At 42.2% G+C, this 72,089-nt stretch overlaps 2 protein-coding genes across 4 annotated transcripts; both read left to right on the top strand.

The window, feature by feature from the left end:
• The first annotated feature begins 18,007 nt into the window (after positions 1-18,007).
• Positions 18,008-36,831, top strand: ZNF449 (zinc finger protein 449). 3 transcript variants are annotated; one of them, XM_037145284.2, is made up of 5 exons: positions 18,008-18,041; positions 20,065-20,511; positions 22,080-22,284; positions 33,620-33,733; positions 33,925-36,831. In XM_037145284.2, the coding sequence occupies exons 2-5, from the start codon at positions 20,158-20,160 to the stop codon at positions 34,845-34,847; spliced, it is 1,596 nt and encodes a 531-aa protein (XP_037001179.1). In that variant the 5' UTR covers positions 18,008-18,041; positions 20,065-20,157; the 3' UTR covers positions 34,848-36,831. The 3 variants fall into 3 exon arrangements, with proteins under 3 accessions (XP_037001179.1, XP_037001178.1, XP_053518357.1); XM_037145283.2 differs by lacking the exon at positions 18,008-18,041 and adding an exon at positions 18,050-18,544; XM_053662382.1 differs by lacking the exons at positions 18,008-18,041; positions 33,620-33,733 and adding an exon at positions 18,050-18,544.
• A 20,481-nt stretch (positions 36,832-57,312) lies between these two features.
• LOC119049311 (small integral membrane protein 10-like protein 2A) lies at positions 57,313-62,814 on the top strand. The gene is made up of 5 exons (XM_053662310.1): positions 57,313-58,102; positions 58,994-59,150; positions 59,794-59,867; positions 60,850-60,923; positions 62,623-62,814. Exon 1 carries the CDS (start codon positions 57,463-57,465, stop codon positions 57,697-57,699), a length of 237 nt encoding a protein of 78 aa, XP_053518285.1. The 5' UTR covers positions 57,313-57,462; the 3' UTR covers positions 57,700-58,102; positions 58,994-59,150; positions 59,794-59,867; positions 60,850-60,923; positions 62,623-62,814.
• The last annotated feature ends 9,275 nt before the right edge of the window (positions 62,815-72,089 follow it).

Below are 72,089 nucleotides of genomic sequence, written 5' to 3'. Positions count from 1 at the left end.
CATTTTAATTTTGGCTAATGTAATGATGATGTGCCTTGGTGTGTTTCTTCTTGGGTCCAAGTTCTTTGGGACTCTCTGAGCTTCCTGGATTTCCTGGAAGTCTATTTCCTTTGCCAGATTGGGGAAATTCTCCTTTATTATTTGTTCAAATAAGTTTTCCACTGGTGGCTGTTCCTTTCCCCCTTCTGGTACCCCTATAATTTGGATGTTGAAGCATTTAAAGATGTCCTGGAGGTTCCTAAGACTCTCCTCATTTTTTTGAATTCTTGCTTCTTGACTCTTTTCTGTTTGGCCATTATTTGCTTTCTTCTGGTCCACTCCATTGATTTGAGTCCCAGTTTCCTTTTCATCGCTATTGGTTTCCTGTGCAATTCCATTCATTTCAATTAGTTTCACCTTCATATGTTTGTCTAATTTGTGGCTATAATCAACCAGTTCTGTGAGGATCCTGATGACCAGTGTTTTAAACTGTGCATCTGAGAGTTTTGCTATTTCTTCATTGCTTAGATTTATAGGCTCTGGGGCTTTGAGATCTTCTTGAGCCATTTTTGGTCTGTTAGCTCCGGTTAAGTATGAGGAGCAGAGCCTTGGACTCCCAGGTCTCTGGGTTGTGAGGCTGTATGTGGGGGCGTGGTCAGAGCGGGGAAATGGCGGCCCCCTCTGCTGTTTTGTGCCGCTGGGTGAGGAGCAGAGCCTTAGGTGTTTTTGGGTGGGGCCACTCAGGTCGCTGGGTTATGATGCTGTATGTGTAGACGGGGTCAGAGCGGGGAAATGGCGGCGCCCTGTGCTGCCTCTCGCCGTGGGGCCTGCTCAGTCCCGTAGTCTCACTGCCCACTCCCTCGCTTGTCTGTCTGCGCAGGAAAGTGCGACCACAGTCAACCCGCAGCCCTGCTCCCTCACTGTTTCCCCGAGGTCACTCGCTGAGTCGCTTACTAGGTCCAACCCTGCACCTGGATTCCGCGCTCCTGAGTCCGTCTGACCAAGTTTTCCTGTGCTACCCTGCTCCGACAGCTGCTGGTTTCGCCCCTCTTACCGGTCAGGCTGAACAATTTGTTGTTATCAGACTTCTGGAAAGTTCAATTTTCTGTGTTCTGGCTGTGTTTTCTGTTGCTAATATTTAGTTGTCTCTAAACTTGGTTGTGAGAGAAGGCACAGCATCTCCACCTATGCCTCCATCTTGGCGGAAGTCTCATTGTGGTTTTAATTTCCATCTCTCTGATAGCTAATGATATTGAACATCTCTTCATGTGTCTTTGGATATTCTGTATGGACATATGGATATTCTGTACTTTGGAGAAGTGTCCGTTCAAGTCCTTTTCCCATTTTTTAATTGGGTTAGATGTCTTCCTAGAGTGGAGTCGTGGAAGTTCTTTGCTTTTTATGTTTTTGTTGTACTGATGGTTCCCGACTTATGATTAGAATTTTTTGACTTTATGATTGTGCAAAAGTGGTACGTGTTCAGTAGAAATCATACTTCTAATTTTGAATTTTGATATTTTCCTGGGCTAACAATGTGTGCTACAACACTCTCTCGATGCTAAGCAGTGGCAGTGAACCTCAGCTTCCAATCAGGCACATAATCACATGTGTAAACAAACAATACTCTACAGTATACTGTGTTGCCAGTGTTTTGGGACATTGTGTTTGGGTTTCCCCATCCCATAATGTCTACAAAAAAAGCCCAGCTGTGTCTCCTGATTCTAGTGAGAAGAAGACAAGGGCAATTAGTAATTGCCCTACTGTAAGCTAATGTAAGTGTACTGAGTGTGTTTAAGGCAAGCTATGCCAAGCTATAATTTTTGGTAGTTTATGTGTATTAAATGTATTTTTGCTTACCGTATTTTAATCTTATGATTGGTTTGTCACAACAGAACTTACTCTATTTTAAGTCAAGGGGCATCTGTATATATTATCCTAGTAAATGTTGGGTTTCCATCTGGGTCAAATTGTGGATCTTTCAGTTTTTATTTCTTCCCCCTGTACCCAGGTTTGTTTATTTTATATGTTTGTTTCTTTGTTTTAGGTGGGTAGTACATAAACTTCAGGGGTCCTGTCTACCCTGCTCATATACATTTTTCTTCAAGAGAGCCTCAGATCACTATCATCAGAGGTAGGGGCCTCCCCTATGGCAATGATTGGTTTTCTAGGTTTAAGGATCCTGGGCTTAAGTTAGGTTTGAATTAACCTTTGGTTTTGCCACAAGGATACAATGTGTGTTTTTCCCTAATAATTCTGAGGATCAGGAGCTCTATTGCAACAGAGGCATAGGTAGTCACAATAGCAAATGCCCTATTGGCAGAAGCTGAAGTTTGGTGTTTCTATAGGCTATGGAATGTCATGGTCTTTTATCTACCTTGGGGTAATGACTACATGAGTATTTTATTTTATTTTTAGAGAGAAGGAAAGGAAGGGAGAAAAACATCCATTGACTACCTCTCGTACAAGCCCCCACCAGGGACAAAACCTGCAACCCAGCCATGTGCCCTGAACAGGAATCAAACTAGTGACCCTTTGTTTTGTGGGACAATGCTCATCCAACTGAGTTACACTGATCAGGGCTGGGTCTTCTTGATCAGGCTGAATACAGTGAGTGAGAGGTGCTGGAAGAAACAGAAGATATTACCTTTGTTTGGGTACCATCTGCCTATCTATTCCCTAGACACTTAACTATGTTGATCTCAAACCTCTTCTTTGACTAGAACAAAATCTCTCCACTTAAGACTCCTGTGTAAGGAATTACCAAAATGTCCTAACAGAGTAATTGTGTTTCAAAAATTCCACTGGGCAGTGATCAGCAACTCTGGCTTCAAGATCAAATCGCACAGAGAAAATTCGCAAAAGAACACAATCTCAGGTAGGATTTTCTACTCTTTCTCAATCTCTAGACTCAACCTTGGCCATGAATCTTAAATCACTGCTTTTTAAAAAAAATTCCAATTAACATAAATGCCATTTATGTTGTAGAAAATATGCCTATGAGCAATCATACTGCTCATGTCATATTACTTAGCAGTATATATAGTGAACATTAAAATGTTATGCACATGGCTATTGTGTAGAAGTAGGACATGGATTTTTAGAGGATGTGACAGGACTAATGGTGAGGAAAGGGTTTTGTGGCTTTTATAGTGCTGTTCTTTGAGGAAGTGAAACATCTATTATGAGATGTGACTTGCTCCCACACTCTCTGCCCCACTCAGTCTGAGGAACAACTGAGGAAACTGAGGCACAGATATCTGTAAGAGGGACCCAGGACACACATTACCTTTTCTTTTTTAAAGATTTTTTAAATTTATTTATCTTTAGAGGGGAAGCAAACAAGAGAGGGAGAGAAATATTGATGTATGGTTGCCTCTAGTCCATCCCCCACTGGGAACTGGCCTGCAACCCAGGCATGTGCCCTGACTGGGAATTGAACCGCAGTTGTTTTGTTTGCAGGCCCACACTCAATCCACTGAGTTACACCAGCCAGGGCACATTATCTTTTCTTGAGTGGCAGGGAGGGTTCAGGCATCCAGGTTTCTTTCTATCCCCTATAGAAGTATGTAAAACCAGAACAAACAGAAGGTCAAGAATGGTTTCTTTGCTTCCCACAAGGATCAAGAGGAGGAATCCTGAAGCAGTGGAACGCTGGAGCTCTAAAGCCAGACAAAGGGGTTTCACATTCTTGTTCTGCCACATGCTAGCTATGTAACCTTGGGTCAGTTACATAGCTTTCTTGTGCCTGTCCATCAAAACTGTTAAGAGGTCAAATTAGCTATTGTATATAAAACCCTTGGAGAAGTGCCTGTCAGGTAGACACCATAAGCAGAGGTCTGGTATTGCTGGTGTTGTGATTCTCATTACCATATTACTGGTAAAACAGGGAGGCCTAGAGAGCCCAAGACTGGATATTGGGTGTGACCACCTCTTCTGTCCCTCCTGAAAGAGAGCCTTTTAAAGACACAGACAAGGTAGGGAATCTTCCCTGGCTATGTCTGCTCTTTTGCTTTGAACTCTAGTTCCATGTTGGCTCACTGTTTGTTCAGCTTTGGATTTTTGGTGCCTTTCTTCTGAGCTCCAGTGTTCTTCCCTTAGAGAAAACAGGTTGAGCAAATGAATGAGGGTCAACCTCCTTTGGCCTTTAGGTCTCTCCATGTCTCAAATCTATGTTTCTGAGGACTCCTGTTTGAAAAAATTTTAAAGAATTGGCTTATACACATTTTTACATTCTTGTTATAGGAAGTACAAGTAAAGATTACATTTGTAAACATCCACTGAAAATCCTTCTCCCTGCTCCTTTCCGACATACCACCATCTTACCTTTGTATACCAGAAGAACTACCACTAATAGTTTGTTGTAAAATTTTTATACCTTATTCTTTGCATTTACTTTTATCCATATGGATGACTCTCTGAAAAAAAAAGAGAAATGGGTTGATGAGACACTCATTGTTTTTCTAGGTTCTTTTTTCAATTACCATTTCTTAAAGATCCTTTCCATGTCAGTACATAGAAGATCCCTTCACTCTTTTTAATAGCTGCACTTTATTTCATATTATTGATATACTATAATTTCTTTATCTACAGACATTGGAAAATTGCCTGTGTCTTGTTAAGTGAATGTCTCTTCAGAATAACAAAGTCGATTATCCAGATATTTTACAAAAAGTAAGATTGTATACAGTTAAATATATAACATAAGATATTATATAATCCTCTAAAATAAAATATGAAATCAAAGAAATACTGTAGCCAGTTCACTCTGGCCACAAAACTCATGTGAATATCATTTTTTAAAATAGTGGTAAATATGCATGAAACTTTTTATGTCTTTCCTGTTTTGACACTATAAATACTATTTCTTGCTATATAGGAGAATTAATTATTGTTATTTTTACCAGTTCTCCCAAAAATGAATCTATACATTCCATGCAAGCACAGTCATGACTCTCAACAAGATTTTGCCATGAATGAACTGATTCAGTAAACTGAAGAGAACATAAGTAGGAGTACCCATGATAGTGAGCTTTCCATACAATATATAAAAATCTACACTATAGATATAGCAATTAAAACAGGAATCAAAAATATATCAGTGGAGGACTTCCAGCCAAGATGGAGGCATAGATAGACACACTGTGCCTCCTTGCACAAACAAAATAAGGACAATAATTTAAAAAAAAAACAACCAGAACTGACAGAAAGTTGAACTGTACAGTAGTCAGACAACCAAGAAGTTAAAATAGACACATTCATCCAGACTGGTAGGAGGGGCGGAGTTGGGTGGAAGCAAAAAAAAAAAGCAGTGATACCAGGTGCAAGAGGCAGTAGCTGACAAACCCCGGGTGCACAAGATGGCAGCATGCAGACCCCAGGCGTGGGGCGGCAACGGGCAGACCCAGCTAGGCAGCGATTGGGAAGCGGGGCACGGGGTGCAAGGCTGACCCAGCAGTCCCACATTTGCACACAGATAAACCAAGTGAAACTGGGGAGTGAGACAGACCATGCAACCCAGGGTCCCAGTGTGGGGAAATAAAGCCTCAAAACACCGATTGAAAACACCTGTGAGGGTTCAGGTGCTGGGAGAGATTCCCAGCCTCACAAGAGAGTTCACTGGAGAGACCCACAGGGTCCTAGGACATACACGAGCCCACCCACAAAAATCAGCACCAGAATGGCCCAGTTTGCTTGTGGAAAGTGGTGGAGGGGACTGAGATTTGAGATAGAGTGGAGGAAGCACCATTATTCCCTCTCAGACCCTGCCCACACATACAGAGTTACAACCCAGCGACTGGGTTGCCCAGCCCTGGTGAACACCTAAGGCCCTGCCCATCACTTCATAACAGGCATGCCAAGACAAAAAAAAAAAAAAAAAGAAGAAGACGAAAATGGCCCAAATGGAAGAACAGATCAAAGCTCCCAAGCAAATACAACTAAGCAACAAAGAGATAGCCAACCTATCATATGCACTGTTCAAAGCACTGGTGATCAGGATGTTCACAGAATTGGTTGAATTTGGTAATAAATTAGATGAAAAATTGAAGGCTACACTAAAAAAATGAAGGAAAATGCACAGGGAAATAGTAGTGATGGGAAGAAAACTGGGACTCAAATCAATGGAGTGGAGAAGGAAGAAAGAAACAACCAAACAGAAAAGAATGAAGAAACAAGAATTTTTTTTAAATGAGGAGAGGATTAGGAACCTCCAGAACATCTGAATTATAGGGGTACCTGAAGGGGAAGAGGAACAGCAAAAAGTGGAAAAGTTACTTGAACAAATAATAAAGAACTTCCCCAATCTGGCAAAGGAAATAGACTTCCAGGAAATCCAGATAGCTCAGAGAGTCCCAAAGAATGTGGACCCAAAGAGGAACACACCAAGGCACATCATAATTATATTACCCAAGATTTAAATGAAGGAGAGAATCCTAGAAGCAGCAAGAGCTTAGGAGACAATAATCTACAAAGGAGTTCCCATCAGACTGTCAGCTGATTTCTCAAAAGAGACCTTGCAGGCAAGAAGGGGCTGGAAAGTATTCCAAGTCATGAAAGGCAAGGACTTACAACCAAGATTGCTCTATCCAGCAAAGCTTTCATTTAGAATGGAAGGGCAGATAAAGTGCTTCTCAGATAGGGTCAAGTTCAAGGAGTTCATCATCACCAGGCCCTTACAATATGAAATGTTAAAGGGACTTATCTAAGAAAAAGAAGATAAAAAACATGTATAGTAAAATGACAGCAAACTCACAACTATTAACAACCACACCTAAAACAAAAACAAAAGCAAACTAAGAGGATAGCTAGATCAGGAGTGGAACCATAGAAATGGAGATCACATGGAGGGTTAGCAACAGGGGAGTGGGAGGAGGAGAGAGGGGGAAAAGGTACGGAGAATAAGTAGCATAGATGGTTGGAAGAAAATAGACGGGGGAAGGCAAGAATAGTATGGGAAATGTAGAAGCTAAAAAACTTAAGACACATGGACATGAACTAAAGGGGGGGAATGTGGGTGGGAGAGGGTATGCAGGGTGGAGGGGAAGGAAGGGGGGAAATGGGACAACTGTAATAGCATAATCAATAAAATATATTTTTAAAAAATACATCAGTGGAAAAAACATGGATTCTAGACACAGTCCCATGTGCATGACAAGATGACAGAAATTATAAGGTTGGCATTTCTGTCTGACAATGTCCCAAAGCAATGTGTTATAACTGGTGCTGGAAACAAATGTGTGTGTGGCTGGGAAGGGGCTGGAGGAAGTGGCCCCTGGGTCTACTGGATTAACTGGGTTTCACTATATTTTTCAGGCTTTCTAGTTTGTGTCTCTTCTGCAGCCATCGTGGTGTCTAACAGTCATGGATAAAGGCCAGTCTGAAATCACTCCCAGCAAGCCCTCACCAATTCTCAGGAAAAGTGCAGATAAACACATAAAATTCAATGTGGCCTCCAGGAACATGGTGAGCTATTTACTCTTTAGGCAACTGGGGATTCAGAGAAATGATGTGGATCTGTCAAATTGGTGTGGATGTTCACATAAGCCACATCAGTTTGCAAAAATTCATGTGACTTACTTGCTTATGCCTACCTGTGATTTTTGAAAATGCAAAAAAAAATATGGTTAGGATAACAAATTCCTCCCTTTTTCAGCTGTTAAAACAAAACTGCATTTTCACTCCTTTTGTTTTTTTAATTTATTTAATTATTGTTCAAGTACAGTTTTCTGTTTTTTACTCCCATCCCAGCCGACCCCCCCAGTGCTCCCTACCTCCCTCCCATTTCCACCCTCCTTAGTTGTTGTCCACGTGTCCTCTACACTAGTTCCTGTAAATCCTTCCCCCTTTTCCCCTGAAATTCCCTCCCCTCTCCCCTCTGGTCACTGTCCCCCTGTTCTCTATTTCAGTGTCTTTGTTTTTATTTTGCTTGCTTGTTTGTTTTGTTGTTTAGCTTCCTGTTAAAGGTGAGATCATATGGTATTTGTCTTTCACCTCCTGGCTTATGCTGAGTGAAAGCATAATGCTTTCCAGTTCCATCCATGCTGTTGCAAAGGGTAGGAGCTCCTTCTTTCTCTCTGCTGCATAGAATTCCATCGTGTATATGTACCATAATTTTTTGATCCATTCATTTACTGACGGGCACCTAGGTTGCTTCCAGCTCTTGGCTATTGTAGATTGTGCTGCTATGAACATTGGGGTGCATAGGTTCTTTTGCATTGGTGTTTTAGGGTTCTTAGGATATAATCCCAGTAGTGGAATTGCTAGATCAAAAGGCAGGTCCACTTTTAGTTTTTTTTAGAAAATTCCATACTGTTTTCCACAGTGGTTGTACCAGTCTGGAATCCTACCAACAATGGATTAGGGTCCCCTTTTTTCCACAACCTCTCCAACACTTGTTTGTTGCTTTGTTTATGATACCCATTCTGACTGGTGTAAAGTGGTATCTCATTGTGGTTTTAATTTGCATCTCTGATAGCTAGTGATATTGAGCATCTTTTCATGTGACTCTGGATATTCTATATGTCCTCCATGGAGAAGTGTCTGTTCAAGTCCTTTGCCCACTTTTTAATTGTTTGCTTGTCTTCTTAGAGTGGAGTTGTGCAAGTTCTTTGTATATTTTGGAGATTAAACCCTTGTTTGAGGTATCATTGGCAAATATATTTTCCCATACAGTTGGTTCTCTTTTTATTTTAATACTGTTTACTTTAGCCGTGCCAAAGCTTTTTATTTTGATGAGATCCCATTTCTTTATTCTTTCCTTTATGTCCCTTGCCGTGGGGGACATATCAATAAAAAAGTTGCTATGTGAAATATCTGAGATTTTCCTGCCAATATTTTCCTCTAGGACTTTAATGGTGTCACGGCTTATATTTAAGTCTTTTATCCACCTTGAATTTATTTTGGTGTATGGTGTAAGTTGGTGCTCAAGTTTCATTTTTTTGTACATAGCTGTCCAGTTCTCCCAACACCATTTTTTGAAGAGGCTATTATTAGTCCATTTTATGTTGCTGTCCCCTTCATCAAATATTAATTGGCCATAGAAATTTGGGTTTATTTCTGGGCTCTCTGTTCTGTTCCATTGGTCTATGTGCATGTTTTTATGCCAGTACCAGGCTGTTTTGATTACAGTGGCCTTGTAATATAGTTTGATATCAGATATTATGATCCCTCCTAGTTTGTTCTTCTTTCTCAAAATTGCAACTGCTATTTGGGGTCATTTATGGTTCCATATAAATTTTTGAAGTGTTTGTTGTATGTCTGTGAATTATGTCATTGGTACTTTAATAGGTATTGCATTGAATCTGTAAATTGCTTTGGGTAGTATGGACATTTTAATTATGTTAATTCTTCCAATCCATGAACACGGTATATGTTTCCATTTGTTTGTGTCTTCCTTGATTTTTTTCTTCAGTGTTGTGTAGTTTTCTGCATACAGGTCTTTTACGTCCTTGGTTAGGTTTATTCCTAGATATTTTATTCACTCCTTTTGATTTGATGTGTTTTTATGCCATAGAGCTTTCTTGATTTATACTGAAGGGGAGTCTGTTCATTCTCACATTCTAAGCAGCAGCTCTTGGACACTGAGGACGGTGACATCATGCTGCATGTCACTGTTCTTCCACCTTTAGTGTGAAAAAAGCAAGGGAATAGTGATGTAGTAATAGGTCACTCCAGGACCCAAGATTCTTCTCCCTAGGCATTTTGTAGCAACAACCACTGTGTTCATTGTAAAACCTAGTTGCTTACTTTGATGAGAAAACCTTAAGAACAGGCCATGAACTGGGTGGGAATCTTAGGAAACCGTTTTTTTTTTTTTATTACTCTGATACTCATGAGAATATCATTTAGAAACCACAGCTGTGTGTTTTTATTGGTTCTACTTAATATAAAAAATGAGAACACAGCCTTTTTAATATGAGATTATAATACCTTCAGGGCCTTCTAAAGGTAATTGTTTTTCTCATTGTCCCAAAGGATTGGAACCCCCAGGTCTCTTTATTTGTGCCATGTGAACTAAACCTGTTCAGGCCACATTTGACAGAAAATAATTCATTTGACTGAAGAGAAGCTAGCCCATAAGTCACCGAGAGTAGCAGTGTCAGGGCTTCCAGGAAAAAAAAAAAAGTTCCTCCAAAGAATTGCTGGAAAAGGCAGATACTTACTCAGGAAATTGGAAATGGAAATTAAGTGGGAAATTGGGCATTCAAAAGTGAGAGCTAAGCTGAAGGGAGGACAGGGAGAGCTAAGAGGTAGAAGCAGTGGTAGATCTGGGCAAGCAAAATGACCAGTAAGATTATGTTTCTTTTTTTAATTTTCAAAACCATTTTTAATTTTTAATTATTTTTATTTTTAAAACCATTTCTTTTTAAAATCATTTATATTGTTGTTTGAATACAGTTATCTCAATTTTCCCACCACCACTTTCCCCCACCTCACCCACCCCCACCTCCCACCCTCCATCCTTTTCCCCTTTGGCTTTGTCCATGTATCCTTTGCACATGTTCCTTGACTACCCTTTCTCTTATTCCCTTGTTATTTCCCTCCCCTCACCCCTCTGGTTACTCTCAGCTTGTTCTTTATTTCCATGTTTCTGGTTATAATTTGCTTGCTTATTTGTTTTGTTGGTTAGGTTCCACTTATAGGTGAGATTATATGGTATTTGTCTTTCACCACCTGGCTTATTTCACTTAGCATAATGCTCTTCAGTTCCATCCATGTGATTACAAAGGTTAGGAGCTCCTTCTTTCTTTATGCTGGGTAGTAGTCCACTGTGTAATGTACCACTATTTTTTAATCCACTGATGCGCACCTAGATTGCTTCCAGCACTTGGCTATTGTAAATTGTGCTGCTATGAACATTGGGGTGCATAAGTTCTTTTGAATTAGTGTTTCATGATTCTTAGAGTATAACCCCAGAAATCCACCATCTTCTATTGAAGGAGATTCTTCATCTTCAATGAGGGAAGGGTCATGAGAGCAGCAAAAAAAGTGATGTTGAAAAAAAAATTTGGTTCACATCCTTAAGTATTTTTCCTCTGCAACTTCTCATGGTGGTTAAGTAGGTCTGGGTGTGTAAGGCATAGTAGATTCAAAACTGAAATTCTTCCACAAGGTCAAGTATAGTTAAGGATGGTCCTATATTTAAGGACCAATAAAAAAAAAGAGCTTTGCCATGTCTACTTCTCCCTGCTAAAGAAATGGAAATAAGATTGGTGGGGACAAGGACCACAAAGCATAAAGCAGACCCTAGGGGGCTGGGCTCTTCTGTCCTTCCCTGGACCTATGTCTCAGAGGAGTACTGGTCCAGAAACTCTCTCCTTCACCATTGAACTTGAGAATGCCTCCCACCACCCAAATACAATTTGCTGCTGGGAGGCAGCAGCAAAGGAAATCAGGCCATAAGTAGTAGGCTCAGAAAATATTCCCCAGCCCTTCCTGTCAGGACTCCTGCCACCAGAAGTTCCCAACAGAGGAAAGCATAAATGATTTCCTTCTTTCAGAATTTAGCAGAATCCCTTCCCCACCACTAGGTGGCCAGGCCTAGGAAAGATGCTTTCAGCCCCTCAAGCAGCATGAGCAGGGAAGACTTGCTAAAAAAACAAGCATAGCAATATAGCACCACATAATCACTGAAAATCATACTGTTATCACAATAGTCCACAACAGTAGGCCAGGACTTGCATGCCAAACCTAAAGAGGGAGACTTCCTGCTAAAGATAAAAAAAAATCTACTGTCCCTAATAATACCCCAAATGTCCAGGATTTAATAAAAATCATACAAAGAACAAAAAAGTTTACAACTTAAATGAGAAAAGACAACAGAGTGATTTTAACACTGAGATAATTCAGATATCAAAATTCTCTGAAAAAGATTTTAAAGCAGTCATCATAAAAATAATTCAAAAAGCAATTACAAAATCTCTTGAAAAAACTTAAAATATCATAAAACAAATAGAATTTATTTAAAAATAACTGCATGAGAATTATTTAACTAAAAAATACAGTAACCACCCTGGCTGGTGTAGCTCAGTGGATTGAGCACGGGCCTGCGACCCAAAAGATCGCGGTTCCATTCCCTGTCAGGGCACAAGCCTGGGATGCAGGCCAGTTCCCAGCAGGATCCAGTTCCTAGCAGGGGATGCACCAGAAGCAACCATACATTGATATTTCTCTTCTTCTCTCCTTCCCTTCCCTTCTAGAGATAAATAAATAAATAAAATTTTAAAAGTACATTCACTCCAGCATGCTGGCTTCCATGACTTAAAAAAAATACAGTAACCACAAGGTAGCCACAGAGCAAAGATTTCTGAAAGCTAAACTTAGATAATCATCCTGCCAGTGGCTAAAGTACAATGCAAATTAAGTTCCAAACTTCACAGAGTGTCTTCTACTAAAGTAAGGACATTGATTGGAAGGAAATGGTATTCTGAATATTGGAATGGGGTCATACGTACAGACTGAAATAAAGCTGGGGACAGCAAACCCCTAAATTCTTCTTAGTCTTCTCTGCCAGTAGAAGCAGCCCTTCCACCCCTGTCTGAAGTGATTAACCCTGCTGTGCCTGGAAATCTTTAATAGCTTCCCCCGAGGTAGTTCACTTCCAAAACACTGCTGATCATCCTCAGAATCTACCCCTTAACATCTGTCTTTGCTTCTTGACTGGTAACTAGCCTTGAGTCACTGAAAGTTCCAAAAAGTGAAGTACAAAGTGTTACCCATGAGGGGGCACACTATGCACCAAAAGAAGTATGTGACTTTTCCAGTTTACACAGACATAAATCTGAGGAATTTGTGTGGAAATGAATATTAAGAGTATGGAATAACAGTGTGAAGAACATAAAGTTGTATCAGGCTGAATATATGGAAATGGGCCCACTAAACAGAGATTCTGGACTCAAACATGCTGCTCAAAAGGTCAGAAAAGGCGCTATCATTTTTGTTGGTTTGTTGGTTGGTTGGTTGGCTGAAACACGGAACAAAAGGTGGTCTACACTAAATGAATTTCAAATGTTAGAATGGCCTTGATATACTGTATCTGAAAGTTTAGGGAGATTGAAATGTAAAAGTAGATTTATCATGGAAGACCTGTTCACCCACCCCAAGAGAACATATCTTTCATAACTGTGAGAAATACATTTGTGAGGGGAACCCCAACAACTTTGAAGAGTTCTGTGCTCACTCTTCTCTATAGGTCAGAATTTACAGTGATAACTACTGCCACTGAACCAGTATCCTTAAATGGAATGGAGATGACTGGATGCCAGGGTGCCAGAGGCCAAGTAAGAGTACTCAACAGACAAAAGAAAAGGTGGGCATAGTTACAGTAATAGACAGCAGAGTCAAAGAAGTGATTAGAACAGTCCGAGTCACAGAGAATTATGGTGTTGGCTAGTTGATCATGGTGTCCCTTAAAAAGAAATAGATGGGAAGTCTATCAAATTCTTATTTGTGCTGTATAAGCAAATAGTTCTAGGTCAAATCCACTGAAGTCTAATTTGAATCCAAACAGAAATTAATAGTCCCCAATCAATTCCAACACTTGAGTCAGTTTACAGACTTAGAACCTCTTGAATGAAGGGTAGACCAGGTCACCTAAAAAAGGACTCCCTCTATACTGCAAAAAACATACATGTATATTGTTAATATTTCTGCCAAGCTTCCCCAAAGGTACTATGGCTGGTTGTGCACAAGGAAAAAGGAAATAATCTGACTTTTCAGGGAGTATTCGACATTGCTTCTGAATTGATACTAATTCCAAGAGACCCAAAATATTACTGTGGTCCACCCAACAGAGTGGGTGTTTATGTAGGTCAGGTGATCCATGGAGTTGTAGATCAGCTCCATCTCACAGTGGGTCTATTAAGTATCCAAACTCATCCAATGATTATTTCCCCAGTTCCAGAATGTATAATTGGAATAGATATGCTCATTAACTGTCAGAATCCCTAGACTGGTTCTCTGATCTTTGGAGTAAGAGATATTAAGGTGAGAAGGGCCAAGTGAAAGCCACTATAACTTCCTCTACCTAAGAAAACAGTAAACCAAAAGCAACACCACACTCCTGGAGGAATTTCAGAGACTAGTGATGCTATCTAGAACCTGGAACATGCAGAGATTATGATTCCCACTACATCCTCATTCAATTTGCCTATTTAGCCTGTGTAGAAAACCAGATGGATTTTGGAGGGTGACAGTAGTTTATTATAAACTTAACCAGATAGTGATTCTAATTGCAGCTACTATTCTACATATGCTTTCATTACTTGAGCAAATTAATATAGCCCCTGGCACCTGTTATGCAGCTATTGATCTGGTAAATATAATACTTTTTTCTCAATAAGTGTTATTATAACCACCAGAAGCAGTTTGCTTTCAGCTGGCAAGGGCAGCAATACATCTTTATTCTCCTATCTCAGGGATATATTGAATTTCCAGCCCTATGTCATAGTGTAGTTTGTGGAGATCTTGATCAATTTTTCCTTCCACAACACATCACAAAATTCTATTACATTGATGATAAGAAGCTGATTGGACCTATTGAGCAAGAAGTAGTGACTACTCTAGACTTCAGGGTCCCTAAGTGTCCCTGAGCTCCAGCTTGAAGCTCAGTAATTTTCATGCAGTTTCCTGAGGCAAAGATTTGTCCAAAAGCACTTCTGTTCCCAGCCCATTATTTGTAACCTGAGGCCAACTTGCCATCACTCATAATCACAATAGGGACCACTATTGTGATCCCTGAAAGGGAAATATTATTACAGAAATCTGAAAGTAAACCTTGAAAAGGAAAATAATCAATTTCTTTGGACCCAATGAGATAAAAGGATGATTTAAACTAGAAAGAGTTTTTGATGACATGTCCATGAGCAAAAATGTGTGTATGTGATTATTTATGGAAGGTGTGGAGAGAGGGTCCTTGCCAGTGCACAACTTACCCTGTAGATCTTCTGATGTACTTTACTTACCCTTTTAGTCTCCACCTTTCCCAGATACTCCCATTCCTCATTTCTAAATAAACTAACTTGGGTGGTTCTGGGGGCACTGCCTCAAAGCTTCAGTGAAAAACCATTTTCTAAGTTCATTAAACAAGACCTAGCTCTTCAAAGAAGACCAGACTGCTAACCCTAATATAACAACACCTAAACAGTTTTAAGCACTAACTAGGTGCCAGCAGTGTGATCAAAACATACATGCTATTGTCCCTTTAATCTTCAAAACAATCCCAGAAACCATTTTGCCAGGGGAAAAATTGAGGCCCAAGGAAGAAGAGTAACTTGCCAAAAGTCACACAGCTAGTAGCCAGCCAGCAGAGGCAGGATTTGAACCCCTTTAATCTAAGTCCACAGCCAACACTAACTGTTACAATAGCCACACTGCCTCTCTGTGAAAACAGTCACCCTTCACTATTCACTTTGTGCTTTTGGTGGGAAATCTGGGGGATGGAAGTTTCAGGCTAAACTACAAAAGGTCACTTGGCCAGGTAAGGTCTACTGAGGCCAATCAAGACAATCCAAGTGGGGAAGTAAGACTCTGTGATGTTGCCATCTTTGGAGCCAATCACCCACAGGTGAAACCTCTCTCTCTCACTCCCCTCTTCCCTCAGTCTCACAAACTCTCACTGCCTGTACTCTGAGAGTCACAGCTTCTGGGCAGCTCTGCACACTGCTGTGGACTTCCTGGTACAGGGTGGTAAGGAACTGCTCCAACACCAGCAGCTCCGGGATCTGCTTCATGGAGTGCATCTTGGGCCAAAGCCACCTACTCATGGTGAAGCTCCAGGAGCCACCAAAAGGTTTCTGCAAGGGCTAGTGGCAGAATTCACAGAAGTTCAGGTGTGAGACCTCCACACTGGGCCTTTGGTCAAGCAAGGACAGCTCCTGACTCCAGGTACAGGGATGTCTTCAGTTTCACAATCAAGAGCCCTTTTTGCTCCTAGGAGCCTGGGCCACATGCCATCATCAGACTCCTGGATTACTTTAGCTTTGAAACCAACCGTGACTGCTGGCGGAGGTGCCCCAGCACTTCTTGCAACAATAAACAGCACGTGCAGGAGTCAGCATGCTGGAGGCTCCATGTCCCACCCCATAAACAAAACTCGAGCCCCAGCAGAGCAGAGGCACAAGACAGTCAGGAAGGAGGAAACTCGGAGGTGTCCCAGGGCTAAGATGAAGGACAGCAATGCAGGACAGAGACCTTGTTCTAAGACCCGTTGGTCCCGCTTTCTGGAAAAGTGCTGAATCATGGTAACTCATGAATGCACCTGTGCAGAAGGTGCTACATGATCCCTGCTTCATTAGAATGGCATTATAACAAATTAACATTGTTCAGCCCCCTTTTCCAGTGGCAAATCAAGGAAAATCATGGGAGACCACATGTGCAATAGATTTAAAGTAATACAACTACTTGTACATGTACAATAAAAGCCTGGCGAAACTAGTCAGGCAAGATCTGCCCTATAAGAATAGAATCCCTCCAGCCCCTGAAGTCAGTCTCTGCTCAGAGCTGGCCTGCTCCCATGTTCTGTGGAGTGTACTATCGCTTAATAAATCTGCTCTCTTTCTTTTTGCTATAAACTCTGTGTGTTCAGTTCAATTCTTTGTCCATGATCACCAAGAACCTGATTACCTTTGCCCACCTGTGACAGAGCTGTCTCCAATATCTTGGCTTCTGTGGTTTCAGGAAGGTGGTGCACCTGCCCCACTGAGTTGCTTCCATGAGGGCCTGAGGAAGATACAATGGCAGGCAGCTCTCTTCTCTCTGTCTTGAACCCATGCAGGACTAGATCCCGCACAAAAGGATAGGAATTATGAGCACTAAATTTTGGTGTCCAAAAACCAACAGTACTACCTCCAAACTAAAGTGATGACAACTTTACCAAATGACAACATAGCATCTAGCTGCCCTACAAGTCTCCACTGATTACCCAGATGGGAAAATCTTACTCCAGGAGCAGGACCATTGAGGGACCAATTGGAAAACAATAGGGGTGGGGTATCAGACAAACCCCCAGACCTGAGACCCTTCTGATGGTGGATGAAGGATGAGAAAAATATGTTCAGTACACAAGTGGAAGCTCAGGTCTTTAAGAAAAGAAAATACAAATGCAGCTTAAGGCCATTATGACCTGTGAGCCAAAGACCAGACTCACAGAGAAAGCTTATTAAAATGCAAATGCTAGAGCTATTGGGAGACCCTGGTGCCTCAGAGTGTTGGGATGGAGGACCAGAAATATGATTTTTAAACATGCTCTCCCTAGAAATCCTTCCTACATAAAGAGCTTTGAGAATCACTGGCAACATCATAGCAGATTTAAAGGTCAGTGTGGACCCCAAGAAAGAATTTATCTGCTGAGATAGACTCCCCATTTGGATCAACTCAGGGCCCCAATTTTATAAATAATAAGAGCTTAGCAGCCATTTGCAGACAGGAGCTTCCCCAGGGTAGTTCAGGCTGAATCTGCTTCCCGTGCTATGCCGGGTTTATTTATGCCATCTGAATCAAGCACTACAGGGAAACACCCTGGCTTCCTCTTTCCATCATTGGACTGAAACCTGCCCTGTTCAATCAGAACTGCAAGTTTGGGTACTTCATTTACATAAAGCAGACATAACTGAGAAACTGAGCAAGAATTTTCACCATAAAGGACAGCCTCCCCTTGGTCTCAGTGGAACAAAATTTAAGTTGCTACTTATATCTGTGTATGCTGGGCTGCAGTTCCTTTTTTGGGCAAATAAGAGTCTTTCATTCTTCATTACAGTTTAAAATTTATTTTTTTACATCCTAAACTGCTCCGGGTACTCTAGGGCCTACGGGAGAGAAGTCCTGGCAAAGATCAAGAATATGACAGGCCCTGTGCAGTCCTCTGGGATTTAGAAGCCTCTGTGGCCGGAAATAAAATCCCTTCTAAAGAAAAGTCCCAAACCCTCTCAAGTCTGCAACCTTCCACCCGACCCCAGGAGGGGGGGGGGGACTGAGGCATGCCGGGAGTTGTAGTCGGCTGCGTGGCCCCGCTCCTGCGCACTAGGCACTGCACCCAGTGAGCTGGAAGAGCTGTGGGCAGCCAGGCGGTGAGTCCCTGGGCGTCCGGAGGGCGTGGCAGTCCCTGGGGCTCGGGGAGTGGGGCTCCCATCACTCGTTTAGGCTACGAGAACTGACTGCCCGCAGGCCTGACCGAGCCGTGGGCCCCTGTCCTGCTCCAGTCCCCGCCACAGCTCCTTTATACCTGGCCAGGCCTTCCCAGGGGGTCCTTCGGGGCTGGCGTCGCCCCTTCAGGAAGCGAGGCATCTTCCCCGCGAAAGAATTAGGGCCGCGCCCTTGCCACCGGTATCCGACTTTAAAACGGCCTTTAGACATTTAGAGACTTATCCCTAGGGACACCTTTTCCCTCGTGCCCTCTTTTCACGAAGCCAGTTGCCTCTTTCCGAACGCCTCTTTATCCACGGGCCCTGTGAGGGCGCGCTCATTCGGGAGGGTCTGGGGAGAAGCCATTACCCCTGAGGAGAAGTGAAGTTTTCATCCCGAAAAGCCAGTGGAGGGGATCCCGGAGGATCAATTCCGTGGGAGACCTGAGGTAAGGTTTGGGTCAGTCAGGGGAGAGCCGCCCAACTGTGAGGCTGGAGGACATGGGAGGTGGGACCCTGGCCTAAACTGGCGGATTCCTGGATTCCCCTAACGACCCTCACGTGCCTAGACCGGGGGAGTGGACGCTTTTTAGGAATGAGTTCTTGTAGCAGAGCTGTCTCTGTGCCAGACACACGGCCGTTCGCTTTCCATGCATTTGGGTCTGCCAGAGGCAATTTTATGAAGAGGATGTTACAGAGAGAGGCAATGGGTGCCCTTTAGGGAACTAGCCCAGGGTGAAGTGGGAACAGAGTGTCGTTTCTTGATGACTGGGCAGGAAAAGAGTCGTGAGTATTTTATTTCTTGGTCTGGTCCAGGAAAGAAGACTTAGGTAGGTGAGCTGTGCGGGTAAATGCAGAGAGAGAGGACCCATAGCACACAGGCAGATACAGGTCTTCACAACTGTGGAGATATGAATGTGCCTGCCTACGTGACCTCCGAGACTGAACTAAGAACATTTGGATGTTTTTAGGCATGAGCATAGCAGGAGTCTGTGGTTCCTAACCTCATCACCATTTCCCTCTGACATTTGCTATGGGTCGTGGGACCTATTATTCTGTCCTAAGCCTCAAGCCTCAGTGCCCTCATCTGTAGTTAGGGCATAATACTAGTACCCCCCCCAACACTGATTGGGTGAGGGCCAAATGAACTAATATATGTAGGAGGCCTGTAACAGCACCTGGCTAAATGCAGGTGGGATTCCTGATGGCCTGCCCTGTGCAGTGTGTTTTTGTCATGAGAAAGCCACTTGGACTGCCACTGCAGGATGAGTATCACGGTGATGTTGGTTGAACTACACAAACCTGGTTTGGAGAAGAATGGGGGATTGTTGAGTTTTTGCCTTTGCAGGGCATGGCTCTCACTAAGATGCTGGTGATTGAAGGTGACTGAGGGTTACTCAGAGCTAGATGAACTATAAGGGTTGTTCACCAGTATTGTAAGTATTGCTCCCCAGTATTCCTCTGTGGCTCACCTATGTTCAGAAACACAAGAATATTGTTATTAGACTGGGAGTGGGATACAGGCCTTCAGAGCTATAGGAGTTAATTTAAGGGAAAGGATTCTTAGCCTTGGGTCCAAGGAATTCAGGAACAGAGCTGTCTGATAGAGTTTCCTGCAATAATGTCTACTAAGCACTTGAAATATGAATGTATGAATAAGAAACTAAATTTTTATATTTAAATAATTTAAAGTTAAACTGCCCCATGGAACTGTTGACTACCATACTGGACAGAATAGTTCTAGAGGGTCCATGAATGGTCTTGAAGACTTTGTGAGCTTTTAGAAACTGGATTTATATGTGTATTTTTTTAGGAAGTGAGTCCATGGCTTTCATCAGATTCTCAAAACCACTGAAAAGATTACAATCTACTGCTTTAGGGCTTTGGTGAAAAGTAAGCAATTAAGGGAGATAAGGATACCCTCTGGTAACCACTTCTGTTTCTCCTTTCTCATTTGCCCTGTCCTCAGCTGTAGGTACTCCACCCAAGAAATATAAAACAACAACAAATTGGAGTCTGAAACTTCAGGCCCAGATAAATTGGACACTGCTGGAAGTGGGCAATGGCTGTTGCCCTGGGTTGTGCAATCCAGGCCTCCTTAAATCAGGGCTCAGTGTTTCAAGAGTATGATACTGACTCTGAAGTGTTCCGTCAGCGCTTCAGGCAGTTCCAGTACAAAGAAGCCGCTGGGCCTCATGAAGCTTTCAACAAACTCTGGGAGCTTTGCTGTCAATGGCTGAAGCCAAAGATGCGTTCTAAAGAACAAATCTTGGAGCTTCTAGTGTTGGAGCAATTCCTAACAATTCTGCCTACAGAGATAGAGACCTGGGTGAGGGAACATTGCCCAGAGAATAGAGAAAGAGTTGTGTCACTGATAGAAGACTTACAAAGAGAACTTGAGATACCAGAGCCACAGGTGAGAAAAGAGTTTGGGATCTGGGTAATTAACCAAAAGGAGTGGCAGACACAACCGGTAGCAGATTAGACATTTTGTGTTTTTGTCCCAAGATTTCCCTGCAGTGATTTTCCTATTTCCATTTTGTTGGAATCAGCATATGGGTTGGTGATTGTCAATTATTAAATTCAACTCCTCAAATATTTGGTAATGTCCCCTTTGTTATCTTAAGATGAAAGTTTTTGAGAGTATAATCTGCTTATATACACAAAATCAAAACCATCAATATAATAAGTACTGTATGGTCTGTGGATCAAAAGCAGATCAAAGCCTATTTTTATATGGCCCATGACCTAATAATGGTTATTACCTTTTTAAAGTGCTGTTTAAAAAAAGAATAGGCAACAGACTAACACAGAAAGCCTAAAATACTTACTCTCTGGCTATTTCCAAAATGGACTGCCATCTGTCAGTCAAGTAGGGTTAGAAGTAATATAAAAGAAAAGGAATATAGTGTATTGTAAATTAATAAGCATTTCAGCATACACATGTCTGGACTTGAGTCAAGTCAAGCTAAAATTTGCAAAAATATTTTGTGATTATGTGACCAACAAGGTGAGGCTCTTAACAGATTCTTTTACCTATGTGAGTACTTCAGGGGGACACTCCAAATTTGGTAGAGACCCGGAGAACTTCTGCACTGTTCATTGTCTATATTCCCATCTCTGCCCACTAAATTCTGATAGCCAGCACCTGCCATCATATCCAAAATTCTTCCTGGGGGTGGTGGCCCTGCCCTCTGTTCAAAAGCACTAAGCTAAGCCTGTTTGAGGCATGTGATAGCTAAGCACAGGGCAGCATCTCTGGAGAAGGGAGAAAGTAGTTCTAGTTGGGCATTAGGGGCACTGGAGTCTTGTGTGTTGATGGGACTCTGCAGTTAGCCTGCATGAGCAGGACTCTTCCAAAGTGTGCTGCCTGTAGGATGGAATGTGTTTATGATTTCCCTTCCTTTGTGTCTCCTTGTTTGGCTTACTACATGAGATGTTGTCTTCATGTGGTATAATCCTGCATTGCCGGCATGGTAGGCACCAGCCAAGGGTGGCATTTGAGCACTAGCAATGTGGCTAGACCAAATTGGGATATGCTATAAGTATAAAATGCACACCACATTCAGAAGATGTAGGCTGAACAACAAAGCAGGTGAAATATCGTATTAATAATTCTTTATATTGGTTATATTATGAAATTATATTTTTATATACTATGTTTTGTTGTATATAATGTGCACTTTTTTGCCCAAATTTTTGAGGGATCAATAAGGATGTGCATTATATGTAAGTATAATGATTACCTACCATGGGTATAATAATCCCATGTATAGTGTACACAAAAATTGTAGGTATGCATTATATATGGCAGAATATGATATTGGGTAAATAATGCATATTATTAAGATTGACTTTACCTATTTCTGTTACTTTTCATATAACCACTGGAAAATTTTAAGTGACTTAGGTGGCTTGCATTGTATTGCTACTGGGCACTGCTAGTCTGGAATTTGGAGTGATTGGTTCTGGCATTTTCCCCAGATCGATAGGCAGGAAATGCTCTTGGAAGACCTGGCAGCAGTTGGAATGACAGACATACCACCAAACATCCATGTGGAGGTACCCCCACTCCAAGCAATGGGACCTGTCCCTGAGGCCCCAGTGGCAGAGGCATGGATCCCACAGGCAGGGTTGCAAGAACTGAGCTATGGCGCTGCTGGGGAAGGCCAGCCCTTTCTGGACCCTGGTAGGCAAGGGTTTTATTTCCTTTCCTTGATTTCTTTTTTTGGAGCTCAGGAGCTCTCCAGGGTTGTGTTTGGTTGGAAACACTGAATGCTGCATGAAAATGGATCCTCATGATAAAGAGTAGGAGGAGGAAACATCTCTCTGAATAGCCAGTCACAAAGCACTTTACATCACTCATGATTCAAAACTCCTTAAGCTAATGACCCTGCTGAAGAAGTCTGTATTTCTCTTTTCATTTTTTTTGGGTGAAATACACATAGTCTTAGATTAACTTAACTATTTTTGCATATACACTTCAGTGGTAATGAATATATTCATAATGCTGTGAAACCATCACTGCCACCCATGTCCACAGCTATTGTCATCTTGTAAAACTGAAGCTTTACACCCATTTAAAACAACTGCCTATTTCCACCTCCCCCTCAACCACTGAACCACCATTCAGCTTTCTATGAATTTGACTATTCTGTGTGTCTTGTATAAATGGAATCATACATATAAATGGAATCATACATTATTTGTCTTTTTGTGACTGTCTCATTTACTTAGCATAATGTCCTCAAGTTTCATCCATTGTTGTAGCATATGTCAGAATTTCTATTCTTTTAAAAATGGAAGAATATTCCATTGTATGTATGTATATATATATATATATATATATATATATATATATATATATACTATGTCTTTTATCTGTTTTTCATAAATGTATACTTGGGTTGCTTCTACGTATTAGCCATCATGAATAATGCTTCCCTGAATATGGGTGTACAAATCTCTTTGAGATTCTGCCTTTACTTCTTTTGGGTATATAACCAGAAGTGGAATTGGTTGATATATGGTTTTTCTATTTTCAATTTTTTGAGGAACTACCATACTGTTTTCTACTGTGGATGTACCATTTTATATTCCCACCAACAATGAACAAACTTTCCACTTTCTCCACATTCTTGCTAACTCTTGTTATTTTCTGTTTTTTTTTTCTTTTTTGATAGTAGCATTCCTAAGGGGTACCAGGTGGTATCTCATTATCATTTTGATTTGCATTTTCTAAATAATGATGTTGAACATCTTTTCATGTGATTGTTGACCATTTGTATATCTTCTCTCTTTTTCCAGTCTGATGAACATACTTTGTTTCGTTTTCATTGTTGTTTTTTAAATTTTTATTGAATTCATTGGGATGACATTGGTTAATAAAAGTATATAGATTTCAAGTGTAGAATTCTATAATACATCATTTGTGTATTGCATTTTGTGTTCACCACCCAAAGTAAAATCTCCTATCACCATTCATCTGCCCTTTTCCTTCCAACCAACCCAAACCTACCTTTTTCTCTGGTCATCACTATACTGTTGTCTATGTCCATGGGTTTTCAGGGTGAGTTTTGCTTAAGAATGTCTATTCAAGTCCTTTGCACATTTTTAATTGGGTTGTTTGGTTTTCTTTGTTGAATTTTAAAGTTCTCTATATACTATGGATATTAATCCCTTATCAGATATATGATTTTGCGAATACTCTTTGTATTCTGCAGGTTGCCTTTTTGCTCTGTTGATAACTGTCTTTTGAAGGACAAAATTTTTTAAAGATTTTATTTATTTATCTTTAGAGGGGAAGGGAAGGAGAGAGGGAGAGAAACATCAATGTATGGTTGCCTCTCGTGCATCCCCTGCTGGGAAGTGGCCTGCAGGGAACCGGCCTGCAACCCCGGCATGTGCCCTGACTGGGAATCGAACCGCGATTGTCTGGTTTGCAGGCCTGTGCTCAATCCACTGAGCTACACCAGCCAGGGCTTGAAGGACAATTTTTTTTAATTTTCATGAAATACTGTGTCTTCTTTTTCTTTTATTGCTTATCCTTTTCTTATCATTGCTAAATCTAATGCCATTAAGCTTTTCCCCTATATTCTTCTAAGAGATTTATACTTTTAGGTCTTTGATTCATATTAAATTAATTTTTATGTATGGTGTTAGGTAAAGGCCCAACTTTATTTTTTTCGTATATGCCTATTTAGTTTTTCCAATACTATTTCTTGAAAAACCTGTCTTTTCTCCATTGAATGATCTTGGTATCTTTGTTAAAAGTCATTTGACAGCCCTGACCAGTATGGCTCAGTTGGCTGGGCATCCTTCTGCAATGCAAAAGGTTGCTGGTTCAATCACTGGTCAGGGCACATGCCTGGGTTGTGGGCCAATCCTTGGTCACCCTTTCGAGAGGCAATAGATGGGTTGATGTTTCTCTCTCTCTCTCTCCTACCTCCCTTCCCCTCTCTCTAAAAATAAATAAACATTTTTTAAAAGTCATTTGACAGTATATTTAAAGGTTTCCTTCTGGTTTCTGTATTCTATTCCATTGGTCTATATGTCTGTCTTTATGCCAGTACCAGACTATTTTCATTGATGTAACTTTGTAGTAGATTTTTGAAATCAGGAAGTTTGAGTATTCTAGCTTTGTTCTTTTCAAGATTCTTTTGTCTATTTGAGGTCCCTGGAGATTCTGTATGCATTTAAAAATGGGTTTTTCTTTATCTTCAAAAAATGTCATTGGCATTTTGATAGAGATTATATTGACTGTATAGATCACTCTGGGTAGTATTAACATATGTTTTTGGAGATTTTATTTATTTATTTTTAGAAAGTGGGGAAGGGAGGGAGAAAAAGAGGGAGAGAGACATTGAATGGAGAGAGACACATTGATTAGTTGCCTTTTGCAAGTGCCCCAACTAGGGACCGAACCCACAACCCAGGCATGTGCCCTAACCAGAAATTGAACCAGCAACCTTTCGCTTTGCGGGACAACACCCAACCAACTGACCTGTACCAATCGGGGCAGTATTAACACCTTAATACTATTAAGTCTTCTAATCCTCGAATGTGGAATATATTTCTATTTATTTATACCTTCTTTAATTTCTTTTACCAATGTTTTATAATTTCTGTTGTATATCTTTTCACCTACTTGTTTAAGTTAGTTCCTAAGTGTTTTGTTCTTTTTGATGCTGTTATAAATGGTATTGTTTTCATATTTTCCAGAATTTTTCATTGTTCATTGTTAGTGTATAGAAATGGAACTGATTTTTGCATGTTCATTTTGTATCCTGGTTTTTTGTTGTCTTCATTTACTAGTTATAACAGTTTTTTTAATGGAATCTTTAGGTTTTCATTAGATCATATAATCTACTAATAGAGATCATTTTACTTCTCCCTTTCCATTGTGAAAGCCTTTTATTTATTTTTCTTGCCTAATGGCTCTGGCCACAACTTTCCCTACTGGGCTGAATAGAAATGGCCAAAGTGGGCACCCTTACCTTCTTCCTGGTCTTAAAGGAAAAGCTTTCAGTCTTTCACAATTAAGTATGATGTTCCCTGTATTTTTTCATATATGGCTTTTTATTACGTGGAGGTAATGTCCTTCTGTTCCTATTTTATTGAGTGAGAAAATTTTATTTTATCATGAGAATCACGAGAGGATGTTGAATTTTGTCAAGCGCTTTTTCTGCATCAATTGAGATGATTGTGTGTTTTTTTTGTTCTTCATTCTGTTAATGTGGTGTATTACAACTGATTCAGTTTCATATGTTGAAACACCTTTGCATTCCAGAACAAATAACACTTGGTCATGGTATATAATCCTTTTTATTCAATCATTTTTTATTTTTAAATTATACCTGACATTCAATATTATATTAATTTTAGGTGTGCAACCCAATGATTAGACATTATATAACTTACTAAGTGATCATCCTGAAAAATCTCATACCCATCTGACACCATACATAGCTATTACAATATTATTGACTGTATTCCTTATGCTGTATTTTACATCCCCATGACTAACTATTCTATAAGAATTGATTTGTACCTCTTAGTCCCTTCACCTTTTTTACCAATCCCCCCAACACCCCTCCCTTCTGGCAACTGTCAAAATATTCTCTGTATCTGTGATTCTGTTTCTGTTCTGCTTCTTTGTTTATTTTGTTTCTTAAATTCAGTCGTTGATAGCTATGAATTTTTTGCCATTTTTTATCTTTTTTTCTTTTTAAGACCCTTTAACATTTCATGTAATACTGATTTGGTGGTGATGAACTTTAGCTTTTTCTTTTGGGGAAGCTCTTAATGTGTCCTTCAATTCTAAATGATAGTTTTGCTGGGAAGAATAATCTTAGTTGTAGGTCCTGGCTATTCATCACTTCAAATAGTTCTTGCCATTCCCTTCTGGCTTGCAAAGTTTCTGTTGAGTAATCAGCTCCCTTGTAGGTAACTTCTTTTTTCTTGGTGCTTTTAAGATTCTCTCTTTATCTTTAACCTTTTGCATTTTAATTGTGATTTGTCTTGATGTGCACCTCTTTGGGTACATTTTATTTGGTCCTCTCTGTGCTTCCTGGACTTGTATGTCTGTTTGCTTCACAAGGTTAGGGAATTTTTCTGTCCTTATTTTTTCAAATAGGTTTTCAATTTCTGGCTATCTCTTTTCTTCTACTAGCACCCCATGATACCTGGGGCCACCAAGCACAAGCTATAGAAAATCTGAAGATGGCTGCTACTTGTGCTGGGCTTAGAGGTGCCCAGGAGCAGCCAGGCTGTGAACAAAGGCTGTCTGCCACTAGTGCTGGGTGTGGGGCCACTTAGAAAGGGGTATGGGGTACACAGAGGCCAGGTGCTTCTTGTTTGAGAGATTTTAAGAAAGTCTGAAGCATGAGTCAGGAGAGGCCAGTTGTATGGAAAAGCCACTGGAAATACCTTGGGTGGGCATGCAAATTGGGTGGGGTGTGGTCTCATGGAATCACCTGGTTGGGTGAACAGTATGAGCCAGTTTGATGGAGATTCAGATATGTCAACTTCCTGCTAATTCTGTGGACAGAGGTTTCAGAAAAGGAACAATGGCTTCTGCCTTTGATTTTAAAAAATAGTTTATTTATTTATTTTTAGAGAAAGTGGGAGAGAAACATCAATGTGCAGTTGTCTCTTGTATGTCCCCAACTGGAAACCTGGCCCACAGCCCAGGCATGTGCCCTGACTGGGAATCGAACCCACGACCCTTTGTTTCACAGGCCACTGCTCAATCCACTGAGCCACACCAGCCAGGGTTTATCTTTAATTATTTTCTAATTTCCCATGTGATTCCTTCTTTGAGTCATCGGTTGTTTAAAAGTATGTTATTTATTTTTCACAAGTTTGCCAATTTTCCCATTCTCTTTCTATTATTGGTTTCTAACTTCATCCTGTTATGGTTCAAGTAAATATGTTTTATGACATATATCTTTTTAAATCACTCAAGAATAATTTGTAACCTAACATATGATCTATATCCTGGACATATATTACAAATAGGTAGACACTACTAACACTTTGCTCTTTGTTTTCTATAGGCCTTATAGCTTTTTTTGTCCCTTATTTTATACATTATTGCTTTAGGCTCAGTTGATTTTTTTTTTGTAATATAATGCTTAAATTCCTTTGTCATTTCTTTCTGTGTTTATTCTATGGCTATTTTCTTTCTGGTTACCATGGGGGATTACATTTAACATCCTGAAGTTATAACACTCTGATTTGAATTTATAACATCTTAATTACAATAACATCCAGAAACCCCACTCTTTTACAGCTTTTTCCCTACTCCTTTCAGTTGTTGATGTCACAAAATTACATCTTTATACATATGTGCCCCGATACATAAACTAATAATTATTTTTTACCTTAAACATCTCTCTTTGATTACAGCATCTTTGCTATTATAAGAAAAATCAAGCTGGTTCTCATTCAGATGAGAACTTGTGTCTATGAAACAAGGTTTAGTCATGCATTAAATGAAGGTTTCAAATAACACTAAGCTGGGAATTTGTTACATGTTAAACACCAATAATTTCCCCCAATATGTTTATTGGCATAACAGTTATGCAATACTAAAATACAGTAAAATTTTATAATGTTTTATTTATACCAGTATCTCCCACAGCACAGTTCTTTAAATGGGAGCATAAAATTAACAAAGAGAAGGAATGTGTGAAAGTGGCACATAAAAGACGTGAAGTCGGGGAAAAAAATAAAGCGATAAGGTGTGCCACATCTAATTCCTTTGGCAAAATTATAGTACTAGTACATTAAATGTAGCTGTGGAAAATGAATTTTCAATACTTTGGAACCAGCCATGTGCATGGTGACAAAGCCAGTCTGGAGGACAGAAAACAGTAAACAGCCCAACAAGAGACTTGAATTGCTCTTTCACAGAGAACAGATAGAAGTTGCTGAAATAAGATGATTTGAAGGCTTCTCTGCCCAAATGAAAACAAATCCCTGAGGGTGTACCCAGAGATGATTTCCTAGGAGCCTGGAAAGCTTTGGGGGAATTTCCAAGATCTCAAAGAGAAACCGATCATCATTGAGGACACAATTAGAGAAGAATCATCAATTCATAAAGGGTCGAAAGCAAAGTCACTCTAGAAAGGCACATTTAGGAAATGTCTGAATGAGGAATTAGTAAAAGTCTTAACATAGGGAGAAGAGGATGAATATGGAGAGAGAAGTGAGTCAAAGAGACATATCATGATTATACCTGGATTTATATTATTTTATTTTTTAAAAGATTTTATTTATTTTTAGAGGGGGGAAGAGAAGGAGAAAGAGAGAAAGAGAAACATCAATGTGCGGTTACTTCTCATGTGCCCGCCTACGGGGACCTGACCTGCAACCCAGGCATGTGCCCTCGACTGAAAATCAAACTGGTGATCCTTTGGTTTGCAAGCCCATGCTCAATCCACTGAGCTATTCCAGCCAGGGCTATACCTGGATTTAGATCTTTAGAATAAGATTAGCTGTTACTAAACTAATAATTATTTTAAATGCATTATTCTCTTAAATTACATAGACAAGAAAATGGAGAGTTACAAATAAGTTACCATAATACTAGTTTTCAGGCCAATAATTGTGTTTTTAAAAATGTATTTGTCACTTAAATCATATAGGAAACAAAAAAGTGAAATTATAAGTTATTGTTACAATAATACTAGCTTTTATAATTGTCCACATATTTATTTACCTGTATTGAGATACTTATTTCTTCATATGGCTTCAAGTTACTGTCTAGTGTCCTTTTTATTTCATCTTACAGGACTCCCTTGAGTATTTCTTTCAGGGCAGGTCTAGAAGTAATGAACACCATCAGTGGTTGTTGTTTGGGAATGTTTTAATTTCTCCCTCACTTCTGAAGGACAGATTTGCTAGATATAGGATTCTTGGTTTACAGTTTATTTCTTTTAGGACTTTGAATATGTCAGCCCACTGCTTTCTGACTTTCAAAGTCAGTCTCTGATGCAAAATCTGTGTACTTTCTTTTAAGGTTCCCTTGTATGTAATGAGTTTTTTCTCTCTGATGCTTTCAAGATTCCGTCCTTGGCTTTTTGAAGTGTGATTATAACATATCTTGGTATGGGTCTCTAAGTTCACCTTACATGGAGTTTGTATTAATTAAATGTTTATATTCATGTCTTTCATCAAATATAGGACATTTTCAGCCATTATATCTTCAAATGTTAGCCATTAATATTTAATTATAAATTTTTCTGCATATGCATTTCCATTCCCCATGTTAATTTGCTCTTCTTAACAACAGTGCCAGGTACAAACACCTTATATGTTGCTGAGAAACACTGCTGCTCTTGATTTTAATACTTTCTAAAGCACAGGAAAGACTCCAGTGTATTTAACAAGGGAGAGATGGAACGAATTCAAAAAGCAAAATATACCAACTAGGAGAAGAGGAAACTACCCCTTTCTCATCATTCTTAAATTAATGTTTATCAAAATGATGTAAGACTTATTATTCCATGATTTAGACATTAATTACACTTTTAAGGCTTTTTTAAAAAATGAAAACATCTTGGATGTATTATATGAAGTGTGTCCTATTGTAGGCTGAGTGGAAAGCATGGATTACTGGCAGAGTAAAATAAGAAATTTTAAAGTAATGGAAGAACTCAGTTGATTTTATTTTAAAGTTTGGAATATATTCCCTGTCAGCAAAAGTGGTAGGTATATATGAAATGGAAACACACACACACACACACACACACTTTATACATTTATCCAACAATGGACACTTAAGTTGTTTCCATATTTTGGCTATTATAAATAATCCTGTACTGAACATTGGGGTGTACATATCTTTTCAAATTAGTTTTTTTTAAGATTTTATTTATTTATTTTTTTGGCAGAGGGGAAGGGAGAGAAATATCAATGTGTGGTTGACTGTCACACAACCCTCTCCTGAGGACCTGGCCTGCAACCCAGGCGTGTGACCTGACTGGGCATCAAACTGGCGACCCTGGGTCCGCAGGCCGTGCTCAGTCCACTGAGCCACACCTGCCAGGGCATCAAATTAGGGGTTTTTTTTACATCTTTTTAAAAAAATATTTTATTTATTTTTTGAGAGAGGGGATGGGAAGGAGAAAGAGTAGGACAGAAACATCAATGTGTGGTTGCCTGTCATGTGTCCCCTACCAGGGACCTGGCCCGCAACCCAGTCGTGCCCTAACCGGGAACTGAACTGGTGACCTTCTGCTTCACAGGCCCATGCTCAATCCACTGAGCTACACCAGCCAGGGCAAAACTAGTTTTTTAATAATATTCAGATCAATACCCAGGAGAAAAATTGCTAGTCCATCTCTTTACTTTCAGTCTATTTGTGTCTTTTAATCTAAAGTGTGTCTCAGGTAGATAGTATACATATATAATTTTTAATCCAGTTTGGTAATCTCTGCCTTTTGATTGAGTTGTTTAATCCATACATAGTTAATCTTGCTTTGATATAAGATGTTTTGAAATTTAAATTTCTAGCAAGTGAACTTGGCTAGTGTTATTTTAATAATGCTAATATGTATACATCATCCTGTACTTAGGTCTCAAATCATCAGTTTTCAACCCACACTTTGTTGCATGCCAATATTCTTTGCCAGAACTGAGTAAAGCAACAAAGAGGTGTGGAAAGAGGATTTGAACCACAGGGTCTCACAATGAGCAGAGGGGTGGTATGATTTAAGGGGAAAAAGAGTATTAAAAACTTCTAGATCCCCTTAGATTTACAGTAAGAAACAATGTTTGATGGACATTTGAGTTAATTTCAAGAGAATCCACTTCTAGACTTTAGCTGAAACAAACATAAAGACTGCTTTTGCTGGTTGCCAACCCAGTCAATTTCCATCTTCCTTTGAAATTCTCAACTGAAATTATTCTAGTAAACAGTTTCATAACTCCTACTTTTATTTCTCTTTCTTCACTTCATGCCCAACAGTAGCATTTCTGTTTTAATATGCCAAAAGTTTTTAAAATATATTTTATTGATTATGCTATTACACTTGCCCCATTTTCTCCTCCCCTTTATTCCCCTCTGCCCTTCGCTCCCCCACTAGCATTCACCCCCCCCTTAGTTCATGTCTGTGGATCATACATATAAGTTCTTTGGCTTCTCCATTTCCTATACTATTCTTAACCTACCCCTGTTTATTTTGTACCTACCATTTATGCTTCTTATTCCCTGTAGCTTTTCCCCCATTCCTCTGCCTTCCCCTCCCTGCTGATAACCCTCCATGTGATCTCCATTTCTCTGATTCTGTTCCTGTTCTAATTGTTTGCTTAGTTTGTTTGTTTTTCTTTTTTAGGTTCAGTTGTTGATAGTTATGAGTTTATTGTCATTATACTGTTTATAGTTTTAATCATCTTTTTCTTAGGTAAGTCCCTTTAACATTTCATATAATAAGGGCTTGGTGATGATGAACTCCTTTAACTTGGCCTTATCTGGGAAGCACTTTATCTGCCCTTCCATTCTAAATGATTAGACTAATCTTGGATGTAGGTCCTTGCCTTTCATGACTTTAAATACTTCCTTCCAGCCCCTTCTTGCCTGCAAAGTTTCTTTTGAGAAATCAGGTGACAGTCTTATGGGAACTCTTTTGTAGGTAATTGTCTCTTTTTCTCTTGCTGCTTTGAAGATTGTCTCCTTATCTTTAATCTTGACTAATGTAATTGTGATGTGCCTTGGTGTGTGCTTCTTTGGGACTCTATGAACTTCCTAGAAGTCTATTTCCTAGCTATATTGGAGAAATTCTCCTTGATTATTTTTTTCAAAAGCATTCAGTTTCTTGCTCTTACTCTTCTCCTTCTGGCACCCCTATGATTCAGATGTTGGAACGTTTAAAGTTGTCCTGGAAGTTCCTGAGCCTCTCCTCATTTTTTTGAATTCTTCTCCATTTCTGTGAGCATCCTGATTACTAGTGTTTTGAACTCTGCATCTGATAGGTTGGCTGTCTCTTCATCTCTTAGTTCTGTTTTTAGAGCTTTGATGTGTTCTCTCATTTGGGGCATTTTTTTTGTCTCTGCACACCTGTTATGTTGTAAGGGGCAGAACCTTAGGTATTCACCTAAGCATAGGTATTCCCCCACTGTATGTGGGGGAGGGGTCCAAGAGGGAACAATGCTACTTTCTTGGCTCTTGACCAGCTTTCAGTCACTTCCGCCACTACCCACAAGCAAGTTGGGCTCTTCTAGTGCTGATTCCCAGGTGGGTGGGTTTATGTACATACTAGGACCTTGTGGGTCTTTCCATTGAACTCTCCTGTGAGGCTGGGAGTTTCTCCCACTGCAGAATTTTACAGCCAGAGTTTGGGGGGCTTTATTTTCCTGTGCTGGAACCCTGGGTTGGGTGATCTGTCTTACTCTTCAGTTGTTCCTCCTGGTTTATCCCAGTACAAATGTGGGGCCACTGGGTTCTCCAGTCACCACCTTGTGGCAGGTCCTCTCCACCCCAGCTACCCATCTCCATCCCTCCTACCAGTCTGGATGAATGTTTCTTTAATTCCGTGGTTATGGGACTTCCATACAGTTTATTTTTCTGGCAGTTCTGGTTATTTTTTGTTTTTAAATTTGTTGTCCTTTTGGTTGTACAAGGAGGCAAAGTTTATCTACCTACAACTCCATCTTGGCTGGAAGTCCTAATATGCCAAAACTTTATGAAGATTTACTTTATATTTTATCTATAACCTAATTAAATCTGTTATCAAAATAGGTAAAGAAATAATTTAGTGCAGTGATTTCAGCACAGGATTGATTCCTTCTTCTTCCATAGATTAGAGGAGAATAGTTTTTAATTGAGCACAAAAGGATGTTCTCTCATTTATGTTTTATTCTTATCTTATAAGAAACTCTTGTATGAGATTCCAAATGAAGTAATAGTAATTGAGGTGGAGGTAGATATTAAGTGGCCATGTGTCCAAGATAAAAGCCTGAACTCTGGAAAAACCGTTGATAACCCAAACAATTATGCTTCTGATCTTTCTAATGGCCAGGATATCCAATACCAAAGCTTGATATGAGCTTTCCATTGGAGCATAGAGAAGAGGCATGGGTGAAGGAACTACAAGATTCCAAAGAAATTAAACAATTACTTGAATCCAAGATAGGTAAGTAATTATTCATTGATACTAGAGAAGAAAGAAAAGAAAAATCCAACCTTAATCAGGTTAAAGAGTTTTGGATTCTATTTAGGAATTTCTGTATCCATACTGGTGGTTTAATATAACTCTTCACCTTTTCTCATGTTCTTTTCTCTGTGGGGCACAATGACATGTACACTTTCTGTTTCTTCTCTCAGGTTTTGAGATTGGAATAGAAAATGAAGAAGATCTTTCAAAACAGAAAAAACTGGAAAATATGTACCCATTTCTTGTTACTTTAGAGGGTAATGCTCTCCATGGTACCAGTTTACAAAAAGACTATGTACAGTTAGAAAATCAATGGGAAAAACCCCCAGAGGATTTACAGACAGATTTGACAAAACTTGTAGATCATCATAATTCCTCAGGAGAGAAACCTGAGAGTTCTAGCTTGGAAGAACCTCTCACTAGCTTGGAAGAACCTCTCACTAGCTTGGAAGAACCTCTCAACCCTAAAACCCTTAAGAAAAAGAGTACAGGAGATAAACCTCACCGATGTTCTCAGTGTGGAAAATGTTTTGCCCGGAAGTCACAACTTACAGGGCACCAGAGAATTCATTCAGGAGAGGAACCTCATAAATGCCCTGAATGTGGAAAAAGATTCCTTCGTAGTTCAGACCTTTATAGACACCAACGACTTCATACAGGGGAGAGACCCTATGAATGCACTGTATGTAAAAAGCGATTCACTCGGCGCTCACACCTTATAGGGCACCAGAGAACCCATTCTGAAGAAGAGACATATAAATGCCTTGAGTGTGGGAAAAGCTTTTGTCATGGATCAAGTCTTAAAAGACATCTGAAAACTCATTCGGGTGAAAAACCTCATAGATGTCACAATTGTGGAAAAAGTTTTAGTAGACTGACAGCTCTTACTTTGCACCAGAGAACTCACACTGAAGAGAGACCTTTTAAATGTAATTATTGTGGGAAAAGCTTTAGACAGAGACCAAGTTTAGTTATTCATTTAAGAATTCATACAGGGGAGAAGCCATACAAATGTAGTCATTGTTCTAAAAGCTTCAGGCAGAGAGCAGGCCTTATTATGCACCAAGTCACTCACTTTAGAGGACTTCTTTAAGAATTATTAAAGGAAACAGGTCATGCAGAAATTAGCACTAACTCAGAAAAAATCTTAACCTGAAGCAGTCTGTTTGTCTTGAAAGAATCTTTTTTTGTTGTTTGAGCTTATAAGAACAGCTTTTTAAAAAATATCTTAACCCATCTTCCAAGGCATGTGAATTCTAGAGTGTCTCCCTACTCTTGCAACTTCCCTAGATTTGATATATTTTATCTTTACAACTCTTATTTTTCAATGACAATGAAAATTTTTGTGTCCCAAGCCAACTGTAAAGCATATAGGGTAGCGTCAATATAATGGATAACCACATCTATCTGATATATCTATTATAGTAGCACCATAATTATTCTGCTGTCATTATTAAAGGTGGTTATATACCACCTTTATTTGTGTCCCAAGGGTAAGAAAGGAAACCGTGTATTTTGTCAAATAATAAAAATGTGTCAGGGACATGTGAATAAAGAGGATTTCATTTGCCTCGTAAAAACTGAGTTATTTCCATTGAAAATTTTTATGTTAAAGGAATTAAGATTTTAACCTTGTGAATTTTGCAAAGTTTACTAGTTTGCTTATTTGGCTATTTGGGGTGATGCTGCTTGGAGCTATTAATTTAATGATTTATTTATGTCGAAGAATCCATTCGACAGTTGAAGTCATACAAATAGAATGTAATTTGGTGTAGATAATTAAGGAGCCAATGTCCATTGCTTTTTATTCTCCTTTAGTATTCAACCATATGTTTCTCAGTGCTTTTAAAATTTTATTCATTCTTTAATTTGGTGTCTCCCTAAGTGTGTGTTATAGAACTCTTAATTCTATAAGATATTCTACAAATAAGTTTTGGAATCCCTTCCTGCTCTTTCTGCTTTCTAGATTCACAGTGCATGTCAACATATAAGAATCTCTGACAGGTCCTTCAGTAAAGACAGAGAAAGCACCTCTCTTGGCTTAATGTTTTACAGACCTGTTTGACCCCAGAACCTTTTTTCATGTACACTCAAATAACAACCCACAGAGCTAGTATTCTGCAAATATTCCTTGGAATACATTACCTTTAATATATATTTCTATAGTTATCAATATAGTCTTATTGTTCCCAAGCCTAGTTATCTTCATTCATTTGAAGGGTGTTATGAAAAATTATTTACACATATATGTTTTTTATGTAAGACACACATGAACATACACATACATTTTAAGGCGATGAGGGTCACTAATTCAGATACTTTATATATTGCTCAGTGATTCTCAACCTCTTTTTACTTATAATCACATACCACACATTGCTACTTATATAAATGTTCTCATATAATCGTAGTAATGACTCAAATTTCTGTAGCAAGGGAAGAACTCTCTTTGTCAATTAAAGTTGTTAATACATGAAAATATTTGTTCAGCCTAGTTCCTTGTTATAAAATACAGGAAATAGGACATTCAAGTATTTGACCTTTATGAAGATACCAGTCTTCCTTTCCTTAAACTAGAATTAGGGAAAGTATATGCTTTCTGTTCCACAGAAGTTCTTAGAAGTCGTACTTAATATAATATAAGTATTTGGGGGGTATCTACTTTGTGCCTAACTAGTCCTGTTCTAGGCTTAATGGAAACTAGTAAAGAAACTAATTCATGGGTCAGATTCATAAAGAGTTTATAATATCTTTAGTTAAACAAAAGTTGGGAAATAAATGGAGAACAATGCAAGAGAGATTGTATTAAGTGCCAAATCATATCAAGTGCTAGAGCCAGGATGTGTCTTTTAATTCTTGTCATCTAGGACCCTGTACGATGCTGCTATAAGTGTGGGGTTAAAATTCAGATCCTAGTAGCAATAAGATGTAACATGGGAGGAGTCTGAATGTAGAGATGAAAAACACTGAATGTAATGGCTTCTCTTTTTCTCTCTTGTGGAATTGCATTCCAACTAGAACAGTGCCTTAAAATGGATGTGCCCAACTGCTCTGTATCTATGCAATATTTTAATAAAGTGGAAATATATATATATATGCTCTTTCTGCTTCAATCACATTAACTAATTGTTTGCACAACTTAGAGCTGCTTCCATGAGCAGTAGCAACAGGCACCACAATTGACTCCTGTCCCACACCCTAACCTAAGGTGGAATCACTTTACTCTGCAACCATGGTGCTGGATTTACCCATCATTTTTAGCATTTAATACAGTCAATTCTATCTAGCAGGGTTAGTTGCAATCATTGTATGAGCTATATCCTCCCATTCATCTATGTCATAAACACACATGCTTGGGTTTTACAGGTAGAGAACATCCATTATTTATTTATTTGTTACAGTGTGCTGTGTATAATAATCACACACACATATGTATAGCACTGAATCAAGAAACATGTGAAGTAGTTCTTAGAAAAAGATAAAACAAACATTGTATGGATGTGCCTAATTATACTTCAAAAAATAAGGGCAAAATACAATACCTATCTCCTAAGTACTGTGAAGGGCAAAAACAGTACCTGCCTTATAGGTACTATGAATATTAAATGAAATATATTTTGTTCAGCTCTACACAGTGTAAGCTTTCAATACAAATCCAGCATATTGTAATATTGTATTTTAATTCTTTGTTGTTTAAGTGATAAAAGGACTTAAGGCTATGGATTTTCCTCTATGGCTTTGGTCACATTTCATACTTTATATATGCATATAAACATTTATATATATAAGCACATATATAAATGTTTATATACATTTATATACATATACACATATATGTATATAAACATTTATATAAATGTATATAACATGTATAAATATATGTATATGTGTATAAACGTGTATATAAACATTTATAAATGTATATATGTATATAAACATGTATGTGTATATAAACATATATATAAATGTTTATATACATAGAATAGAAAGTGACTCACATGGTTATAAAAATTGAGAAGTCCCATAATCTACTGTATTCAAGCTGGAGAAAAAGGAAAGCTGATGATATACTTCAGTCTTGAATCTGAAGACCTGAGAACCAGGAGATCTGATGGTATAACTCAACCAAAGGTCTGAGACCTGTGGGGGTGGGGAGGGTATAAATCACAAAGTCCAAAAGTCAGAGAACTAGGACCTCTGATGTCAAAGGGAAACAAAAGATGAAGGTTCCAACATGAAGTGAGTGAGGGAATTCACCCTTCCTCTGCCTTCGTGTTCTATTCTGGCTCTCAAGGGATTGGATGATGCCCCCAACACACATTTGGTGAAGACAGATCTCTGTAATCAATCCAATGTTAACTTCTTCTGGAAGTACCCTCAGAGACACCCAGAAATATTTTCCTAGCTATCCTGGCTTCTCTTAACCCAGCCAAGTTTGTAAATAGAATTAATCATCACAGGGTTATTATTGAAAACTTCAAAATTGTTTGTTATTACAGTTTTCATTAATACTAACTCTGACCCAAGAGCTGTACCATATTGCTGTTTTCCGCTTAATTTTTGTTTTGCCTGCATTGTGATTAGAAAATGAGGTTCATTCTATTTTTTATTTTAAAGTTTATTTAGTTTTTTAAAAGACATTTGTTAAAATTTTAGTATCCTAAAGACCCTAGGAAATAAGGGTTCTATTTGTAAGGCACAAATTTAGGATACAGTGTTGGACCTCTCAATTAAGTTAATATCATTTAAGAGTCTCCTTGGTGCTTTTGAAGGGGCACTGACCCAGAATAGATTGCCCTGCTCCCCATCTGAATGTTTGCATTCTTGTATTCTCCATTCTCCTCTTAAGACTTTTTTAAAACATATTTATGGATGTTTTACAGCGATTATTAATAGCTTCTAAGCTATCAAAGCTGGCAGTAAAAGCAGGAGGCTAAAGGACCTAGGAGAGACTGAGCTTCTCCATATCAAGTTGAGAAAGCTCTTTCTTGGGATTCCATAGTAGTCTGTCCTGAAAGCAGAGAGAACCTGCCATGGGCACTTTGAGATTTCTGCAGCCATGGTTCTGAATCAGCAGGGATTGTTTCCTAGTGAGCTGAGGAGATTGCCTAGGTTAAAGTCAAGGTAATCAAGGAACATACAGGTGAATCAGCTCCTAAGAGGCTGTCAGGTGGGGGAGGAGAGACATTATGCTCTGCCCTCTTGGCACCTGTAGTCACCATGACTTTCTGAAGAGAAATATTCCAGCACCTCTAGGAAACTGCATTGTCTGTTCTTGAAACCCTATTTCATTTCTAGTTTAGTCATATAGGCTGAACATGCTTATAAAGAAGCAAAGCTCACACTTAAACTTTGGGCAGCCCCTGCTTTTTTTTCTAGTCCTCTGTAACAGATATAGAACAGATGGGAAAGAAGCTCATTTTTTAGTTTCTCAATATTAGTAATCTGTTTACTCAGCCCCTTGATTCTGCAATTGTAACTACTGGGATTGGGTCTGGTCAATTCTTACCAGCATGATAGGTTACTCTCTATCCAGCATTGTGAGACAACACTTCTCAGACGTCTGGCGAGGCCCAAGATTACATTTTTAACAGTCCAAAGGTATTAAAATTTTATGTCTACTTCTGAATGAGAGAAGCCCATCTCAATATCCAGGAGACATGATACACTGATTTGCAATTTTATCTCCGAGGATTCCCTGGAAACTTGGTTCATATATTAGAGGAGCACTTTACATTAAAAAGTTATGTAACTACTGAGTCACTGAAGAATTCCTCTAGATTTTGATCTGAAATAAACAGTATGAGTAGTCCATTTTGACTGTATGCAACCTCTTACTGCTGCACTCAGACCCTCTTTTCAACAGGGCAATGACATATTCCATACATGATCTTTCCTTTCCTGGATACTCCTACCACTATCTTCACCTTTCAGTATGGCCTGAACTTTGAAGTGCTATGTTCTGAAGGGAAGAATGTCCAGCATGAATAATATTGTATACTTCATTTCAGACACTTTTATATCCCTTAAACTGCTCACTTCTTCACACTCCCTTTCAAAACAAAATACCTTTTCTCTCCAGTCTCACCAAAGCCCCTGTTCTGACTTCTACATAAACTGACCCAGATTTCATGCTTCTGGAGAAGTGAAAAGCATGAAATAAAGTAAACCACCTTTCTAAAGGCAACTTTGGCCTTATCTTTCAACTGCTCCAGCTGCTGAAGAATTATGGAAGTTGAATAAATCTCTCTGTTGTGTTCATAACACTTTTGCATGAGGGTGATGAATTCAAACCAAGCTTCTCTCTCCACCTCAGCAATCTTCAGTTTCCATGTAGATCTCTTTCTTGATACACTGAGTTCTGAACAATAGAATCCCAAAGCTTTGTAGTCTGGTTTCCCCTTAAAGGGCATAATCTTAACTCTCACATCACTACATCCTGATTCACCTCTTTAAAGGCCCCTGAGTTTAAGACCATCAAGAAGCTCTTGGGTTAATATAGCTCTACCAATGTCCCATACATAAGGAAAGAGGTCTCCCATATAGGTAAAAGTGGGACTGAAACCTCAGTTCTTCCATGTGATGCCAGAAAGCCTCAATACAAGTCATAGTAAAGGAGCATGTTGATACAGGATTTAGCTGCCTAATATCTTTAGTATGGAGAAGTTGTTTTGAACTCAAGGAAATGGTTCACTCTCCCATGATCTGGAGAGTGCTGGGCTTTCAGTTGCATTTACAGATGTCAATTAGGAATCAAAGTTCTCCAGCCTGGAAAAGGGTTAAGACACAGCATGAAGCTGACCTTGGCAAAAGTTTGAAAGTGAGATAAGTATGAGGATGTTCAGTGGAGTAAGTTTAAGGTTTATTGTGAGACAACAAGAATGTGAATACCTGGAACTGTTAGTGGTCAGGATGTTACAGAACTCAAATGGTTCACCACTTGGGGTGTTCCATTTAAGAATGAGACTTGACTGTCATTAGGTAGTTTTATTTACTTGCAAACAAGCAAAGGAGATTGGGGATTAACATCCAAAGCTCTGTCTCTCCAAAGGGAAGTTTAGCCATTGCTCATCTATACTATTTGGTTAATTACATGTTGATTTCTTTTTTTGCAGTTGGCTAAACTCATCCAGTTGTGATTCCAGTCAAGTTCATTGGTTGCAGCTTCATCTGCAAACTACTGGACTACATTTTAGCATTTAGCAAAAATAGCATTTGGTAAGAATCTCCAAAACCTTGAGACCCTTGTCCTATCTAACAGGAGACAAGAAACATTAAGAAAAAGACTCAAATGATGTTAGTGCCAGTGTGTGGCAATGGCATAAAAAAATGAGAGCTACAGGTCCTGGCTGGACAGAGAAGTCAACTTCACAACAGAGGAGCCTGGGGGCCACATGGGGCCATGGGGCTTACTGCAATAGGATGCGGAGTGGTGGTGAAGCTCCCAAGGGGTGGTGGGCTCTTCATCTCCACCCCCTCCTATCTGTAATCAGTAGAGTGGTCTACTACAGAAATTACATCATAGAGGGTTATATGAAGAAGAAAAACAAGGAGAAAAGCACTGATTACAAATGTCTTGATAATGAGAAAATGTGGCAGGAAAAAATATATTAGGAAAAATGACCATGGAAATAATTGAATCCCTGCAGGATGGAACAAACTCTGTTTTAGCTCAGGTTTCTGTAAGTACATTAAGTGCTAGAAGTGGGTCCCTAGTAGTCTAGTGTAGTTGCCATCAGGCCAAACCCTACATGTCCAGAGAGCAATTGAGGCACCACAAACATCAGTTATTCAGTTACCAAAAATATAAATGTTTATGAAGCAGCAATTGGAGACAGATGAATCTGGAGAATCAGAAGGTATATCAAATCTCATAACTGTAGAGAAATCATTTCACGAAGACCCTTTATTTTAAAAAAAAAGGTACTGAATTAACTTTTCTCTGATGTGCCTGGTGTTTGAAGAAGAAAAATCAGAAGAACCAGGAATGCCACCTAACATTGTTACCAAGGCAACACCAATGCGCATATATCCCTCTAGCACAGGACAGTACAGTAGTATGTATGCTGCAGTTCAATATGATTCAGTGCTAGTCTTCTCAAGTTACATTAAAGCAACACAAGCTTTGACATTAAAGTGTTCCATTTTTAAAATGTGTGATTAATAACTTACCTGTGTACAATAGTATAATGTAAAAATGCATTTTTTTAAAGTAAGAAATTTTTACTGATAGCTGTCATATACTTCTGAAAAATAAAAATTTTGTTACTAAATATAGATGACAACTTGGGATAAAAATAAAAAAGGAACAGTTTTTTCTACTTATATATTTATCTCTTATAAAAGTTTAAAACTTATTTTTTGTTCTTTTATGATGCATGCAAACATAAGACAGAAATGTCTATATTTGATTCTTGTTAGCTATTGTTACCAGAAATTATATGTCATACTTATTGATCAAAAGAAGTACATTGTTTATGTTTTAAATGTAATTCTGTTTTTACTACTCTCTACTAAGTTATATGTGATGTAGTTTTTTCTAAAAGAAAATGGGAAAATAACTTTTTACCATAGCAATCATCATTTTATTTAAAATACTAATCATCAAACAGAAACAGTCACATTTACTTTTTCAAATGACTTACATGAATTATATTAAGGTTCAGAGTGAGACAAGAAGCACAGATGACACTTGGAATAAAGTTAGGGATCAGTGTTTGACAACAAACACATGGATCTAACAGATGGAGTAATTTTAGGCTCAAGGATGAAACAACACACTGGAGCAAAATTAAGATTCAGTTTGAAACTACAAGCACAAAGACAACCACTTGTTCCATATGAGATAAAAACAGGAAATTTTCACTGGGAAAGGTTATGGTTCAGTGTGAGACAACACCATGCATGAAGACTGCGAGCATAAGGCTGTTCTCGGTATGGGAAACAATCCTAAATATGAATTGGAATGACGTGAAAGTTCACTGGGCAACACAAGCAATTAAATAGCTGCTTGAATAAGATTATATTTCAGTTTAACATGATAAGCATAACGAATGCTAGAATGAATTTATTCATCAGTGTGAGATAGAAAGCATTAATTAGGCTAACTGCTGAATCAGGTTAGTTTTGGTGTATAGCAGGGGTATAAAACTCATTTTCACCAGGGCTCACATCAACCTCATGGTTGCCTTCAAAGGGCCAAATGTAATTTTAGGACTATAAATGTAACTACTCCTTATCTAGGGCCAAGGGGCTCTACATTTGGCTGCCACCAGGTAGAAACAAGGTACTGGGCCAGATAAAACAAGTGGAGAGCTGGATTTTGCCCATGGGCCTTGTGTTTGCCACCTTTGGTGTACAGCAAGCAGGAAGAAAATCACTGGGGAAATACAGGGTGTGTACAGAAGATATCCAGCCATGTAATATGAAAAATAGAGACATTTATTAAAGAAGATATAAGAAACACTGTACATAGGAAAATGAAACCCAAGTTCCCTTCAAAGTAGGCACTTTGGGACCTCACACAATTCTCTAAATCACCATTAGTAGCCCCATCTTATTTTCCTGAATCTCATCAATGGTCTGAAATCTCCTCCTTTTCAAAGGTGATTTTACTTTTTGGGAAAGTCAAAAGTCTCAGGGTGCCAAATCTGGGCTGTAGGGGGGCTGAGTCACCTGGGTGATTTGATGTTTGCCAAACAACTGCATGAGACATGATACATAGGTGGACACGTTGTCATGAAGAACCTGCCAATAGCCAGTTGCCCGTAGTTGCAGCCTTCTGAATCATCTGAATAGTTCTCTCAGAAGAATGTTCAAGTTTATCACAAAATTTGATGCAGACTCATTGCTGTACTGGATCAGTCATTTTAAAAATATATTTTATTGATTATGCCACTACAGTTGTCCCATTTTCTCTCTTATTCCCCTCCACCCTATACCCCCCTACCCACGTCACCCCCCTTAGTTCATGTCTATGGGTCATACATATAAGTTCTTAGGCTTCTACATTTCCCACACTATTCTTAATCTCCTCCCATCTATTTTGTACCTACCATTTATGCTACTTATTCCCTGTACCTATTCCCAATTCCCCCCTCCACCTCCCCACTGATAACTTCCATGTGATCTCCATTTCTCTGATTCTGTTCCTGTTCTACTTGTTTGCTTAGTTTGTTGGGTTTTTTTTAGGTCCAGTTGTTGATAGTTATGAGTTTGTTGTCATTTTACTATTCATAGTTTTGATCATCTTCTTTTACTTAGATAAGTTCTTTAAACATTTCATATAATAAGGGCTTGGTGATGATGAACTCCTATAACTTGACCTTATCTAGGAAGCCCTTTATCTGCCCTTCCATTCTAAATGAGAGCTTTGCTGGACAGTGTCATCTTGGATGTAAGTCCTTGCCTTTCATGACTTGGAATACTTCTTTCCAGTCCCTTCTTGCCTGTAAGGATTCTTTTGAGAAATCAGCTGATAGTCTTATGGGAACTCTTTTGTAGGGAATGCCCTCCTTTTCTCTTGCTGCTTTTAAGATTCTCTCCTTGTCTTTAATCTTGGGTAATGTAATTATGATATGCCTTGGTGTGTGCTTCCTTGGGTCCAACTTCTTTGGGACTCTGAGCTTCCTGGACTTCCTGGAAATCTATTTTCTTTGCCAGATTGGAGAAGTTCTCCTTTATTATTTGTTCAAATAAGTTGTCAATTTATTGGTCTTCTTTTTTTCCTTCTGGCAACTCTATGCTTTGAGTGTTGGAACGTTTAAAGCTGTCCCAGAGGTTTCTTAAGCCTCTCCTAATTTTTTTTAATTCTTTCTTTATTTTGTCCTGATTGAATGTTTATTTCTTCCTTCTGTTCCAAATCACTGATTTGAGTCCCAGTTTCCTTCCCTCCACTGTTGGTTCTCTGTACATTTTCCCTTATTTCACTTTTCATAGCCTTCATCTTTTACTCTGTTTTGCAACCATACTCAACCATTTCTCTGAGCATCCTGATTACCAAAGTTTTGAAACTTTCATTTGATATGTTGGCTATCTCTTCATTGCTTTGTTGTATTTTTTCTGGAGCCTCAATCTGTCCTTTCATTTGGTCATTTTTTGGGGTCTCAGCACGCTTGTTACTTAGTAAGGAGCAGAGCCTTAGGTATTTGTGAGGGTGGGGCAACCCAAGTCACTGGTTTGTGGAGCTCTGTGTAGAAGGGTCTGAGAGGGAATAATGCCATTTGCTGAGCTCTTGGGTGGCTTTCAGTTACTTCCCTCGCTGCGCACAAGCAAATTGGGCCTTTCATGTGCTGATTCCCAGGTGGGTGGGTTTGTGTATGTTCTAGGACACTGTGGATCTCTCCAGTGAACTCTCCTGTGAGGTTGGGAGTTTCTCCAGCTGCCTCAACCCCAAAGGTATTTTAAGTCAGAGGTCTTGAGGACTTATTTTCTAGCACTGGAACCCTGGGTTGTGTGGTCTGTCTTACTCCCCAGTTTTTCCTCTCAGTTTATCTGCATGCAAATGTGCCACCATCCACCCCACCAGTCACTGCCTCACCCAGTCTTCCAGCTGCCATCTCTCCCACCCTGGTTCTCCAGCCACTGCTTTGTCAAACATCCTCTCCACTGTAGCTGCCAGTCTCCACCCCTCCTACCACTCTGGATGAATGTTTCTTTAACTCCTTGGTTGTCAGACTTCCATACAGTTCAATTTTCTGGCAGTTCTGGTTGTTTTTTGTTTTTAAATTTGTTGTTGTCCTTCTTTTGGTTGTTCAGGGAGGCACTGTGTATCTACCTATGCCTCCAATGTTGGCTAGAAGTCCCTCACTCAGTAATTTTGAAAGCAATGGCCACACAGTACACACAATCACTCAATGACATCTACCACCCCCACTGACTAGTACAGTGAAGTCGTCATTGTTCACACATGCACATTCCAGTCCACTCTCCTTGGCTGCCAGGTTACATTATTGTTGTACAAACTTTTCTCATTATATTAACAATGGCTGGACTTTTTCTGGACAGACCTTGTAAGTTTAAGATTCACTATGGCACAACAATCATAAACATGACTACTGGAATAAGGTGAAGGCTTAGAGTATGACAACTAGCTAGAAGGTAACTGTAGAAGTAGGATAATGTTCAGTGTAGCTTAACAAACAAGAAAATGACCAATGGATTATGGTTAAGGATAAGAGTGAGACAGTAGTGTGATGATGACCACTGGAATAAGATCAATGTTCAGTGTCAGATAATAAGTATGAGGATGACCACTGGAGTAAGTTTCTTTCTGTGTATGACAACAAGCATGATGATGAATGCTGAAAAAGGCAATCAGTAACTGTGAGACAACAGGCACAAATATGACTACCTCAAATAATTACAGTGTAGTGTGAGAACAAAAATGAAAATGACCACCGTAATGAAGTTAGGAAATATGGTCTCTCCCTGGCTGGTGTGGCTCAGTTGGTTGGAGTGTCATGCTGTAACCAAAAAGTTGCAGGTTCAATTCCCAGTCAGGGCACATAACTAGGTTGTGGTTTTGATCCCCGATCTGGGCACACATGATCTGTGGTCCAAGTGTATACATGAGGCAATTGATCAATGCTTCTCTCTCACATCAGTGTTTCTCTCTCTCACTTCCTCTGTCTCTAGAAGCAATGAACATATGTCCTCAAGTGAAGGAGGGAAGAAATATGGTCTCTGTTGAGCAAGTCAGTAGTGCCCAGGAGTAACCTAGCCACTGCTGGTAATTCTTGTCTCTAGATACGCAGTGAAAGAGTTTCAACACCATCTTTAATGAAGGCACAAGGGACAAGAAAGGGGGCTGCCCTCTGTCAATTTCCTCCACCTCACATTACATAGAGAGCCACTTACTTCTCTGGCTCATCTTAGTTCTGTTCCACTCTCTTCATGTTACAAGCCCATGGACTGATTGGTACTGTACTTTTTTTTTTTACCAACAGGTCCTGAAATAGATGACTGTTGTACATGTTATACACATATAATTTTATACTTCTCCATGCTACATGCCCTAGAAGGCTGACATGTATGCCTTCTGGCTGGAAGTTGGGTTTGGCCACTGACAAACAACTTCATGAAATCCAAGGTGGGAGGAGAGAGGTCAAGGTGTTTATTCATTACCACAACAATGACTAGTCGATATGTCTCTGTATCCCTTCACAATTGTAGCTCCTGGTGGGTGACCCTTTCCTCCATGAATCTATACTGACAGAAAGTAGATCCATGGTTGCTTAGGTGTGGAATGCAAGAAAGAATGGGAGGAAGAAATTACAAAGGAACAGACTTGAGGGTAATGGATTTATTCACTTAATTGCACTGATGGTTTCAAGAGGGTAGACCTATGCCAAAACTTATTAAATTATACACTATAAGTATGAACCACATATTGTATGCCAAATATTGTACACCTCAGTAAAGATATCTAAAAAATAAAATGAACATTGTCTCTTCTTTCATGTTATACACACATTTTTTTTAAGCTGGAGCAGAAAAGTTCTATCTCTGTATGTAGACACTTCCTGCAGCTCCACTTTCCTACTCTCTGGCATTATGAACCAGAAGCCACCATTTTAACCATTAGAAGAAAACTACAAGTTATTTTGAAATGGACAACAGGTCAAAATGCAAAACAAACTATAAAGATTTCTAAAATAAAGCATACGAGAAGTTTTAACTTTGGGACAGGCACAGATTTCTTACACAAAACCAAAAACTATGAACCACAAAGAAAATACTGATAAACTTCATCAAAATAAGAAACTTCTGGTGTTTGAAATTTACATTCAGAAAATTATAAGGCAAAACATAGGCTGGGAGAAAATATTTGCAAAACATGTATACCACAGAGGCTTGGTATCTAAAATGTATAAAGACCTCTTATAATTGTTGGGGAAAGGAAGAATTCCCCCCACCTTTTCCCTTCTTTAGTTCTTACAACTGGAGTGGTAATAAAATTATAAAATTAGATTAACAGAAGGAAAATCAATTGAATACATGTGCATGGGAAAATGACAATGTAATTCTCAGAACACAAAATGAGGCTCAAATAAATAATGGAACTAGGAAACTGTTTATAAGTTTTAGGCAAACAATAGATTTATGTAAAATTGACAGGACCAAAAAAGTCAGTGCTCCTTAGAAAGGAATCTAAGCAAGATCTGAGTATTCATTAATGAGAAATTTAAACATAGACATTCTCAAGTGAAGGAAATCTAAGAGAATCAGTTGCCAACAGACCTACCCTTAAGGAATGGCTAAAGGAAATTCCCTAATCAGAAAGGAAATTATAACACAAGGAGGATGGAACTTCAGGAAGGAAGACAAACTGATGGAGTGAATAAAATTCGGGGTAAATAGAATAATTGTCTCCTCATATGAGTTTTTTTAAGATCATGTCCTATGGTTAAAGCAAAAACTATAACATCATTTGATGCGGGTTCAATGTAGATAGAGGAAATACTTAAGCTATTCATACACGGTGGGGCAAAAGTAGGTTTACAGTTGTGAGTACATGAAACACAGGGTTTATTCTTGTATTATTATTTATTAATTAGTGTATTATTTCCCATACATAAACTGTAAATCTACTTTTGCCCCTCTGTATTTAAAAAAAGAGGACAAAGGGACCTAAATGGAAGTTAAGTTTCTCTACTTCAAGTGGTCTAAGTGTTGACACCAGTAAACTGTGATATGTACATATATATATTACATTTTTAAAGCTATAAAATAAATAATAAAGCTATAAAATAATATAAAATTATAAAAAGCTATACAAAGAGCCATATTCAGAAACATTATATCTAGGTAAAAATGGAATTTCTAAAAAATACTCAGGTATCCTATTAGAAGGTAAGATAAATAAAAACAGAACCCTGGATGAGTGGCTCAGTTGATTGGAGCATTAATCTGAACACCAAAAGGTTGTAGGTTTTGATCTCCTGTCAGGGTGTGTACCTAGATTGTGGGTTGAATCCTGGTTGGGGTGTGTAGGGGAGGTAAGCAATGGATGTTGCTCACATCAATGTTTCTCTCTCTCCCCTCTCCTCTTACACTCTCTAAAATCAAGAAACATATCCTTGGGTGAGGGTGGAATAAGGAAAACAGAGTAATGAGAAACAAAATGAACAAACAGGAAATATTAAAATGGCTGACTTATGCTCTAAGATATTAACAATTACTTTAAATGTAAAGGTTAAAAATAACAATTAAAACACAGAAATTGGCAGAGTAGATTTTTTAAAAGATTTTATTCATTTTATTTTTTAGAGAGGGAAAGAGAGAGAGAAAGAGAGGGAGAGAAACATCAATGTGTGGTTGCTTCCTGTGTGCCCCCCCAACTGGGGACCTGGCCCACAACCTAGGCATGTGCCCTGACTGGGGTACAAATTGGCGACCTCTTGATTCGCAGGCTGGCACTCAACCACTGAGCCACACCAACCAGGGCTGACAGTATATATATTTTTAAATATCATCATGTCTATGCTGCCTATAAGAACCTCACCTCAAATTCTGGTGTGATTTAAAAGTTTTTTTTTTAAATCCTTACCCAAGGATATATTTATTGATTTTAGAGAGAAAGAAAGGGAGGGAGGGAAGGAGGGAGGGAGGGAGAGAGAGGGAGAGAGAGAGAGAGAGAGAGAGAGAGAAATAGAAAGAGAAACATTGCTCAGATGTCTCCTATATGGGAAGTTTAATTTAACTATCCCTGACCAATAATCAATCTCCAAGTGGTGCTATGACATGAAAATGACAGGGGCTTCATTGCTTCTCAAGGTTTTCCATTCATTAAGCTGGCCAAGGACAGTTTCAGCCAACTGGCTGAAATTTGAAACCATGAATTAGATTAAACATACTAGTTTAATCCCTCTCCAGCACAGTGGACCTTCAAGTATTTGAAGGAGACCTCATATCTCCTTCGTAAGTCTTTGTTCTCTACACTACAAACGTTGCAAACATTCATCACAAGGCATAAATCCAGTCATTTCATCACCCACATTGCCTTCTGGAATCACTCCAGAAGGATGCTCTTTTAAAAGTTGTAAAACAAATCTAAAAATATCCAAAAGAATTGAAGGCACAGGAGTTTGGTTTCTGACCATAATGGGATCAAACTAAAAACTAGTAACAGAAAAATAAAAACAAAATCTTCAAACATAAAAAATAAGCAACAAACTTCTAACGATAGAATTTCTTTTTTTAATTTTCTTTTATCTTATTTTTCTTTTTTAAATGTATTTTATTGATTATGCCATTACAGTTGTCCCATTTCCTGCCCTTCATTCCCCTCCACCCTGCACACCCCCTCCCACCCACATTCCCCCCCTTTAGTTCATGTCCATGTGTCATAAGTTCTTTAGCTTCTACATTTCCCATACTATTCTTGCCCTCCCCTGTCTATTTTCTCCCAACCATCTATGCTACTTATTTTCTGTACTTTCCCCCCCTTCTCCTTCTCCCACTCTCCTGTTGCTAACCCTTCATGTGATCTTCATTTCTATGGTTCACTCCTGATCTAGCTGTCCCCTTAGTTTGCTTTTGTTTTAGGTGTGGTTGTTAATAACTGTGAGTTTGCTGACCTTTCACTGCTCATATTTTTTATCTTCTTCTTCTTAGATAAGTCCCTTTGACATTTCATATCATAAGGGCTTAGTGATGATGAACTCTTTAAACTTGACCTTATCTGAGAAGCACTTTATCTGCCCTTCCATTCTAAATGAAAGCTTTGCTGAATAGATCAATCTTGGATGTAGGTCCTTGCATTTTATGACTTGGAATACTTCTTTCCAGCCCCTTCTTGCCTGTAAGGATTCTTTTGAGAAATCAGCTGACAGTCTGATGGGAACTCCTGTGTAGGTGACTGTTCCCTTATCTCTTGCTGCTTCTAGAATTTTCTTCTTCATTTTAATCTTGGATGATGTAATTATGATGTGCCTGGGTGTGTTCCTATTTGGGTGCACCTTCTTTGGGAATCTCTGAGCTTCCTGGACTTCCTGAGAATCTATTTCCTTTGCCTGATTGGGGAAGTTCTCCTTTATTAATTGTTCAAATGTTTTCCATTTGTGGCTGTTCCTCTTCCCCTTCTGGTACTTCTATAATTAGGATGTTGGAACATTTAAAGATGTCTTGGAGGTTCCTAAGCCTCTCCTCATTTTTTGAATTGTTGTTCTTCATTCTTTTCTATTTGGTTGTTACTTTCTTCCTTCTGCTCCACTCCATTGATTTGAGTCCCAGTTTTGTTTCCATCACTATTGGTTCCCTGTGCATTTTCCTTCATTTCACTTAGTGTAGCCTTCATCTTTTCATCTAATTTGCGACCAAATTCAACCAGCTCTGTAAGCATCCTGATCGCCAGTGTTTTGTTTTTTTTTTTTTTTTTAGTCTTCAGAGGGGAAGGGAAGGAGAGAAGAAGAAAAGGAGAGAAATATCAATGTATGGTTGCCTCTCGTGGGTTCCCTGCTAGAAACTGTCCTGCAACTCAGTCATGTGCCCTGACTGGGAATCAAACCATGATCCTTTGGTTGCCAGGCCTGTGCTCAGTCCACTGAGCTACACCAGCCAGGGCTGATCACCAGTGTTTTCAACTGTGCATCTGATAAGTTGGCTATCTTGGTTGCTTAAAAGTATTGGCTCTGGGGCTTTGATTTGTTCTTCTGTTTGGGCCATTTTTGGTCAGGTCGCGCCTGTTATGTATGAGTGGTGGAGCCTTAGGTGTTCATCAGGGTGGGGCAACACCGTGGTTGGGTTGTGCCGCTTTATGTGGGGTTGGGGTCAGAGAGGGAACAATGGCACTTGTTCTGCTGTCTCTCAGATTTCAGTCTTCTCTGTCATTTCTCACCTGGGTGGGTGGGCTTGTGTACATTCTAGGACCCTGTGGGTCTCTCCAACAAACTCTCCTATGAGTCTGGGAGTCTCTCCTGACACCTTTCCAATCGGTGCTTTTAGGCTTTATTTTCCATCGCTGGGACCCTGGGTTGTGCAGTCTGTCTTGCTGCCCATTTTTGCCTAGTTTATATGAGTGCGAATGTGTGACCACAGTCAGCCCCATGCCACCTGCACTCCTGGATCTGGCAGCCACCACCTTTTCCTGCCACTATCCCTCTCCACCGACTGCTGACTCTGCCCCTCTTACTGGTCTAGTTAAATGGTCATCGGACTTCTGTACAATTCAATTTTCTGTCTGTTCTGGTTTTGTTTCTTTTTTAAATCTTTGTTGTCCTTAATTTTGGTTGTGTGAGGAGGTACAGTATTTCCACCTATGCCTCCATCTTGGCCAGAAGTCTCTAATGATAGAATTTCTACATAATAACAACAAGCATGTGGAAGCTCAAACTAAGAATACAGTATCATTTCTAATTGCTTTAAAGAAAATGAATATTTAGAAATATATTTATTGATCACATACAGAATCTGAATGCATAAAATTATACAAATTTTGATGAAATAAATCAAAGATCTAAATAAAAATATGTAGTATGTACATGAATTGGAAAACTAAACTTAGAAATAATGTCAGTTCTCTTCCAAATTAGTCTGTAAGCTTAATAATATTTCTAGAAAAAATTTTGTACCCATATACAAACTTACTTGTATTCTAAAATTAAACAGACAATCACAAGCACTGGGATAACTAAAGAAATGTTGAAAAACAAATAGTGGGAGAAATCATTCTACCGAATAATAACATATATTATATAGCTATAGTAATTAAGACAGTGTGGTACTGAGGAAAGCATAGACACATAAGTCAATGCAACAAAATAGAGAACACCAAAATAGACCCTCAGAAATATGCTCAACTATGATAAAGGTGAAAAAGAAATTCAAAGGAGGAAGGATAGCCTTTATAGAAATTGTGCTCTGGCAATTGAACGTTCATAGTCAAACATCGAGCCTGTACTTTAACCTCTGAACCTTACACAAAAACTAACTAAAAATGTACTACCACAGAATGGTATAAAATTGATCTTTAAAAATTTTAAAGACAACATAGAAAAAACTGTAAGAGTTCATAAAAAGGTTCTCATTCACCAAAATCACGATTCATAAATAAATTGGACTTTGTCAAAATTAAAAACTTTTTCCCTGGCTGGTGTAGCTCAGTGGATTGAGCACCAGACTGTGAAGCAAAGGGTCACTGGTTTAATTCCCCATCAGGCCACATGCCTGAGTTGCAAGCCAGTTCTCCAGTAGGGAGTGCATGAGGGGCAACTACACATTGATGTTTCCCTGTCTTTCTCTTTTCCTTTCCCTCTCTCTAAAAATAAATATTTTTTAATTAAAAACTTTTGCTCTGAGAAATCTCTTGTTAAGAAAATGAAAAGACAAGCTACAGACTGGGAATAAAATATTTGCAAACCACATATCTGATGAAGGACACATATCTAGAATATACAAAGAATTCACAAAACTTAACAAAAACAGTGCATTTAGAAAATGACAAACAACCTTTCACTGAAGAGGTTATAGATATAGAAAATACGCACATAACAAGATTTTCACCATCATTATCATTATGGAAATACAAATTAAAGCCACAATGAGATATCACTATATACCTGTCAGAATGGCTAAAAAGAGAAAAAGAGATGCCAAATAATGATGAGAATGTAGAGAAACTGGATACATTAAAAATTGCTGATAGGAATGTAAAACATTACAGCCGTTCTGGAAAACAGTTTGTGAGAGTCTCAAAAAATAAAACATATAAAACATATAATCCAGCAATCACACCCTAGGGCATTTATCTGATACCAATGGAAATTTTTGAGTTCACACAACCTGTAAACCAATATTTACAGCAGCTTTATTCATAATAGCCAAAAACTGAAAACAAGCCTGATGTCCTTCATGGGTGAATGGTACACAAACTATAGAACAACCATACCAAAGAATACTATTCAGCAATGAAAAGAAATGAACTATTAATATTTGACATTCCTAACAACTTGGATGACTCTCCAGAGAATGATGTTCAGTGAAAAAGCCGATTGTATGATTCCATTTATATGACATTCTTGAAAAGACAAAATTATAAAAATTAACAACAGGTTGCCAGGCATTAAGAAAGGAGAACAGAATGGAAATGGGTGTGGCCAAAAAGGGCAACATGAGGGATCTGTATGGTGATGGAACTATTCTGTATTTTGACTGTAGTGGCTGTTACATGAACCTATGCATGTGATAAAATTGCATATAGCTGAATACAGACACATGCTCACACACACATGAGAACAAGTAAATTGGGGAAATCTGAACAAAATAGATGGCTTATGTCAATATTCTGATTTCGATATTGTACCCTAGTTTTGAAAGATGCTACCATTGTGAGAAACTGGGTAAAAAAAAATACATGGGATTTCTCTGTGCTTTTTCTTAAAAGCACACATAAATCTACATTTATCTCAAAATAGAAGGCTTAATTAGAAATCAACTGCAGTTCTATATACTAACAATGAACATGTGAAAACCAAAAAAAATGAAATAGATATAACTACAACAAAATATGTACAGGGTGGCTGAGTGAGAACAAAGAGATAGCCTAAAGGAGCTTTTCTCTGGTGATGGAATAATATTGTATCTTGATTGTAGTGATGGTTATACAAATCCTGACATGGAAAAAATCGCTTGTGTGTATATATAGAGCAATACATATATATACACAGAAATTAATGCAGGTTAGAAAAATGGTGAATGCTAAATTAGGCCTGTGGTGTAGATAATAATAATGTACCAATATAAATTTCTGGGTTTTGATATTATACTGCATTTATAGGAAATGGCACCATTAAGGAAGCTGGATGAAAGGCACAAGGGTTTTTTTTGTGTGTGTACTACTTTTGCAACTTCTTGTCTATAATTATTTCAAAATAGAATCTTAAAAATATATGAGATAAGGCCAAGGAGAGGTTTCAGAAATGATTGGAGGAAACAGGCTCTGCAAATAAATGAGGTTGGATCCAGTCTGGAACAAAGGGTTTCTATGTGGCTAAAGTCTATATTTCTGTTGCCCTTTTTCAAGTAATTATTTTTTTCATTGTATTACACAAGTAATATATATATATATATATAGTTATATGTACATATACATAGTGAGTAAAAACTGTTTTCATCTTTTCTACTACCTTAAGCAGAGGTGAACAATATTGAGTAATTTGATATATATGCTCTGGTATTTTTTTTTTAATTTTAATTTCATTATTTTTCAAGTACAGTTTTCTATCTATTTCTCCCATCCAAGCCCACCCCACCTCATGCTCCCCACCTCCCTCCCATTTCCACCCCCCTTAGTTATTGTCCCTGTGTCCTTTATACTTGTTTCTCTAAATCCCTCCTCTTTTTTCCCCTTAAATTCCCTCCCCTCTCCCCTCTGGTCACTGTCCCCCTGTTCTCTATTTCAGTGTCTTTGTTTTCATTTTGCTTGCTTGTTTGTTTTGTTGTTTAGCTTCCTGTTAAAGGTGAGTTCATATGGTATTTGTCTTTCAACACCTGGCTTATTTCACTCAGCATAATACTTTCTAGTTCCATCCAAGCTGTTGCAAAGGGTAGGAGCTCCTTCTTTCTCTCTGCTGCGCAGAATTCCATTGTGTACATGTACTGCAATTTTTTGATCCATTCATTTACTGACGGGCACCTAGGTTGCTTCCAACTCTTGGCTATAGTAAATTGTACTGCTATGCATTCATGCCTATGCATGGTTATGTTGCTGATAAAATCATGATGTCACACAATAATCTAGTGTATCTGAAACTGGCTATTTTTTCATGACCATGTAGGTATGGCAATTGCTCAATCAGTGTATGAATCTGCTGGGTTCCATAAACAGTTACATGGATACCAGAGGGATGTTCACATGTGATGGTAAACCAACATTTTGAGAGAATATTAATACTCAGGCCAGCCCTTCTTGTGAAAATTGGGATGAGAGCTTTATAAATCTACTTTTTTTTAAAGAATGACCTTCACAAGATTTTTTTTAAAAGATTTTATTCATTTATTTTTAGAGAGAGGGAAAGGGAGAAAGAAAGACAGGGAGAGAAACATCAGTGTGTAGTTGCCCCTCATGTGCTCCCTGCTGGAGACATGGCCTGCAACCCAGGCATGTGCCCTGACTGGGAATTGAACTGACAACCCTTTGCTTCACAGCCCGGTGCTCAATCCACTGAGCCACACCAGGTAGGGCCATAGATCTACTTCTTGCAGACAGATTTTAAAGTCATAACTAGAATGAAGTGTAAGCATTTCAATAATCTTGAAAACATAATCAAGTTTGGGTTGCATTTGGTTTACAATAAAGATAAGATGAAACCATAATAGGGCTTTTAAACCCATTGTCAAGTAAGAAATGTCCAAACCTGGAAGAATTTTTATGAGTTTATGCAAGCCAAACTGACAATTGCCGAGAAGTAAAATTTCAACAGATTGAAAAAAATGCTCTGGAAAATGGCAATTTTGCACCTTATATTATGCAGTACAATCAAAAGAGGAAATGTGAGTGGGTTACTTGAAATCCTTTGGTGATAGATTAGGGAGGTGGAAGAAAGCAAAGCAGGAAAACCTCTGGAATTAGATAAAAAATAAAATGATAGACACATACTTGTTTTACGTGGGTGGGTACAGGATAGTTAACAGTCAACAATTACCATGATAACAATAACAATTGCCTGTGCTTTGAGGGCTCTGGAAAAGGGCATGTTATCATATATGCAAAAAAAAATAGAGTCAGTGAAGGTGAAGATTGACCTTTGTTAGGGAAAAATACTGCCCTAGGACATGACTCCCTGCCAGGATCTGCTTTTAGTTAGTTAGTTTTTTTTTTTTTGTTTTTTGTTTTTTTTTTAATTTCAGACCATCCTACATGGTTACTCTAGGTCTCTGAGTTTGTAAGGCCACCATGTAGGCCTCACCTGGACTTGTCAAGGTTAGTATGTGGTCCCTTTTCGTCCACACAACCAGCAAGAAAAAGGCCATAAAGGCCAAATAACAATTTGAGAAGACCTTCTGCAGTCTCCAGGGCAAAGACAGACTAAGAGGAGTCCTTAGAAATCACTATGGGGTGAACATTAAGGGCAGTGGGACAATTCACGAATAAAGAAAAATACATATGACTAGCAAATATACCAGAAAGGGTATTTTGTGGGTTTGGTGAAACTCCATAGTGGTACCAGAAAAATGCAATAAATTGGATGACCCGGATTTTCTGTGGAGACAGTGGGTGATGGTGTGAATGAGCCAAGCATTGTGGGTGGGCTTTCTGTACATCTATTTACCAGTCCAGAACTTGGGCCATCCACTTTAGGGCTTTCCACAGAAGTAATCCCTGGAGAGCACCACCTTCCAAACAGTCCCGGCTCTCTGGATCTACTCTTAGAAGCCTGGGCTTGCCTACTGGGCAGGTGCCTGGGTCTAGGTCCTATCAGCTGCAGCATCTCTGTGCCCCCCACCCCCACATGCAGGAAGAAGGCCGGGTATGGTAGGGGCGGAGCTACGTTGGTGGCCACCCATCGGGGAGCCGGAGAAGGGGTTAGGTTGTGCGTGGGCGGCAGAGGAGAGCCAGTGGCTGCTGCTGCACCAGATCTCACCCTGAAGGAGACTGAGGGCCGAGCGGGGCAGGAGGTCACCCAAGGCTGACTGGTCACTTTAGGCCTCACGTCCACCTGCCAGCCGCTGGTGCTCCAGTGGTGGCGAGGTCTGCATCTGCAAGGCCCATGGCGGCATCCACAGCTCTGTCAGCAGTGGCGGCGGTGGCAACGCTGTCTGGCCTGGCACTGCGACTGTCCCGCTCTGCAGCAGCCCGTGGCTCTTACTGTGCCTTCTGCAAGGGGCTCACGCGCACGCTGCTCACCTTCTTTGATCTGGCCTGGCGGCTGCGCATGAACTTCCCCTATTTCTACATCGTGGCCTCGGTGATGCTCAACGTCCGCCTGCAGATGCGGATCGAGTGAGCGCCTGTGGCCACAGTGACCCACAGGAGGGTCCTGCGCCAGCCAGCCCTCCCGTGCGTCCACCCGCCCACAAGGAGGACAGTGCAGCCGCCCAGATCCCCCGGAGGCGGTATGGAAAGGAGGCGGGGCGGCCCAGACCTCTAGACCCTAGCGCTCCGAGAGAGGACGCTGGCCACTGAGCCACCCAGGCCACCGAACACCAGACCCACGCGTGACCTGCGCGCACCCCTCGCGACCAGTGCTGGATTGCACAAAAACTCAGAAAACGGAGCCGTGACTTTGGGTTTGAGGACATGATCTGAGTACAGCCGACCCGTTGCCTCACGTTGGCAAAAGAGGGAAACCAGAAAGAAGAAATGCTGCTGCTGCAGGGACCTGCTTTGACCAGCCTGACCTTATAAAGGTAGGCTGCCAGAGAGAGGTTGGCCCTGCGGGCTGGAGGGAGGCAGTTGCCATAATATTTAGACATCGAGGCCCCTTGGGGCTGTGGATGAAATATAGAAGGGGCCCGAGAGCTGCGCCCAGAGAGCTGCGGAGTCCAGCAGAGGCAGGCAGGGCAGCCTGGGGATCTTCAGAGTCCCTTGTCATGATTCCAGACTGGGGGTGAGGGGCAGCTGTAGCTTAGACATGGCTCCAATCAGCAGCTCAGCCCATCTCCCATAGAGATCCGACTGTCCCCTCCCACTCACCTCCCAGTTCCAGGTCCCCTTTCCCCAGAGGCACAGCAGGTGTCACCAGAGCCAGAGGAAATGGAGGGGAATGGGCTGCGGGAGGCCACGGGGAGGCCCTAGAGGAGAAAAGATGCTGCCACACTTCTCCTCCACCCTCCTGGGTAGGCAGCCTGAACCCCCAGGGGTGTCCCCTTCTCAGCCCTCAGGCCACGGGCTCTCTGCAGCTCCCTGCACTGTGTCTTCAGGGCCAGGGGGCTGCTGTCTGCCTCCAGAAAGGCTATCGCTGCCACTTTTGTTCTGCTCCTTCCTCTCTGAGGATGCGGTTGTGGAAGCGTGGAAAGGTGCCTTTCTCCCCAGCCCCCGCCCTCCACGGTTTTGCTCTTCTGCCACCCACAGCCCTCCTTGTGCCACAGAATGCCATCCTGTGGCACAGACAACCTCCAGGAGTGTGCTGTGAACCCCAAGGATCTGGGAAGTGGGGATTTCCTTGAGCAGAGGGCAGTTCTCAGGTGGGGTGGGGGGAGAAGATGGAGATGGGGCTTGTAAAGGAGACAACACCAGGACAGCAGGGGACTTCTCTGGGTGGGGAGGCAACTCTCAGGTTTCCATTTTTTTTCCTTCAGAAATTGGTGTTTGAAGCTGGTGACTCGCCCCTTCTCTGGCCTCCTCAAGAGTCCAACCTGTGCCCAAGGGCCCACCTGGCCCTAGAACTTCCTGGTAGCAGCTGAGTAGCCTGGCTGAGGAGGAGATGAAAGGCCTTCCAGGCAGAGGCCCCAAGAGGTGGGGTAACCCAGTGGTGTGGCTGTGGCGTGGAGAAGGACCATGTCACCTGGGCACTGAGATCTCCTACCAACACCATGAGGGGAGTTCTACTCTCTACTTAGGGACAGTGGAACCTGGGGTCCTGGGGGTGGGGGGTGGGCGCAGATTTGCCTTTGTCACACAGATAAGAAAGAAGTGGTGAAGCTAAGTCTTCCTTAGGCCTGCACTGCCCCACCCACTCCCCAGTCTTCTGGAAGACCTGGCATGGTGGGATGGGGCAGGGGAATCACAGGGCTCCCAGGGGACCTAGGGAGAGAGAGGTTCAGGGTAGGGAAAATGTGGGCAACCAGCTTTCCTTGGGGAGGTCTTGGGAATCACAGGGAAGACCAGGAGGATAGTCTAAGCTGAGACAGGCAAAAGAGAGATGAATCCCAGGATCCCCTGGGTAGCTGAGGTCCTCACCCACAGAGCCAGGTCTTCCCACCCCCCCCCACCCCAGGCTTGACCAAGGGCTCCTCAGCAGTTGGACACAACCCTCTGGGCTTGGCTGGGGGAGCAGGGGGTGGCTCCTGGGGACATGCTGTGACCAGGAAGGTAAAAAGATAAACTGGGGGTGGGAGGGGAATGGCAACCACACAGGACCCCATCTCTCTGTCCCCAGGCTCAGCTCCCCGATGCCCAGGATCAGACGGGAGAGGACTCTAGATGGGCTTGGATTGGTCCTGGAGGCCTGGGGTGCGTACACTACTGACTGGTGTTCCGGCACGGGCAGGAGCAGCCCAGAGGGGAGCCAGGAGAGACCACGGCCCTCACCACCCGCCCCCAGTCCCACATCTGCTGTGACACTGGTTGCTCTGGGCCCAAGTACTCAGAGATCTTGGGACTAAAAACCCACAGCAGTGTGGTCAGCCCCAGGCCCCGACTGGCCCAATCTCACCACATCTGCCCCACTCAGCTGCCCAGCTGGAGTCTGGGTCCTGGGTGAATTACTCCTCCCGGCTCACCCCGGGGACTGGGGACTGAGGCTGGACCAAGGCTCCCACATGCCCCCAGCAGTTCCTCACGGACAGGGCCTGACGGCTTCCTTCCTTGTGCCAAGTCTCCTGGGAGTCCCTATTCCTGGCGACCCCTCCTCCATTCCAACCCTGCCCACCCAGGACCACTTGTGGGAGCCTGCCAGCCTGCTGGCTCCATCCATAGATCTCCCAGGACAGCCTCAGAGAAAGCAGAGCAACAGGGGCTGTAAGAGCTGGGAGGAGGAGCAGGGGCCTTCTTGGGGATGATACACAGATGGGCTCCTTTCGAGCCCAGGTCTCACCCCAGTGAAATCCTCTGGGTGAGTGGATCCCCAGCTGCATCCTCTTGCTGGGCCAGCCAGGGAGGAGGAAGGCCTGAGAATGGCATGAGGGGAGGCTGTTCCCTGAGTGTGTGCTTGTGTCCCACGGGGAGAAATGTCTGTCTGGGCCTCAAGGGCCCCTGGCCTCAGAGACCGGCTCCCCACTTGGAGGCTCTGTGGCTCCGCCTTTGGCTGTCTCTGCTCTAAGGGAATGGCTGGGGGAGGGGCCAGGGACTGGTCCTTGCCTGTGTTCCCGCCATGGCTTTTCTTGCCATTTTGGCCTTGAGTAGTGAGTGAGCTGCTTCTCCTTTCCCACCGCTCCCCAACCCCACCGGGCCCTGGCTGCTCGGCGGGTTTTCAGTGCACTTTATTTCTTTGCAGTCTGTTTTCCAGGCCACGGAACTTCTACAAAATCAGGGACACCAACCTGAATGAGATGGCTTTCAATTTTCCACGTGTGTTGGTTAACTCTGTCCTGGTCAGAGGAATGTTCTTTCCGGTGTCAAATCTCATAGTCTCTCTAAGTTAAAGAAAAGAAAAGGAAAGGAAAGGAAAGGAAAGGAAAGGAAAGGAAAGGAAAGGAAAGGAAAGGAAAGGAAAGGAAAGGAAAGGAAAGGAAAGGAAAGGAAAGGAAAGGAAAGGAAAGGAAAGGAAAGGAAAGGAAAGGAAAGGAAAGGAAAGGAAAGGCCTCATATTCAATAAAATAAATAAAACTGGGGGCCTCCTGTTCCTGCTGTGGTGCAATAGCCTCGGAGGACAGAGGGGCCACAGGTGAGATCACTACTTAAGACCGGGAGCTGGGGGAGGGGAGCGCACTCAGAGGGCTGTGAGTGACTCCGGCCTCTTCAGGAGGTGCTTGGAGATGCCACTTGACCTGGACCACTGCCTTCCCCTGGCCCCGGGTGGGGGGGGGAGAAAGGCAGCAGCAGCAGAGGAGGCCTGGCCCCACAGGTGGCAACTGTCCCACTCACAGCCTTCGTTGGAATAACCCAATACCTAGGTCTTATCTTCATTTTAGAGCCGGGTATTGGAAAGTGCTTAATTCGTTTGAATCCCAAGGGTAGGCTGGGGGAAGTGAGGAGAAATAGTCTGTCCACACATCATTTCCTTGCACCAGAGGCCTCTCTGCAGCAGCAGGTGTGGCAAGGTCCCCATTGCCTCTCTGCTGGCCAGGTGGTGCAGAGTTTGGGGGAAGATCAACTGCAGGGACAGAAGCTTACCATTCCCCGACCTTAGCCCTAACTGTGCCATCAGAGCTCCAGTCCTGGTGCCTCCCCAGAGAAGCCAGGCCAGTGGTTCTGAGGCTGCTGCAGGGGTGAGGGTGGCATGTGGGCAGAGGGTGAGTGAGGGAGGACTAGGGAGAAGTGCAGTGGCCAGGATAGAGCAAAGCAGGACCACAGGCCACCGTAGGGAGCCATCCTCAGGACACAGAATTGTGCTCACACTGAGGAGCAAAGCCTGGGTATACTCCCCACCTGTCACCAAGAGCTCCCCAGGGGTCAAAGCACCCTGGCCAAAGAGACCCAACGTCTGCCACCACAGGAGGGATGAGCCCAAGTCCCTGTCAGTGCCCTGCGCTTCCCTCCCCTCTGTCCAGATGGCCCTGTTCAGTCCCTGATGGTCTCACGCCCACTGCAGGGATTCTGTAACCTGGCACAACCAAGACGGGAGAGGGTCAGACCAGAGCTCCAAGTCCCTCTGATGAGGGAGGACCACCCTTTCCAGCTAGGGAGGAAGGCAGGCAGGCAGGCAGGCAGGCAGGCAGGCAGGCATGCCCTATCCTCCCTAAGACCCGCCCCCTGAGCCCAGCTCCTCCACCAACTACTGTGTGGCCAGGCCAGCCATGGGCACTCATGGGAGCCTTTGGGGACAGGGGTGGGGGGTTGTGAGCATTCAAGGTGACGAGGTCTGTACAACACTGGTGTTCAGACCTTATCACTCTAAGGAGAGAACACCAAATGAGGGGAACTGACATGCAGCAGGAGCCTGTGGAGCTCCAGACACTGCGCTGGTTGGTTTGCTGCCATCATCTCATCACAATCCCCAGCCACCTGTTGAAGGAAGTCAGTGAGAGGATGTGACCACCAGTTAACCCTTGAGCTGGACCTGAGTGATCGGAGGCTTCTTACTCACACCCCTGCCCTCGGAATGTAGGTTCCGCCCACCATTCCCATAGCCAGAGCCTTTTCAAGGACAGAGCCTTGGGAGAATAAGGTGTGGAGACCATCATCTGGATAGTAGAGTGACTGAACCCAGTCAAGGCCTCTACACAAACTTTAAGATTCCTGCAGCCACCCAAGACAAGCCTTGGTTGTAAGTCCCCTAGCTTATTAAAGCTGCCTTCCACCCACCTGGACTGGTCTGCCTGTTTACTCACTCTCTCCTTGCCCTCCCTGTCCACCGATGTTGTCAGAGGCATAAAGGTTTGACTCCATATCTTCCTACTAGAAATAGTTTATCAGTATAAACCACCCCTCGTTGGCATGCTTAATGCATGGTTCTTTGGCTTGTTTTGTTGGAAACTGAAAAGGCTGCTTACTCAGTCATTTATCCAAGGATTCCTCGTCTTTCTCACTGGAGAACACAGTGTCTAGAAGCCCAGATCTTATGTGTACGCCTATGGAAAACCATGAGGCTACACCGGTACCTTCCGTGCCAGTCCAGGAGCACAGGAATCATGCCAGAATTCTGTCACCTTTCACCTTTCCGTGTCTATAGCACCTTCTGGCGGGAGCATCTGACCTCCCGGCATCCTCAGTACATTTGCTGATTTGCACCGCCCTCCTGTGTACGAGTATACTCTGACCCTGCTGGGCAGCCTTTCCACTAGACTCTAATCCACTCCTCTCACAGCCCTTGGCTTCCACCAGGCCACCCTCACACCTCTTAGGGTCCTACCATCCTACCCTCAGTGTTCTGCCTTACTAGGAAGGAAGGGGGAGAACAAAGGGCTAAGCAGCAGTGCTCTATGGTCGGCTTTGCTAAGGCTCAGCCACCTCTGCAGGGGCTGAAACTCCACTGGCAGAGAAGCTGCAGGGAGATGCTGGCACCTGGAAGGCCAGGTCCACGCTGGGAGGAGAATGCCGACAAAAGAGGATTGTCCTCTAAAGGACACTCCCCTGAGTGCACTGTGGGGAGAAGCGCCTCAGGGGCGGGGGCGCAGAGGTCAGGAAGTGGCTGCTGGGCTTGAGGTCTGGGTGAAGCTAGCCCCCTCTGCCTTCTCCTCCTGGTTGTGTCTCCCTGACCGGGATGGAAAATGGACTGGACAATATACTATGGAAGTCTTTGGAGGATTAAAAGCCAAGAATGCCCTTAGGGCCCCCAGCCCAGTGCTGGGCACAGACAAGTACTCAACACACCTTAGAATTAACGCTATTCACGGCAGGGGTGTGATCCCCCCCACCTATTACCAGATTCCCACCAACCTTCAGGGCAATGCTTTCAAATGGTCCCCTGAGTCACACACTCAGTGCCACATCTGGGGCAGGTTTTTTAGGATCCAAAAGTGAGCAAGTCATACGCTGCCCCCGCCCTCCGAGGGGTGACGGATATATGACTTTCCACTTGGCCTCAAATATTCCATTGGATTCTGTTGTAAAAGTGTGCCACAAAAATGTTTGTCCATTTGGCTAATCTAGCAGCCCACTGCAAGGGGAATCTCACTGCAGTTAAATGAACTTTGCCCCAGCAAAGCAAAGTTGTTTCATCAATTAAAAATCACCCATGCACCCTGGCGGGTGCGGCTCAGTGAACTGAGTGCTGGCCTAGTAACCAAAGGGTCGCCAGTTCGACTCCTAGTCAGGGCACATGCCTGGGTTGTGGGCCAGGTCCCCAGTTGGGGGTGTGTGACAGGCAACCACACATTGATATTTCTCCCCATCTCTTTCTACCTCCCTTCCCCTCTCCCTAAAAACAAGCAAACAAACAAATAAACTCTTTTTAAAAAAAATCAGCCATGCACCCTGGCCAGTCAGTCGGGGGGAACGTCATCCTGTAGAAAAAAGGGTCGCAAGTTTGATCCTTGGTCAGGGCATGTATCAAAAGACAATGGATTGATGTTTCTGTCTCCTCTCTCTGTCTCTCTCTGCCTCTTTCTGTCTCTGTCTCTCTGTCTCTCTCTTCCTGGCTCTCTAAAAACAATGAAAAAATGTCCTCCAGTCAGGGAAAACATGCCACACATAGTAACCGAAAAGGAGAGTGTGGTAGACAAATGGTCCCTCACAGTTGCCTGTGTCCTAATCCCCAGAATTCGAGAATGCATTGCTATAGGGAATTAAAGTTGCAGGTGACACCATGTGGCTTCTAATCGGTTGACCTTAAAATGCATAGATTACCTTGTATTATCTAACCACAGAAGCTATTAACCGTGGAAGAAGGAGGCGGAAGAGTGGGTTAGACAAGTGTCATGTGAGAAAGACTCAGGCCACCACTGTGGACTCCGAAGGTGCAGAAAGGGGCCAGGAGCCAGAAACTGTAGTGGCCTCCAGAAGCTGGGAACGGCCCTCAGTTTACAGACAGCAAGAAAATGGGACTTGGGTCCTGCAACCACAAAGAACTGAATTCTTCCAATAAGCCAACTAAACAGGAAAGGGATTATCCCGTAGAGTCTCCGGGAAGGAACGTAGCTTGCCAATACCATGGTTCTGGCCTGCCAAGACCTGTACCAAACTTCTGGCCTACAGAACTATAAGATGATAAATGGAAGTTGTAGAATTGTGCTGATTTGTGAAGACAGCAACAGAAAACTAATACAAAGACAAAAATCCATATGACCATCCCAACAGAATCAAAGCATAAGTGCAGCTCTGGCTCTTTAAGGGGTGCCGGACAGGTGGCTGTCCGCTGGCTTCAAATACCCCTGCGTTTGTGAAACCGAACCAAACATATGCTCTAATCAGGGGCACGCTCTACTGGAAATACAGAAAGGAATCTGTTGCAGGAACTTCTGAGCAAACGTAGAGGAAGGAAGTGCCCCATGGCCTTCTTGGCCACCACCTTCACCTCTTGGGATGGACAAGAGAGTCTGTGGCTTGGGTGGATGCAGGCCTAGATTGGAGGACACTGGGACTCCAGCACTTGAGGACCCCCCCACACACACACATGAATTTGAGCTACTCCACACCCCCCTTTCCCCTCACCGCACCACTCCCACCAGCCGACCAGACCAGGAGTCAGGGAGCCCCTCTGATGAGGGTCAATGCATGGAGAATAAAGGGACTGAGAGAGGGTACGTGGTGGGGTGGTAGTGACCTCAGGTAATGTCCCTTCTCAGAGGCCACCCTCTTCCAGAAGAAGGCCACAGTCCTGGTTAGAAGCTTGATCACGGCCTGGCACTCACCACACAAGGCAAAGCATGAGGCCTCTGTCTCAGCTACTGCCTTGCTGAGACCCTCAGCCCTCCAGTGACAGAGGTTCCAGCCGCGCCCCTCCCCCACTCCTCCTGCCCTCTCTACCCTCTGCTCACCCTCCCTCTCCCAGTCACTGGCTTTGATCCCAGGACCTCACCCACCTGGGCTGCAGGCTCCCCACTCCTGCCCCTGAGTGCACCTGGTGCAGGGACTGTCTCCTACAAGGTCAGAGCAAAGAGATGCTGCAGGTCAGGGAGGTCCTACAGCCACTAATGGGCAGGGGAGGGGTCTGTCTTGGCCCTCCCATCACTGGTGAGGGCACAAATATGGTGGCCATAGGGAAGTGGGCTGGAGTCTGGGCCCTGTGTGTGCTTCAGGGGATAGAGGGGCTCCTCCGTGAGGTCCCTGGGAGGATGGGAGCCTGGCATAGAAGATGTGGCTTTCCAAGCAGGGCTCCGGCCCTAGAAGAGGCTGCCGGCTCCGTACTACCAACGCTAGGATTCTGGGTTTTTTCTGCCTCATGGACAAGACCTTCTGAATGCAAAGTAGGGAGACCAGGCAAGGCCTCATACAAACACTGTAGAGAGACATACTGGGACCAAGTGGGATTTATTGCAGGAATGCAAAATGGGTTTAATATCTGAAAATCAATTGTTATACACCATATGAATAGTACAAGGTGGGCAGGGGGAGATGAGCACCACAATAGTCGCCAAAAAAAGGACCTGACGAAACCCAACACCCATCCGTGATAAAAAAAAATTTTCCAACAGCTTGGGGATGGAAGGGAATTTCCTCAACCTGATAGTGTCTACATAAATTCGCAGTGTGCATAACAGTTCGTGGTGAAAGAATGAATGTTCTCCTTAATATTGGGAAGAATGCAAGATATCCACTTTCGCCTATTCTGCTCAAAATGGTACTGAACGTTCTCGTGGGTGAAATAAACCCCACGCCCCACCAAAATAAAACCATCATGATTGGAAAAAAAGACCAAAAGTGTTTTTATTCACAGATGACATGATCCTATGTGGAGGAATTCCCTAGAAATGACCAACTTGCCTTTGTGATGTATGCAGGGGAGGGTGGGAAACGGCCTCTCAGTGTCCGCTCATGCTCAGTAATATCCTCTTGGAAAGCAGCCCGTGTCCACTCCAACATCACAAACACTGGTTAACAGACACCCACCTGCGGTCATGTTACCAGGCCAACACTGCAGCAGGAGGAGGCACTTCATGTCCCCAGCTCCCCCCACTGTCCCCCATTGGGAAAGGCAGGCCAGTCTCAACAGTGTCCATGCCTCGTGTCTGTGTGGAGAGGCAAGTGCCCTTCGCTAGGGAGCTCTCCCCAAAGTGCAGGTGGGTGGGGGTGGAGTGGAAAAAAGAGCATTGTGCCCATAGCAGTCATGGACCCATCTATTTTTGGCTTTAGGCACGAGCAAAAGGAAAGCTGAGGCCATCCTGGCAACCAGAGGACTGAAAGGCAGAAAACGGTGTCTAACTTAGCCCCCTTGGGAAGCCCAGAAGAACAGAGAAATCACAAGCTGGGAGAGCTGGGGCCAGCCTTTGAGAGGACTATACATAAGCTCAGGGGACAGGGGATGTTTCCCAGAGCTACCTGAGCTCACGCTGGGCTGGTGGCACCAGTGGGCCTCTGCTCAGTGTGTGGGGGAAGGGTAATGGATGCAGGGATTACAGGATGACTTCCCGCTCCCCCCCCCCAACTTCACCGCAATACCATACACAAGAGAGAGCAGGCTTTCTCACTCTGGTGTGATGAGCTCCTCAGAGGCCCTGGCAGAACCCACACGTGCCCTGTAAAATCAGAGATAAGGAGACCCCCTGGACATGAGAGGGACTGAAAGCAAAAGCAATGACAAGAAGACACCGTCGCAGCATTCATCCAATAACATGTGACTCAAAAACCACGATGACAGCAGAACAGCCAAGTGAATATTCGAGAACAGAGTGGAGCCCTGGCTGGCATGGCTCAGTGGACTGAGCGCCGGCCTGTGAACCAAAGGGTCGCTGGTTCGATTCCCAGTCAGGCCACACGCCTGGGTCACAGGCCAGGTTCTGGGTGGGGGTCGGGCAAGAGGCAACCACACCTTGATGTTTCTCTCCCTCTCTTTCTCCCTCCCTGCCCCTCTCTCTAAAAGTAAATAAATATATATTTTTAAAAAAAAAAAGAGAGAACAGAGTGGAAGGGAGGTTTCTATGATCAACTCTACAGAAGAGTACCAGGCAGTACCAAGCTCAGAGCACAGTGGACAGCAATGCTCTCCAGCTCAGACATAAGATCAGCAGTGAAATAGAAGGTTCCAGCCATGCTCCTATCCTTTGAAGGTACTGCTGCAACAGACATTAATAACAGGGTGTATAGAAGGCAGAGAATTATTATTCCTCTTTGATCCGATATTGAATTGGAGACCAGGGCAGTAGTTCATTCTGCATCTGGGTTTTTCTCAGCACCACTGCCAGACACACACCTTTCATCCAGCTGGTTGGAACAGACACAAAACTCTCGTGATGGTGGCTTTTGGCTTTGTGTCCTGACATTTTGCGTACAAGTATTTTCTGATGTGTACTTTTGTTTCACCAGTGGGCCTCTTCCACAGATGAACGTCTCTCCTGGCCTTACAACCCTGGCCCCACCGCTGAGGTATTAGAAGCTCACAAAGGTAGCTCCACTCCCATCCCATTCATTCCAAAACAATGCTAGGCCTCCGTTCTTTCCCCACTGGGCTGGATCAGATAGATAGAGAGTAGGGATCTCGAGTGAGTGATTGGGTTATCTAGGACTGGTCTGCCACCTCCCCAGGGCCTGCCTAAGTGGGAAGTAGCAGGGACAATGCTCCTTGGAAAAAGAGGAAGAGAGCTCTTGTCCCCCATCTCCCCAGCATGTTTGTCCACGCTGCCCTTGGGCTTGGCTCTGACCCTGGAGCGTTCTCCCAGGACATGGGGCGTCCTGGGCTTCTGGGCACATCAGTGCTACCCCTACATAAATGCCTGCTCCCTACGGACCCAACACTATATCATCCCTCGTCCCCAGCACTCCCAGCAGGCTACCCCCAGCTCCTCCCAGGAAGGGGGTCACAATGGGCAAACAGGACCAAGGCAGTGGAGAGAGAGTGCTGAGGGGAGCACGGTCACTCCATGGGACGCTCCAGCTATTATCTGGAGGGAGAGCAGAGGTTGAGCCCCTCTCAGCAGGGTGAACAGACCCTGGAGGAACATTGGGGCTAGGTCGCTACAGCCCAGAGTCCTGCCAAGGCCATGGGACCATGCTTAGGCACAGGTTTCACCAACCCACAGGCTGATGTTTCTGTGAGGAGAAGACGGTGCTACTGTCTTAGCCCTGTTCCCATAGGCTCAACCCCCTCAAAGAGGCCCTTACTTCTGGTTCGCCATGATGCACCAGGCTTTTCCTGGCATCCGGGTGTTTGGCACAGCCTCAGGACCCCAGCCCTTGTGGCCTGCACCTCCATACGTTGCCTTATTAGCCCTTATTATATATGAAATGTGAAAGGAACTTACCGAAGAAGAAGAAGAAGAAGAAGAAGAAGAAGAAGAAGAAGATAAAAAGTACAAACAGTAAAATGACAACAAACACGACTGTCAACAACCGGACCTAAAAAGGAACAAAACAAAACAAACCGGACTAAGCAAACAGTGAGAACAGAAAGAGAATCAGAGAAATGGGGATCATGTGGAAGGTTACCAGCAGGGGGTGGGGGGTGAGGGAGAGGGAGGAGAATGGCAGAAAAGGTACAGGGAGTAAGAAGCATAAGTGGCAGGTACGAAATAGACAGGGGGAGGTTAAGAATAGTCTGGGAAATGGAGAAGCCAGAGAACTTATATGTACGACCCATGGACATGAACTTAGGTGGGGGAATGATGGTGGGGTTGGGTACAGGGCAGAGGGGAAGAAAGGGGAGAAAAAAATGGCACAACTGCAATAGCATAATCAATAAAGTATATTAAAATATATATAAAATAAGAAAAACAAAATCGTGTTATGGTTTGTGTGTTTCATGTCAGGGCAAATGTGGCAAAAATGCCAGTGGATGCACCCGGCACAGGGGGTATTTAATTCCACTGCAACTCGGAAAGTGCTTTCAGTGCAATTTTCCTGGAAGGTGTTTTTCTAAAGCGCCTTCCAGGCGAAGCCCATGGCAGACCTGAGCACTTTTGAAAAAGCGTTTTCTATTCCAAGGTGATGCAAAATCTTGACCCAGACCCCGTGTGGTGTTTTCCACCCTCCTCTTCCCACTTCCCTCTACGACAGGCTTTTGCCCCCAGCAGAGCAGGGGACAGAGTGCTGTTCTGGGAGTTCCAGCTTCCTGGCTCACCAGCTACGGAGATGTGGGTGTGTCATGGCCAGCCTCTGCATCTGTTTCCCCGTGTGCCCCCACAGACACAGTAATGCAGTCCCCAGGGGAGCAACGTCAGAGCTCGAGTCAATGTTTTCCGACTAGCAGACTCATGTCTCTTCTGTTTCTAGTTTCTCATTGTGTATGACTTTGCCATGACAGCAAGTGTCCATATACCTGCCACCTGCAAGTTGCTGCAGTTGGAGGGTGCGCTGCTAGGCCAGTTTTCCCCAAGTGCCAGATTTAGAATCACAAAGTCAGACTGTATCACACTAAGAATCACAGCGACAGGGCTAAAGCAGAGGCTCTACAGCCTCACACTGACTCCACTTCCCCCACTCCCTTCCCCTGCCCCAGGACCTTGCTTCTCTTTCTTCCCCTTACCGACCACACCTGCTGTGCACAGGGGACTGGGGCTTTCAGCTGTAGCCTTAGCAACACCCACCAGAGTCTTTATGGTGTAGTTCAAGGGAACAGTCAGTAGATGGCACCGGTCCACCAGCGCAGGGCAGACAGGAGCTGGAGGAAGGAGCTTCTCACCCAGCTTAGGCAGAGTCAGCTTTCTGTGATTGAAAACACCCCAAGTAGGAGAGACACAGGTTTTCCACAAGTGTATGTGGTGCGAGCTCTTGAACAGAGCTCTGAACCTCTGAACTGATGATGTGCTTCTGATTTCTACGCACGCTACAGCAGTGATTTGCGCATCTGGGGGAGTGGGGGGAGCGGGGTCCCTCCATAAGTCACCAGGGTCTTTTCAGAACACCAGCAATGGTCAGTCAACGGAGGTGGTCAGTCTCACCTTCCAACTTGGCACAGTGTGGTTTGAGGGGGGGCTTGGGCGAGGGAAGCAGCTGGGGTTGAACCTTGGCTCTTGAGGTCATGAACGCCGTGACTTTGGCCAGGTCCCTCACACTCTCTGAGCGCTTCACTTCCTTTGCCTGCAAATGACCAGTGATTGAGATGTTGCGTGAGGAACCGGTGACACATTGCACAGCACTGGACAAACACCGAGCACGGTGCCTGACACGTGGAGGCAGTCAGTCAAGGAGGACTAGTGTTTGTCAACTACTAGCCCTGTTCGTCATAGGAGCTCTTCAGTCTCTGCGTCAGTGCTCCAAAGGCAGCACTGAGTCCGTGTCGAGGGACTGGCTTTGTCCTTAGATACAGCATTTCTACCACCTAACAAGGACAAGTGGTGGGAACACCACTTGGCCTCTCTGAGCCCCAGCTTCCTGACTGGCAAAAGTAGCACGTGCAACACCCAGCTCGCAGGCTGTCGTGGGGATCAAATGCCACCCTGTGCGTGTGGAAGTGCCTGGCACGTGGGAAGAGCTCCACAGGGGGCAGCTGCTGTGGCCACCCGCACAACAGTCGCACTGCCCTGGAGCAGCGACCACGGAAAGAGCTCATTCCTTCCAGCTTCTCTGAGCCTCGTTCATCTATCTCTCAGCTGCTTGCACTCAGTTGCACGGATCAGGTAGCAGATAATCCATGGGGGGTGGGGAGTGGCGGGGAAGAAAACATAAAACGGAGGGAAGTATACCCATCAACATTTTTCCCAATGTGGAAAAGACGGCCACTCTGTGACTTTGATGGTTGTACTTACTACAGCTTAAATGCACAGTGAACCGTTCTGCAGCACACAGCCTTCCTCTCTCTCCTGGCTCCCAGCTTTGCCGGAAACATCCAGAGCCCTGGTATGGCTGAACCTTTGCCATCCCCCCCTCAGCCCGCACCCACAGAGCAAGCCTCTTGGTGCTGGCTCTCCAGGAGTGACTCTGGGAGGACAACTGAAGGGCAGGAATCTGGCCGCATTCCTGCCCTCACTCTGTTCTGTCCTCTGCCTCCCCCCATCCCTCCCTGGGCGTTTCCATCACTTGTGTCTTCCAAGGATCACAGAA

The sequence above is a fragment of the Artibeus jamaicensis genome, unplaced genomic scaffold (genome assembly GCF_021234435.1).
Source record: "Artibeus jamaicensis isolate MK-2021 breed Jamaican fruit bat unplaced genomic scaffold, CSHL_Jam_final contig_240, whole genome shotgun sequence".
NCBI lineage: Eukaryota > Metazoa > Chordata > Mammalia > Chiroptera > Phyllostomidae > Artibeus > Artibeus jamaicensis.
Note: the sequence above shows the minus strand (reverse complement) of the source record. Positions and strands in the feature narration are given on the sequence as shown.

Bases quoted from the DNA above. Each gene is read 5' to 3' on its own strand.
- ZNF449 (XM_037145284.2), top strand. From the start codon at position 20,158: ATGGCTGTTGCCCTGGGTTGTGCAATCCAGGCCTCCTTAAATCAGGGC. The intron at 20,512-22,079 runs GTGAGAAAAGAG...CATTTTCCCCAG, and splicing joins TTGAGATACCAGAGCCACAG to ATCGATAGGCAGGAAATGCT. The intron at 22,285-33,619 runs GTAGGCAAGGGT...TCTAATGGCCAG, and splicing joins CCAGCCCTTTCTGGACCCTG to GATATCCAATACCAAAGCTT.
- LOC119049311 (XM_053662310.1), top strand. From the start codon at position 57,463: ATGGCGGCATCCACAGCTCTGTCAGCAGTGGCGGCGGTGGCAACGCTG.